Below are 65,416 nucleotides of genomic sequence, written 5' to 3'. Positions count from 1 at the left end.
CAGGCGCCCACCTGGGCCTCCCCGGGCGCGCCTCCCACAGGACAGGTCCCCGGGCCTTCCGCGGCGTCGGCGCCGCGCTGATGACGTCAGAACCCGCTAGCCGGTGTCATTGGCGGTAGGCGCTGGGCGCGTGCGATGCGCGTGCGTGACAGCCAGGGCTCTTCCTCCCCGTAAACACCTCTTGAAAAGCCCTGCGAACCCGAGCCAGTAGAGCAACCCGAGAGTTAAAGGAACGGAAACGTGTGTTTTCGGCGTCATAGTTTGGTTTTTTAGTACTTTATTTTGATTCATCTATTTATCAGAGAGACAGAACGGGCGCGCCAGAGCCTCCGGCCACTGCAAACGAACTCCAGACGCGTGCAGCTGGTTTACATGGGTCCTGGGGAATCGAACGTGAGTCTTTAGGCTTCGCAGGCAAGCGCCTTAACCACTAAGCCATCTCTCCAGCCCCCACAGTCATAGGGTTTTGTTTTAATCGAATGTGAACTGTGGTGACGCTCCTGTCCGCTGTTACCTCCGTTCTTCTAAGGTAGGCTTGTTCCTGTGAGGTGTGTTCTTGTCCCCCGCGTACGCAGTTATAACGAGACTCCGGGGCTGGAACGTCCCCGTACTCAATGGACACTTGGAAGCCAGCCAGGCCTATTGGCGCATGCCTGTGCTCCCAGCCCTGGGGAGGCTAAGGCAGAAGGATGCTGCCAGTTCGAGGCCGGGCTGGCCTACATAGTGAGTTTCAACACACACTGCGCTACATAGGAAGACCTTGTCTCAAGAATGAATAAACAAGTAAGTAAATGAAAACCACTCGGTTGTCCATTGTGTACAGAATTGGAGCCCGGGTTTTCAGTATACACCAAGAATCTGAGAAAGGACCTTACAGGAACTTCAGCTCATCACAGTTCGTTCACATGATGACAGCTGTTGTGCCAGGTCGACTAGAAACTGGGGAAACGGTACAAACAAGACATAGTTCCTGATCATATATCTTTCGGAGAAAATAAAGTAAGCAAACAATAAAAAGAAACAGGAGTTTAGGATGAAGAAGAACACGAGCAGAATGCTGAATAGAATGCTGAATAGCAGGGTGTGGGAACTCCGCAATTACTCAGTAGATGGTCAGGGCAGAGGAGTGTCTCAGGAGGGAGCATTTGAACTGAGACATCCGTGGAAAAAGGACAGACCTGGAAATCCGAAGAAGAGATGTTGGGGACAGCTGTCCAACAATTGAAAAAATCTTAAGGTGATACAATGTGCTCCCCCAGACACAAAATGGCCTGGATATCCATGGCCTCACAGCGCCTGACACTGCCTACACAAAACCAGCATAATAGGAGGAAAAGATCATTACATCATAATAAAAAAATTTGAAAAGAAAAAAAAAATCTTAAGGTGACCTGGGCGTGGTGGCACACACCTTTAATTCCAGCACGTGGAAGACAGAAATAGGATCATCATGAATTTGAGGCCACCCTGAGACTCCAGAGTGAATTCCAGGCCAGCGTGGGCTAAGCGAGACACTACCTCTAAAAAACAAAATAATAACAGGTCTGAAGAGATGGCTTAGTGATTAAGCCCTTGCCTGTGAAGCCTAAGGACCCCCGTTCAAGGGATTGATTCCCCAGGACCCACATAAGCCAGATGCACAAGGTGTTGCATGCACCTGGAGTTCGTTTGCAGTGACTGGAGGCCCTGGCATGCCCATTCTGTCTATCTGCCTCTTTCTCTCTCTCTCTCTCTCTCTGTCTCTCTCTCTCTGTCGATCTCAAATAAATAAATTTACAATAATAACAATAAATCTTAAGGTGAAAGGAAATAGACAAATTTTGTTCAAGGAGCAGTAGCTGACAGAATCAGGATTGCTACCTGACTGGTATAGAAGCCAACACACAAGTATCAGGCTTTTGCAAAAAGAAGAAAAAAACTTTATTGGGCAGCTGATTGGCAAGGAGGAAGAGCAATAAACCCTGATGTGCCTCCCTGTTACTTTGGTAGCTGGAGAATTTATCAGATAGACAGCAAGAGGACAAACTTCTTCCTGACTCATTATATGGCAAGGAGGAGGAGTGATGATTTCACAGTTCTTCACTCAGACAGATGGTGATTAAGCCTCTTCTTGGGTCCCGTGTTTCTTTTCTGTTTACTCAAGTTCTGCTCTGCTGTAGGGATTTTTTTTTTTTTTTGACAGAGAATGAGGGAGAGAGAGAGAGAATGGGTGTGCAAGAGCCTCCAGGTACTGCAAATGAACTCCAGACCCATGCGCTCCCTTGTGCATTTGGCTAACGTGGGTCCTGGGGAATTGAACCTGGGTCCTTTGGCTTTGCAGGCAAACACCTTAACCACCAAGCCATCCCTCCAGTCCTGCTGTAGGGATTTTCAGCCTTCAATGCCCAAAGGTCATTGACTAGATAATCTGGCTTGTGCTTCACATTTGGGGGAGGGGGGTTGTGGGTTTTGAGGTAGGGTTTCATGCTAGCCCAGGCTGACCTGAAATTTACTATATAGTCCTAGGTTGGCCTTGAACTCACGGTGTTCCCCCTACCTCTGCCTCCTGAGTGCTGGGATTAAAGGCATGCACCATGTCGCAGTCAGGTTCGCACTGCTGGTAAAAAATCACCTGACCAAGAGCAGCTTATGGGAAAAAGAGGTTTATTTTGGCTTACAGACTCAAGGGGAAGCTCCACAATGGCAGGGGAAAACAACAGCATGACCAGAGAGTGGACATCACCTCCTGGCCAACGTAAGGACAATAGCAACAGGAGAGTGCCAAACACTGGCAAGGGGAAACGGTATAACACCCATAAGCCCGCCCCCAAAAATACACTGCCTCCAGGATATGTTAGTTCCCGTCAGCTGGGGATCTAGCATTCAGAACACCTAAGTTTATGGGGGACACCTGAATCAAACCACCACACCCAGCCACATTTCAAAATTTTTAAAATATTTATTTGAGAGAGAGAGAGGCAGATAGAAAGAGAATGGGCATGCCAGGTCCTCCAGCCACTGCGAACAAACTCCAGACACATGTGGCCCCTGTGCATCTGGCTTCTGTGGGTCCTGGGAAATCAAACCAGAGTCCTTAGACTTTGCATGCAAACACCTTAACTGCTAAACCATTTCCCCAGCCCCACATTTCAATTTTTAAAACACTTGTCTCCAGCCGTATTTGAATTCTTGAAACTTTTCATAAAAAACCTAACTTGGGAGGCAGAAGTAGGAGGATTGCTGTGAGTTCAAGACCAGCCTGAGACTACGTAGTGATTTTCAGGTCAGCCTGAGCTAGAGTGAGACCCTACCTCAAAAAATTAAAAACAGGGCTCGAGAGATGGCTTAGCAGTTAAGCACTTGCCTGTGAAGCCTAAGGACCCCGGTTCGAGGCTCGACTCCCCAGGACCCATGTTAGCCAGATGCACAAGGGGGTGCACGCATCTGGAGTTCGTTTGCAGTGGCTAGAGGCCCTGGCGTGCCCATTCTCTCTCTATCTGCCTCTTTCTGTCTGTCGCTCTCAAATAAATAACAAATAATAATAATAATAATAAGCACAAAAAAGCCAGGTTCCAGGCTGGAGAGATGGCTTAGCAGTTTGAGTCACATGCCTGCGAAGCCTAAAGATCCAGGTTCAATTCTCCAGATCCCACATAGGCCAGATGCATAAGGGTGTCCTTTGCAATGGCTAGAGGCCTTGGTGCACCCAATCACTTTTTCCTCTTTCTCTTTCTCCCAGTCTCAAATAAAAATTTAAAAAATGAATAAAAGCCAGATCCCTGGCACCCATTTAAAAGCCAGGTGCAAAAAGCATGAGACGGGGCTGGGGAAATGGTTTAGTGGTTGTAGCAGACAGCTTCACATTCACTGAGATGAACTTCCAGACCAGGCACAGTTATGGAGGAAGGGATTTATTGAAGCTTACAGATCCAGGGGGAGTTCCATAATGGCAGAAGAAGCTGGCCTGCCTTCACAGGTCCAAGTAGAAAGAGAAGCACAAGCCAAAAGCCACATAGCACAGCACACTTCAGAAACTCCAGCTGGGCACACTTTGCAAATCTTTAGATTGAAATTTCAAACCCACCACCACGCTTTAAGATCCACCCATTGACACCACCTCCAGCCAGGTGGCTGCACATGCAAACTACAAACTAATTAAACACTGAATATATTGGGGGCCATCTGTTCAAACTACCATAGTGGTTAAGGTGTTTGCCTGCAAAGCCCAAGAACCCCTGGTTCAATTCCCCAGGACCCAAGTAAGCCAGATGCACAAGGGGGCACATGTATCTGGTGTTTGTTTGCAGTGGCCAGAGGCCCTGGCATGCCCATTCTCTCTTTCTATCTGCCTCTCTCTCTCTCTCTCTCTCTCTCTCTCAAATAAATAAATAAAACGTTTTTTTAAAAGAGCATATAAATAAATTTTAGAAAGGGCTGAAGAGATGGCTTAGTGGTTAAGTGCTTGCCTGTGAAACCTAAGGACCCTGGTTCAAGGCTCAATTCCCCAGCACCCATGTAAGCCAGATGCACAAGGTGGCTCATGCATCTGGAGTTAGTTTGCAGTGGCTAGAGGCCCTGGTGCACCCATTCTCTCTGCTTCTCTCTAACTGCCTTTCTCCCCCTCTCTCTCTGTCTCTCTGTCACTCTCAAATTAATTAATTAATTAAAAAATTAAAAGAAGCCAGGTGTGGTGGTGCACACCTTTAATCCCAGCACTCGGGAGGCAGAGGTAGGAGGATCAGCATGAGTTCAAGGCCACCCTGAGACTACATAGTGAATTCAGGGTCAGCCTGGGCCACAGTGAGACCCTATCTCAAGAAACAAAATAAATAAATAAAAATTTAAAAATAAATTTAAAAAAAAAAAGATTCTGGGAAGAGGAAGCCCAGCCTCTCCATCCTTAGTATCAATTCTGTTCTATGAAAAAGATAAAGTTGTGTTGAACTTGCACTTAATTTTAACATTATTATAATAGCCTTGCCATAGCCGGGCATGGTGGTACACGCCTTTAATCCCAGCACTCGGAAGGCAGATGTAGGAAGATCACTGTGAGTTCAAGGACAATTCCAGGTCAGCCTGGGCTAGAGAGAGACCCTACCTGGAAAAAACAAAAATAAAATAATAGCCTTGCCAAGGATTGAAGATTCTGGGAAGAGGACACCTGGCCTTTCATCTCTGTATTGACTCAGTATGAAAGAAATAAACTTGTCTTGAACTTTAATTCACTTGGAACCTTGTTGTTATAACAGCCATTTTTTAAAAAATTTATTTATTTGAGAGCGACAGACAAAGAAATAGGCAAAGAGAGAGAGAGAGAATGGGCACACCAGGGCCTCCAGCCACTGCAAATGAGCTCCAAATGCGTGTACCCCCTTGTGCATCTGGCTAACATGGGTCCTAGGGAACTGAGCCTCAAACTGGGGTCCTTAGGCTTCATAGGCAAGTGCTTACCAGCTAAGCCATCTCTCCAGCCCATAACAGCTTTTCCTCTGCTACCTAATGTGACTGAGAACAGCAATCCAGCAGTGAACATGGGGAGAAAGTTTAGAAGTGTGTTATCCATAACAGGAAATAGAAGGTGCCTCTCGTTCTCTCAGTAAGGTTATAGCCAGTTCCTGTGCGCTAGACACTGCTACAGGATTGAGCTGCAGAGATGGATGGATCTCAAGGAGCTCTGAATCCAGCTGTGCACCTTACTGCCTGTCTTGTACACCTTTCCTCTGTTAGAAACAGATCTTCCCTCCCAACAGTTCACATTTGACTCCTGGGAAGGGGTTGGAGATGACTGGATTTTTGATCACCAGGGTTGCTTCTGCTGATCTGGCTGACGGGGTGGGGTCCCTTCCTCCCTCCCTGCTCTGCGTGTGCGTCCCTCCCAAAGCTGCGCACTTGGTAGAAGAGGACGACCTTCCCGGAATAGAGAAGGACCTGTCTTCAGTCAAGAACATACTAGTAGCTGTGTTCCCTTGCTAGGACCTGCAAACAAGCTGCCAAGTGCTGGGACTGAAGGCGTGCGCCACCACCCCTGGCTATGAAATACACATTTTAACTAGCCATGAACATATATACTGAACATGAAAGGAAAGATACCCAAACCCTACAGTTCTTTGGAAACAAATTAAAACACAAGTAAATTTTCTTACGTCTTTCACAGGAAGTCATTGTAAATATCTTTAAAAGGTTTTGAAAACTGACATCCTGAGCTGAGTGTGGTGGAAGTGTGCACGTGGAGGCCAGATGAGAGCTTTCGGTGTCATTCTCTATTGCTCACCCATGACTTTCTAGAGATGGGGGTCTTTCCCTCCACCCGAAGCTACAGATTTGGTCAGTGAGCCCAGTTTCCACCCCACTGCAGATTAGAGTTAGAGATGTGCATGGCCACGATCAGCGTCTGTGGATTCTGGGGAGAGAAATTTGGGTTGTCTCAGGCTTCTGAGATCCTCATGTATAGATGGCACGCACACAGCCACACAGCCATCTATCTACTCAGCCCCATACTTATTTTCTTTCGTTGTTTGTATTTTGTTGTTTAAAAAATTCTTCCTTTGTATTTTTTTTTTTCAAGGTAGGGTTTCACTGTAGCCCAGGCTGACCTGGAATTCACTATGTAGTCTCAGGGTGGCCTTGAACTCATGGCAATCCTTGTACCTCTGCCTCCCAAGTGCTGGAATTAAAAGCATACACCACCACACCTGACCTCCTTTGCACTTTTATAGGGAATTTGATACCCGAAAAAAATAATTAATAAATAATATCATAAGTAATTTTTAGCTGAGATTTAAGTTCTAATCTTAAAAATGTTAACTACAAATTTATAACTGCCTTGCAAGTTATAGTTCCAATATTTTTCTTTTTTTTTAATTTTATTTATTTATTTATTTGAGAGCAACAGACACAGGTAGAAAGACAGATAGAGGGAGAGAGATAGAATGGGCGTGCCAGGGCTTCCAGCCACTGCAAACAAACTCCAGACGCGTGCGCCCCCTTGTGCATCTGGCTAACGTGGGACCTGGGGAACCGAGCCTTGAACCGGGGTCCTTAGGCTTCACAGGCAAGTGCTTAACCGCTAAGCCATCTCTCCAGCCCAAGTTCCAATATTTTTCTTGCCTACATTAAAAATTTCTAAAACTCAGCCAGGCATTGTGATGCATGCCTTTAATCCCAGCACTTGGGAGGCAGAAGAGGATCACCATGACTTTGAGGCCACCCTGAGACTACATAGTGAATTCCAGGTCAGCCTGGGCTACAGTGAGACACTACCTTGAAAAACAAACAAACAGATCTAGGGGCTGGAGAGATGGCTTAGCAGTTACGGCACTTGCCTGCAAAGCCTAAAGACCCAGGTTCTACTCTCCAGATCCCACATTAGCCAGATGCAGAAAAGATGAGGTAAGTGCAAGGTTGCACATGCCCACTAGGTGGCCCAAGCATCTGGAGTTCGATTGCAATGGATGAGGCCCTAGCACACCAATTCTCTTATCCCTCTTCTCTGTCTTGCTCAAAAAAAAAAAAAAATCTAAAACTCTCCTTCAATATCAAAGCTTAGATACTTGGACCACAGTATACTAGGTTAGAGATCTGTCTGTTACCTACAAAGTTATACAAGAGATTCCAGTTCAAATTGAGAGAACATAGTCTATATTTAAAGTGCTGTATTTAAAAATAGACCATGATTGGGCTGAAGAGATGGCTTAGTGGTTAAGCGCTTGCCTGTGAAGCCTAAGGACCCCGGTTCGAGGCTCGATTCCCCAGGACCCACATTAGCCAGATGAACAAGGGGGCGCACGCATCTGGAGTTCGTTTGCAGTGGCTGGAAGCCCTGGCGCGCCCATTCTCTCTCTCTCTCTCTCTATCTGACTCTTTCTCTCTCTGTTGCTCTCAAATAAATAAATAAAAGTGAACAAAAAAAAATTAAAAAAAAATAGGCCATGATGAGCCAACGGGTGCAATAGTGGCACATCTATCATGGTGAAAACTAACTGCCCCCTAATTGGACTGGAGTCCCGCTCCATGGGAGGGAATACATCCCTGATACTGAAAACCTAATACAGGGGTAGCCATGAGCCCTAGGGGTGTAATGTCTGTTGTTGTCTGGCTAAATGTGTATACTATGCTTATCAAACTGCCCAGTAAGCCCTTCTCTTGATTTCCATACCCTTATATTAATGCTACTTTCACTTTTGGTAGAGAATCTTCTCTTTTCAGATGGCAGTGACTTTGGGATGACTCAAAAGGTATCATGGTGCAGAAAAGAAATGACCACAGTGCTCAGCACTGCAATATCTCTATCACACCTTCCAAAGCTCGGGGTCTGATGCAGAAGAGGTGGTGGAAAGAATGATGTAAGAGCCAAAGGAAGGGTAGGACTCCTTACAATGTGCTCCCTCCAGACACAAATGGCCTGGATATCCATGACCTCATAGTGCCTTACACTACCTACACAAGACCATCATAAGAGGAGGAAAAGATTATGGCATCAAAATTAAAAGAGAGACTGATTGAGATGGGGAGGCGATATGATGGAGTATGGAGTTTCAAAGGAGAAAGTGGGGGGGGGTATTACCATGGGATATTTTTTATAATTATGGAAGTTGTTAATAAAAATTTGAAAAAAAAATAGGCCATGAAGCAGGATGTGGTGGCACACATCTTTAATCCCAGCACTCAGGAGGTAGTGGTAGGAGGATCTCAGTGAGCTCGAGGCAACTCTGAGACTACGTAGTGAATTCCAGGTCAGCTTTGGCTAGAACAAGACCCTACCTTGAAAAACCAAAAAGTAAAATAAAATAAAATAAATCAGCTGGGCATGGTGGTGCTTATGCCTTTAATCCCAGCACTAGGGAGGTGGAGGTAGGAGGATCACCATAAGTTCAAGGCCACTCTGAGACTATGTAGTAAATTCTAGGTTAGCCTGGCTAATGAGACCCTACTTTGAAAAAAAAAAAGGCAAAATTAATAATATGAATGCAATTTATAATAAGAAAAGTGATTTTTTCTCACTGGGTGTGGTGACATACACCTTTGATCCTAGCTTTCAGGAGGCAAAGGTGGGAGGATTGCTATGAGTTTGAGGTCAGTCTGAGACTACACAGTGAATTCCAGGTCAGCCTGGGTGAGACTCTACCTTGAAAAGAGGCTAGCTGGGATGGAGAGATAGCTTAGCAGTTAAGCCACTTGCCTGGGAACCTAAGGACCCAGGTTCAATTCCCCAGTACCCACATAAGCCAGATGCCCAACATGGTGCAACATCTGGAGTTCATTTGCAATTGCTAGAGGCCCTGGCCTGCCCAATTCTCTCACTCTGCTTCTCCCTCCCCCCACATAAATAAATATAACAGAATAAAGATCTCATTCTGTAAAGATACATTATTTCTAGTCCCAATGAAAGAAACTTAGTAACTTACCAATTTTGTTTGTGCCTTCATGCTGCCTCACTACAAAACAACATTTGCAGAATGTAATTTTGAGTAAGAGCACTAAAGTTGATTGTTGTTACAGACTACTAAACTCTCTCTTTTTGGGGCTGGGGAGGTTGCTCAGTGGTTAAGGTGCTTGCCTGCAAAGCTTAAGGACCCAGGTTTGATTCCCCAGGACGCACATAAGCCAGATGCACAAGGTGGTACGTGCATCTGGAGTTTCTTTGCAGTAGCTAGAGGCTCTTGTACACCCATTCTCTCTCTCTTTTTCTAATAAAGAAATAATATATAAATATATATTTAAAAGCCAGTGGGTTCCATCCCCAGTACTGCATTAGGCAATGTGGTGATACAGGCCTGTAATCCCAGTACTCCAGAGGTAGAGGCAGGAGGATCCAAATCCAAGGTCATCCTCAACTACATACAGTGTTTGAGACCAGCCTGTACTACATGGGACCCTGTCTCAACACACAAAAGACCTTCAAAGTCTCAGCTTGTTCTTGCCAGGTGTCCTGACATGGAAGGTACTAAAGGAGTGAGAGGAAGTGCTGGTGCCACCTCCATGTCTTCATGCAGTGGCACATCTGGGCCCTGGGGGGCACCCTAGTCATAAGTCCCTCTGCTCATGGAGCTTCCGTTCCAACGAGATGAGATACACAAGGAAATGTTTCAAATGGACAGACACGCTGCTGAGGAAGTTGGTGAGCTCTGGAGGAAAGAGGCTGAAGTTGGAGGTAGAATGAAGATGCCAGTGTAGACCTGACAGGGTGAGGGGGCAGCCTCCTGGAAGGACTGGAGGCTGTGTGCACCCCCTGAGGATGTACCGGTGCCACATGTGAATTCCTCCCTTACATGACAAGCTGCTTCCCATTAGTAACTCATCTGTGCAGTGCAGGTCAACCTCTGCAAACAGCATGAACTATGACGCCAGCATTATCAGAGGCTAACAATCCCCCCAAGGAGGCACCATTACAAAACCATATGGTGCCAGCTTTGCCCCAGTCCTCTCTGCAGTAGTCCACGCCCCTTGGTTTTGTTTGGGAGTTGGGGGGATGGGCACCGTGGTGATCTGATGTATCAGCTGTCATCCACATGAAGGTCCCAGGTTCCCAGGTACATGGCCTTGAAGTAATCTAGGCACTACTGTGGCGGTGTCTTGCAAACACAAAGTCCCTAACCTCCGCTTCCTGTTTCTCGTTGTGTATTTCAGCCGGGGTCTTAACTCTCGACGTAGGAGGTTGTGGCTTGGCAGTTTCGAGGAGAGTCGAGCTCCAGTGAGAATGATCGAGGTTGTTTGCAACGACCGTCTGGGAAAGAAAGTCCGCTTGAAGTGCAACATCGATGACAGCACTGGGGACCTTAAGAAGCTGATCGCGGCTCAAACTGGCACCCGTTGGAACAAGATTGTCCTTAAGAAGTGGTACATGAGGCTGGAGAGATGGCTTAGCGGTCAAATGCTTGCCTGTGAAGCCTAAGGACCCCGGTTCGAGGCTCGATTCTCCAGGACCCACGTTAGCCAGATGCACAAGGGGGCGCACGCGTCTGGAGTTCGTTTGCAGTGGCTGGAGGCCCTGGCGCGCCCATTCTCTCTCTCTCTCTCTCTCTCTCTTTCTCTCTCTGTCACTCTCAAATAAATAAATAAAAATGAACAAAAAATTTTTAGAAAAATAGGACTCTTGTAGCCGGGTGAGGTGGCACATACCTTTAAATCCCAGCACTCATGGGGCAGAGGTAGGAGGACCGCTATGAGTTCTAGACCACCCTGAAACTACATAGTGAATTCCAGGTCAGCCAAAAAACATATATATAGACTCTTGTGGTTCAATAGTCAAGAAGTTCCCTTAGCATTCCTCTAGTTGGCTGGGGAGAGTGTCCAGTGCTTGCCAAGCTAGCAGGTAGACCTGAGTTCAGATACTGTGCATGGTGGCATGCATCGCACTGCTGGGGAGTGTAGGCGGGATTTCTGGGGATCACTGACTAGTTAGTCCAGCCAACTTGGTGAGCTGTGGGTTCTGAGAGACCCTGTCTCAAAGAATAGAGTGGGGCGTGGTAGCGCACGTCTTTAACCTCAGCATTCAGGAGGCAGAAGTAGGAGAATCGCCGTGAGTTCGAGGTCATCTTCAGACTACATAGTGAAGTCCAGGTCAGCCTGGGCTGGAGAGAGACCTGCTTTCTGTTTTTGTTTGTTTGTTTGTTTGTTTTTATTTTTGTTGTTGTTTTTATGTTGTTGATCTTCAGACCAGGAATAGCGCTGTAGTTCTGCCAAAGACCACAAGGTGGTGCCAACAGCAAGGAAGCGCCAACTTGCCGAGGCTCTCCAGCCGCTAGGAAAGCTGAGCTCCTGGCATTTCCTCCTGGAAACCCGACAAAGCTAAACCCAGAAACAGCGGCCTTATACCCAATACTCCTGTGACAGACTCACATCCAGAAACCCAGGGAGCTTAGGTTCTGCATAATCCGAGACTTCAAGGTCTTAACAGCTCCTGTGGGGAAAGGAGCAAGGGGAGTCATGTGTCTAGGATGGCAAAACCAGTGTGGCAGGCGACTCACTATCCAGAGCCTCTTGTTTTTTTTCTCGTCGCGTTGTGTTATGCTCGGGGCTGAGATTATGAAGCTTGTGCACGTGCGCTGAGCAGTGTTGGTTGGCAATGACATCAGTCCCTGCAGCCAGGGACCCACAGTTCCCATGTCATCTTCAGGAAGCAACCAAAGTTCGTTTTTGTTTTTATTTTCTTAAGCCTTGGCCCAGGTGGACTAGGGGGGCTGCAGGGTGGACTGGTAACGAGGCTTCATCTCTCTGCCATGGGACTGATTGGTGGAGGGAGCGTCAGGGGGACGGCACAGGCAACCTGAACTGCGTGAGCTGTAAGATGGACTTTCTCCTTGTCAGTGGGTGGGCATCACACTGATGGCATGGGGGACTGGGCTGCTGGGTCCTCTAAGCATCCAGAGACACACCAGAAACTCAAATGGACACTGCTAAAAATAAAGCCGAGCTAGGACCCAGAATCAGGAAGCCTTTGAAGCAAGAACTCTGCTAGCCATCCCAGGACTTCCCAGGCGAGAAAGCCCAGTGTCCTTTCCTTATACCAGCTGGAATAGAACTTTCTCGTACTTAAAACTAAAACCCAATTGCCATATATGCTCAGGATGTCCCAACATCATTTTTTTTTTAAAGAAAATAGGTTTTATTTATTTTTTAAAATTTATTTATTTGCAAGCAGAGAGATAAGAGAGAGAATGGGCTCACCAGGGTCTCTAGCCACTGCAAATGAACATCAGACAAATGTGCTACCTTGTGCATCTGGCATTACATGGGTACTGGGGAACAGAACTCAAGTCCTTAGGCTTTGCAGGCAAGCAAGCGCCTTAACCACTGAGCAATCTCCTATCTCTTCAGCCCAGATTTTTTCCCAAGGTAGGGTCTTACTCTCTAGCTCAGGCTGACCTGGAATTCACTATGTAGTCTCAGGGTGGCCTCGAACTCACAGCAATCCTCCTACCTCTGCCTCCCGAGTGCTGGGATTAAAGGCATGTGCCACCATGCCCAGCTGAAAATAGACTTTTAATGCTTTCCCATCATTCCTCAGCATGTGTCAAATTGGTGTATCTTTGGATTGTGCTGTGCTAGACAAACAAGCACATCCATTAGAGAATTTGTTTTCATCTTTAATTAATGGCAAAATTAAATGTACACTAAGGAGTCTTATTATTTACTTTTCTAAGCTGGAGTGTCACTCTAGCCCAGCCTGACCTGGAATTCACTATGTAGTCTCAGGCTAGCCTCAAACTCATGGCGATCCTCCTACCTCTGCCTCTGGAGTGCTGGGATTAAAGGAGTGCACCACCATACTTGGTCGATTTTTTTTTGTTTTTCGAGGTAGGGTCTCACTCTGGCCCAGGCTGGCCTGGAATTCACTATGGAGTCTCAGGCTGATCTTGAACTCACAGTGACCCTCCTACCTCTACTTCCCTTGTAGACTGTGTCCCTTAGATATGCAGATGGCTTCAAATTAGGAATAAAAATCCCTGCAGTGAAGCTTCTTGCATCACAGGACATTAACAAGTTTTGTGCTTAACCTCACCATCTTTTTTATTTTCCCCTCTGGAGGTAGGGTCCCACTGTAGCTCAGGCTGACCTGGAATTCACTGATGTCTCAGGATGGCCTTGAACTCACAGCGATCCTCCTACTTCTGCCTCCCAAGTGCTGGGATTAAAGACGTGCGCCACCACACCCGGCCCATCATCATCTTTATAAAATTTTCATTTATTAAAGACAGAGGGAAAATGGGCACACGAGGGACTCGAGCCACTGCAAACCAACTCCATATACATGCACCACTCAGTGCATCTGGCTTAAGGGAGTTCTGGGGAATCAAACCGAAGTCTTTAGGCTTGGCAGGCAGGCACCTTAAGTGCTAAGCCATCTCTCCAGGCCCTAACCTCACCATCTAACTATCCCTTTGTGATAGAACACACTTCTTTACTCACACGGTCTAACTTGACTCCCTGTTCATTAATGAGTTGCATGAGCTGCATTCATAGCTATACACTGGTCAGGCTAACTCCAGCACTCACACTTTGACATGGCCTGAACTTTTTATGGAAATTCTTCTAGAATCAACAGCTCGCCGGGCATGGTGGCACATGCCTTAATCCCAGCACTCAGGAGGCAGTGATAGGAGGATCACCATGAGTTCGAGGCCACCCTAAAACCACATAGTGAATTCCAGGTCAGCTTGGACTAAAGTGAAACCCTACCTTGAAAAACCAAAAAAAAAAAAAAAAAAACCCACAAATCAATAATCAATAGTTCCTAAGTTTTAAACCACACATTGTTCTGCACAGCATGAGTGCATCTTCCCACTCTCACTCCGCCCAGCCCTGGATGCTTATCATGCTTTTGGCCAACATATCCACGCTGTACACACTACCCACGGGTCACTAATTAACAACCATCTGTTGTCAGGGTGACTACAGGAACCTGGGCGAAAGGCAGGCTATGCTCTGGACAGGAGGCTCAAGGCCTGGTTCCGAAGACACAGATCTGCGTCACACTGAAACTGAGCAAACTGGCGCCAACCTCTAACACAGTCACCCTTGAGGCAGGCCAGGGGGACTCAGCCCCACTTGGTGTGGCCAAGGTTTCCAACTTTCAAAACAGATCTAGCAGTGAATGTCCATGTCTCTTCTGGTTTACACAGAAGCGCAGAGTGAGGCTGAGCCATGACTTCCTGAGATCTGTGAATCACACGTGAGGACAAAGGCACTCACCCACAGAAGGGCGCTCGTCAGACACACAGCGACACCGGCTTGAGAACCACACTCCTGCAGGCACCGTTCAGGGACATGGAGGGACAAGGACCCATCATCCACTGAGAATAGCTGTTCTTAATGAATTTTAATTCAGAATACAAAGCAAGGTGCTCACGGTTGTTTCAATGCAAATACAATCACAAAGTGTTTTCTCCTCCAGAGGGCAATTTACTGAAGTGTAGCAGAGCGAAGACAACAGAATTTTTTTTTAACATAATCACCCTGAAAGCCAGTAGTATGTGGTTACAGTTTATGGTTGTGGATTTTTTTGTTTGTTTGTTTGTTTTTGTTTGCTTGTTTGTTTTTTTGTAGAGCTACAGAGAGAAGCCAGAGCCTCGCACATTTGAGGCAAGTACTCTGGTCCCCAAGGAACAGACAGTGTGTTTTCACTAACAACTCTTGTTTATCAACTCCATTTTCACTGTCTTCGCCGAGGATATTTTGGTGAAGGGATTCTCTATGGACTTTGTCGTCTTTCTTGGATTTCTCCATGGCTGTGTTGGGCTTTCTGGCTCTGGGTGAGGAAGGAAGCTGGCAAGGTTCTTTATGAATTCTTCTGAGGCACTTTGATGGTGACCTGTGAGAGGTGCAGAAAATCAGTTAGTCTTCGTATTTCCCAGGGCTCAGAGGGTGCCAGTTAGATGCCCTCCATAGAGCAGGAGGGCCCCTTCTTCCTCTGACATCTGCCAGGTAGTCGCCACTTACAGCAACCACCAAGGATGTCCTCTTAGGGCAGATTCTGCTCCCCTTAACCAGATTCTCAGCTGTGGTAGTTTGAATGTATGTCCCACAATAGATGCAGATTTTTTTTTTTTTTTTACACAAGTGCCTTCTAAATCACTGATGCATCCCCCCAGCCTGCAGATTTTTTTTTTAATGTTATTTATTTGAGACAGAGGCACATAGAGAGAATGGGTGCGCCAGGACCTCTAGCCACTGCAACTGAGCCAAAGATACTTGTGCCACCTTATGTATCTGCCTTTACATGGGTACTGCGGAACTGGACCTGGTCCTTTGGCTTTGCAGAGCATAGCCTTAACAGCTGAGCTATCTCTCCAGCCCAGCGTAGATGTTAACATTTGTAACTTGAATTTCCAGCTGCCTAGCTGGGAGAGGTGTCACTGTGGATGGATCTTGGGGTGTAGCCCTAAGGTGGCTGGGGGTGAATCTGACTTCTAGCCCAAAGGTATGCAGAGAGATTCTGGAGCTCCGCCTGGGTCCCTGTGGCTCGCTGCCTGCTGCTTTGCTGCCCACGCGTGTTTGCTTGTGGTGCATGCTGGCTGCTGGCGTCTCTCTACTAGGATCTGTGACGGGGAGCCAGCTTCTTCCGCCACTGATAGAATGTCCCCTTGGGTCTGTGAGCTGAAATACACCCTTCCTTCTATAAACTGTGTCTGGCTTGGAAGTTCATCCCAGCAACCTGGAGCTGTCCACATAACCAAAAGCACCCAGGGATCCAGAGAAATCTGGCAGTGTCCCGAGACATTTTTAGGGTCAAACTGCCATTTATTTGGTGGCTGTTGAGGTCAGGATATTGCAAAACACCACACACTGTGTTACACAGCACTCTCACCACACTCCCAGCCCCTGGTTATCCAGCCCAGAGAGTAACTCCAAGGAGGAGAGGGCTGGCTCCATCCATACTGTCCTCCACAAGATCAAAGCACACCAGGTACCTTGACTATTGAGCCACTGTCGGGTGATGTTTGTGTGCCATAATACGAAAATGGATGACATCGAAAGCCAAAACATGGGATAATTCAGTTTAAGACATTTGATAGGTGTGGCAGGGCACTGGGGAGGCTGAGGCAGGACTGCTGCAAATCTGAAGCCAGACTGGACTGTGTAGCAAGTTCCAGGCCAGTGAAGATTATATAGCAAGACCCTGTCTCACAAAACAATGTATGTATGTATGTATATATGCGTGTGTGTGTATGTATGTATATATATATATGTATATATACATACATACACACACACACACACACATACTTCTCTCTCTCAAATAAACAAGCAAATCAAATATTTTATTTTAGTAAGGTTTCACTCTAGCTCAGGCTGAGCTGGAATTCACTATGTATTCTCAGGGTGGTCTCAAACTCACAGCAATCCTCCTACCACTGCCTCCCAAGTACTTGGATTAAAGGCATACGCCACCATGCCTGGCTTTTGTGGTTGCTTTTTTTTTTTTTTTTTTTTTTTTTTGCGGTAAGGTCCTACTGAAGCCCAGGCTGGCCTCAAACTCATGGCCATCCTTCTACCTCTGCCTCCCATGTGCTGTGATTAAAGGCATATGCCACCACACCTGGCTTACATGTCTAAAGGGTATCTGGTACTCCATGGTGGGAGAGATACAGAATTACTGGGCATTCGTATTTCTTCCTAGAGATAACACTGTGGTGTTAGTCATGGCACTACCACTTTATTTCTGCTGAGTTCCTTGGCTAGATTCCTGTGAGTGCCATGCCACACTCTGTCACTGGCAATGCCATAGTTCTTGTTATTTAGTGCTTGCCTGCCTGGTTTTTAATGGAAGATTTCTTCATTGCTTCTGCCCACAGGGGTCTTGTTCCAGCTGGCCAAGTCTTTGGCCCATGACAAAGCCCAGCAAACGACTGTGTGGAGCTGGTTGGCATCACAACTCTAGACATTGGGGCTAACCTCTTCCCTGGCTTAGAACAAGAAGCTAGTAATAGGACTGGGGAGATGGCTTAGAAGTTAAAACGTTTGCTTGCAAAGCCTAAGGACCCTGGTTCGATTCTCCAGGACCCAAGTAAGCCAGCTGCACAAGGGGGCTCATGCATCTGGAGTTCGTTTGTAGGGGCTGGAGGCCCTGGAATGCCCATTCTCTTTTTTTCTCTGCCTCCTCCTCTGTCTCTCTCTCAAGTAAATAAATCGTATGTATATATGTGTGTGTGTGTGTGTGTATATGTATGTGTGTATATATATATATATATATATATATATATATATGTACATATATATATATATATATATATAAATAAAACCCAGCCGGGCGTGGTGGTGCACGCCTTTAATCCCAGCACTCAGGAGGCAGAGGTAGGAGGATCTCCGAGAGTTCGAGGCCACTCTGAGACTACATAGTGAATTCCAGGTCAGCCTGAGCCAGAGTGAGACCCTACCTCGAAAAACAAAAAAAAAAAAAACAAAAACAAAAACCTAGTAATAAATGCTGAAACCCTTCTGCCCCAGGGACAGCAGGGTCCCCATGAGCTCAGATACTCACCGTCTTTACTTCAGTATACGCCTGCAGGCCATACTCCCCCAGCTCCCGGCCACTGCCCGACATTTTATAGCCACCAAATGGGGACTGGGCTCCAAATACATCATAGCAGTTGACCCTATAATTTTGAGAGACGAGAATGCACACATAAGAAACGTGCTCCACTCTAGGTTCTCAAAAGATCTTATGGGTCCAAATCTTCCTGAGGAGACATGGATGCTGTGTGTGGGGTGGTGGGGTGGGGGTGGCCTGGGCGTGTAAATGACAGACGTGGGGGAGGCCAAGGCAAGCTACGAGAGAGAGCCCTCAGCTGTGGGAGCCTGCCTTGTCACAGCTGGGTGAGGCCCCCGGTCCCCAGCTTCGGCAGCATGTGTTCCAGAGCACCTTCCCTGGGAGAGAAGGGGCATGGGCATCCTGACCAAAGAGAGTCTGAAAATAGCACCCCAACTGTGGGGTTCCAGAAGACCCTGGTTTGGAGGCATCTTTGCTAAGATGAGAGAATGGCTACAGGGCCTCTTACCACACGGTGCCAGCCTGGAGGGCTTGAGACAGGTAATTGGCTTTGTCCAAGTCCTTCGTGAAGACAGCTGCAGCCAGCCCGTACTTGGAATTGTTGGCTCTCCCGACAACCTCCTCTATGGTCTTGAACTTCAGGATCTGCATCACTGGTCCGAAGATCTACAGGAAAAGAATAGAGCCGGGGGGGGGGGGGGAGGACACTATGGGGACACCTGCTCCCAGCCCTCATGGCTGAACATGAGGTGGCAGGTGTGGAGTGAGCCCAGGAAATAGACCTCGGCTCCACAATGGCCTCTGAGCTCTCAGACAAAGGGGACTGACCACCTTCCGGGTCCCCGGGCTTCACATACAGATCTTATTTCTTTTGTTTGTTTGTTTTTTTCGAGGTAGAGTTTCACTCTAGCTCAGGCTGACCTGGAATTCACTATGTAGTCTCAGGGTAGCCTCGAACTCATGGCGATCCTCCTACCTCTGCTTCCCAAGTGCTGGCATTAAAGGTGTGCGCCACCACACCCAGCTCAGATCTTATTTCTAAATAGTCCTAAAAAGCATGAGCCATATATGATCATACTCCCATGTGACATGCACATTTCGTGTGTAAGAATTTAAGCCTGTCATCCATCAGATTGAAACTAGGTGCAAGACACAGACTGGATGCTAAAGAAACAAGTGTGAACTGACTATAGTCACTGCTCTCAGGTGTGAACTGAGGATGGTCTCTGCTCTCATATTGGTCTTGGCAAAGACTTTCTGAATACAACCCCAATTGCTCAGGCAATAAAACCACAGATTAATCACCAGGACCTCATGAAATTACAAAGATTTTGCACTGCAAAGGACACAGTGAAAAAAGCAAAGAGACAACCTACAGAATGGGAAAAAATCTTCACCAGCTATATATCTAATAGAGGATTAATATCTAGGATATACAAAGAACTCAAAAAGTTAAATAATAAGGAATCAAACAAGCCAATCAAAAAATGGGCTATGGAGCTAAATAGAGAGTTCTCAAAGGAAGAAATACGAATGGCATATAAGCACCTAAAAAAATGTTCTACGTCACTAGTCATCAGGGAAATGCAGATAAAAACTACATTGAGATTCCATCTCACTCCTGTCAGATTGGCCACCATCATGAAAACAAATGATCATAAATGTTGGCGAGGATGTGGAAAAACAGGAACCCTTCTACACTGCTGGTGGGAATGCAATCTGGTCCAGCCATTGTGGAAAACAGTGTGGAGGTTCCTAAAACAGCTAAAGATTGATCTACCATATGACCCAGCTACAGCACTCCTAGGCATATATCCAAAGGACTCATCTCATTTCCTTAGAAGTACATGCTCTACCATGTTTATTGCTGCTCAATTTATAATAGCTGGGAAATGGAACCAGCCTAGATGTCCCTCAACTGATGAGTGGATAATGAAGATGTGGCACATTTATACAATGGAGTTCTACTCCATGGTAAAGAAAAATGAAGTTATGAAATTTGCAGAAAAATGGATGGATCTGGAAAGGATTATACTAAGTGAGGTAACCCAGGCCCAGAAAGCCAAGCGCCACATGTTCTCTCTCATATGTGGATCCTAACTATTATGATTGGGCTTCTGCGTGAGAAGGAAAATACTTAGTAGCAGAGGCCAGTAAGGTAAAAAGGAGACATAAAGGTAAGAGAAAGGAAGGGAGGAGGATACTTAATAGGTTGATATTGTATATATGTAATTACAATGATTGTAATGGGGAGGTAATATGATGGAGAATGGAATTTCAAAGGGGAAAGTGTGGGCGTGGGGAGGGAGGGCATTACCATGGGATATTTTTTTATAATCATGGAAAATGTTAATAAAAATTAAAATAAATTAAATTAAAAAAAAAGCAGGGGCTGGAGAGATGGCTTAGCAGTTAAGTGTTTGCCTGTGAAGCCTAAGGACCCCTGTTCGAGGCTCGGTTCCCCAGGTCCCACGTTAGCCAGATGCACAAGGGGCGCACGTGTCTGGAGTTCGTTTGCAGAGGCTGGAAGCCCTGGCGCGCCCATTCTCTCTCTCTCCCTCTATCTGTCTTTCTCTCTATGTCTGTCGCTCTCAAATAAATAAATAAATAAAATTTAAGAAAAAATAAAGCAGATCTCTGACAGAAAAAAAAAAAAGTAAGTCATGGGCTAAATAAATAAAAATTTTAAAAAGGGCTGGGCAGATGGCTGAGTGGTTACGGCATTTGGCTGCAAAGCCAAAGGATCCTGGTTCAATGCTCCAGGACCTATGTAAGCCAGATGCACAAGGTGGCACATGCATCTGGAGTTCGTTTTCTCTCTCTCTTTCTCCTCTCTCTTTCTCTGTCTCTTTCTCAAATAAATAAATAAATAAATAATTTAAAAATAATAATAAAAAAAGAAAGTCCAGGCTTATCTTACTCTTTCCCTGTTCAAACCCAAGATGGATCATCTCTTTAAGGAACTCTCATTCCGTTCATGAAAAATGCAATTTAGAAACCAAGATGTACTTGCATCAGCTGGGGTGCCTCTGTCCTCAGGCCTGTTCTGGAGACCACCTGCATCTCCAGGGGCTCTGCAGAGCCCAGCACAAAGGACTTCAGCGCTGTCAACAGGTGAACATCGGCCCAGTGTTGACAGTGGACGCCAGCAGGGAGCAGAGGAGGTGTGGGGATACTATCAGAAAAATTTCATCAGGAAGAGTGTCACCCAATGTCCTCTGTGTATCAAGGATATGGGAAGGACCAAGTGACTTCATTCCTAGACTCATGGCACCCAGGGACCAGAAACAAAGTCCTGTGTGCTATGCTGGGGAACTTAGATACTGGCCCAGACTGTGAGTGGCCCTAACAGGATCAAGAGGAGAGTGACTTATCAGGTACAAATAATTTATTCTAGAAATAGAGCTGACCTGAAGTCAGAGTATGGGTCATAAGGTCAAGATGACCGGTCTCCTCCCTTCTAAGAGTGCTCTCTGGAACCCGGGCCCTGGCTTACCTCCTCCTTTGCAATGGTCATGCCATCTTGCACATCTCCAAATACGGTGGGCTGGATGAAGTAACCCCGGTCAGCAGCAGCACCTCCACCACACAACAGCTTGGCTCCCTCTTGCTTCCCCGAGTTGATGTAGCCAAGGATCTTCTTAAACTGAGTTTCATCCACCTGTAGGGTAAGGAGACCAGTGTGATGGAGATGCTGGATCCCGACTGCTCCTCAGCTTTCGGCTGAGAACCTGCAGCCAGAGGCAGCTGGGAAAGGGACAGGGTATTGAATGAGCAAGGTTAAAGGAGGAAACACTCAGAGTGAGAAATATAACACATGGCTGGGTGTGGTGGCGCACACCTTTAATCCCAGCACTCGGGAGGCAGAGGTAGGAGGATCACTGTGAGCTTGAGGCCACCCTGAGACTCCATAATGAATTCCAGGTCAGCCTGGGCTAGAGTGAGACCTGCCTCAATAAAAAACGAAATGAAAAGCCAAGCAAGGACAGGAGAGATGGCTCACTGGTTAAGGTGCTTGCCTACAAAGGACCCAGGTTCGATTCCCCAGGACCCACATAAGCCAGATGCACAAAGTAACGCGTGCATATGGAGCTTTTTGCAGTGGCTGAAGGCCCTGGCGTGCCCATTCTCTCTCTCTGTCTCTTTCTCTCAATCTCTCTCTCTCTGTCATATAAAGACAAATAATTTTTTTTAAAAAGCCGAACAAACAAGAAATAAAATATACATTACAGGTCAGTCTAGGCTACAGAGAGACCCTACCTCAAAAAACAAAACAACAACAAAAAAGGATGTCGGCATTCAGGCTGCATGGCTCACAATACTCAAAAGGAGAGAACCAACCCAGGTGCCTATCAAATTAAGAGGGAGACTATGCTGGTTGGATTCAGGTATCCCCCATAAACTCAGGTGTTCGGAATGCTAGGTTCCCAGCTGATAGAGATTTGGGAATTAACACCTCCAGGAGGCAGTGTATTTTGGGGGTGGGCTTATGGGTGTTATAGCCATTTCCCCCATGCCAGTGTTTGGCACACTCTCCTGTTGTTACTGTTCACCTGATGTTGGCCAGGGGCTGATGTCCACCCCTTCTCTGCTCATGCCATCTTTTTCCCCTGCCATCGTGGAGCTTCCCCCTAGAGCCTGTAAGCCAAAATAAACCTCTTTTTCCCACAAGCTGCTCTTGGTTGAGTGATTTCTATCAGCAATGTGAACCTGACTACAACAAAGTGTGATATACCCAGAGCTGGAGAGATGGCTCAGTGGATAAGGCACTTGCCTGCCAAGCTTAAGGACCCAGGTTTGATTCCCTAGCACCCATGTAAAGCCAGATGCACAAAGTGGTACATGCATCTATAGTTCATCTGTTGCAATGGCTAGAGGCCAAGGTGTGCCCACTCTCTCTTTATATATATCTGCCTCTCTCTCGCTCTCATAAATAAATAAATACTTTCTTTTTTCAAGGTAGGGTCTCACTCTAGCCCAGACTGAACTGGAATTCACTCTGTATTCTCAGGTTGGCCTCGAACTCACGGTGATCCTTCTACCTGTCTCCGAATTGCTGGGATTAAAGGCGTGCGCTATCACACCCGGCAATAAAATATTTTTAAATGTGATATATCCATTCAATGGAATGTGAAGTTCTGACCCTTGACAACACTGGAGCCTACTGAAGCCATTCTACTGAGTGGAAACAGCTGAAGGACCATGTTCTACACTATTTACGTAAAAACCTAACCACAGGCAGATCCTGAGGAATGGAATGATGGTTGCTGGGCCTGGGGGAAGGAGGAGCCAGAGGTAACTGTTAATGGATGCAGGATTATTTTGGAAGATGGTGATTATTATGTTCTGAACTACTAGGGACCATTGCACAGCCGTGTGCATATACTAATAAGCAATGAAGTATACACTAAAAACGGTACACATGATGACGTGTGAATTATATCACCTTCAAGGTGTTGAAGAGAAAGGGGAGCTGGTTACGTGTAGCCCTGTCCCGTGGCACAGCCCATCCACCCTCAGACTCGTTGTGGCTCCCCTACCAAAGCCTATGAGACCTAAGCAAACAGTGACCAGGGTCTCAGGTTCACCCCAACGGGGCACACTGCTGGTCTGTAGCAGAGGGCGCACTTGAGCCAACACCCTTCCTGCTTCACCGAGCTGGCTCTGGATTCTAGGCCCAGCTGCAACCGCCTGGCTTACCTGTGGGCCCTGCTCGGTCTGGCTGTCAAAGGGGTTCCCCACCACTCGAGACTTGGCTCGGGCGACGCTCCGCTCCACGAACTCTGCATAGACGTCCTCCTGCACGAAGGTCCGGGAGCCGGCACAGCAGCACTGGCCCTGGTTGAAGAACAGGGCAAAGTGGGCCTGCTCCACGGCCCAGTCCACTGTGAAGGGGAGGGCAGGCAGAAAGACAGCGTGAGAAGAGGAGGAGGGGACCAATGGCCACAGCACTGTTCACCATGCACCCCATTCATGCCACCGTTCGCTGCATAACTTACTATCAGCATCTGACATGATGATGTTGGGGCTCTTTCCCCCCAGCTCCAGGGTCACTCTCTTGAGGTTGCTGCTCCCTGCAGCAACCTGGATCAGGTGGCCAACCTGTGGGGACAGACATATGGACCAGCTCTGAAAGAAGGAAGAGAGCCAAAGGCTGCGCTCCTCAATGACTATGGTGATAACCACACAGCGGCTGTTGCCGACACACAGCCCCGACAGAGGCTGTCCTCCTAAAGCCTTCAAGGGTAGGCGCAACATTCCCCCTGGGCTTAGAGGCAAGCCATGTGCCCACAGTCACACGGCTGGCAGTGAGGAACCAGGCTCACAGAGTCTCAGTACTACTGCCCCCCAAGCACACTGCATACTCCGCGAGGGAAAGGACAAAGTGTGTCTACCTCTATGTTCCTAGAGCTTGGCTCAAACTCACTTTCTTACAAACATTTTATTACTTTTAAAATTTATCTGACAGAGAAAAAGAGGGAGAGAGGCTGGGCATGGTGGCGCATGCCTTTAATCCCAGCACTCGGGAAGCAGAGGTAGGAGGATGGCTGTGAGTTCGAGGCCACCCTGAGAATGAATTCCAGGTCAGCCTAGACTAGAGTGAAACCCTACTTGGAAAAACCAAAAAAAAAAAAAGAGAGAGAGAGAGAGAGAGAGAGAGAGGGAGGGAGGGAGGGAGGGAGGGAGGGAGGGAGAATGGGCACACCAGGCCCTCTAGCCACTGCAAACAAACTCCAGATACATGTGTCACCATGTGCCTGTGGCTTACATGGGTCCTGGGGAATCAAACCTGGGTCCTTTGGCTTTTCAGGCAAATGCCTTAACCACTAAGCCATAACTCAGACTCATTTCTTGAGTGAGGAACACATGTCTACTAGGAGACAACGCTCTCCATGAGACTTTGCATCTATCACCTCTCAACATTAAGTCAGGCAGTGACAAAGCCAAGCAGGATCTCGAATGCATCACCATGGCCACTGCTCCTCCGCCTTGCCAGAACCACAGTCTGGGTGCAGGCTGAGAGTGAAGGGGTGGGCTGCGGGGTTGAAGGTCACATTTGTTACCTGTTTATTTAATATATTTCTAAATATTTTATTTATTTGAGAGAGAGAGGCAATGGGTGCACCAGGAACTCTGGTCACTGCGAACCAACTCCAGATGCATGTGTCTCTTTGTGCATCTGGCTTTAGGTGGGTCCTGGAAAATTGAATCTGGGTCCTGAGGCTTTGCAGGCAAGCACCTCAGTTACTGAGGTGTCTCTCTAGCCCTTGTTACCCTATTTATTCCTGGGAAACCATGCAAAAAAATACATCTGAGATTTCAGGGCAGGAAAAAGTTTATCTCTGGAAGGAACTTTGTCTCTGTTTTCAAGGGTAGACAGTATGGTAAGGAGTCAACAAATGTCTTAATTTGCCTGGCTCACTCTAGTATTTGGCCCACAGCAGCCCAGTAACAACCTTCATCAATTGATTCATTTGTTCACTCAATTCATTCACCTACGAAGCACTTACTCATGGCTAAGCAGTCCTAAGGCTCATTCCAACCCTGTGAATAGGTATGGTTCTCACTACTGACTCACTGTTACAATTCCCCCAAAGGTCATGTGTTTGAACACTTGGTTCCCAGCCAGTGGCATTGTTTTGGGAGGCTGTGGAACCATTAAGAAGTGGGCCTACCTGGAAGAACAGGTAACTAGAGGTGGGGGGCAAGCCTTGAAGGCTGTAACTCAGTCCCACTTCCTGTCTTGTCCTGTCTTGCTTTGCTGATGTGCCCAGGTGTGAGAAAGCAGCCTCGAGCTCCTGCTGTTAAGCCTTTCTCACCATGATTAGACTCAAACTGTGAGCCAAAATAAATCCTGCTTCCTTTAAGTTGCTTTTGTTGTTGGTTTTTTTTTGTTTTTTTGAGGTAGGGTCTCATTGTAGCTCAGGCTGACCTGGAATTCATCATGTAGTCTCAGGCTGGCCTTGAACTCATGGCGATCCTCCTACCTCTGCCAAGTGCTGGGATTAAAGGCGTGTGCCACCATGCCTGGCTTTACGCTGCTTCTTTAAAAATAAAATTATGGGCTGGAGAGATGGCTTAGCGATAAAGCGCTTGCCTGTGAAGCCTAAGGATCCCAGTTTGGGGCTTGATTCCCCAGCACCCACATAAGGCAGATGCACAAGGGGGCACATGCGTCTGGAGTTTGTTTGCAGTGGCTGGAGACCCTGGTGCACCCATTCTCTCTCTTTCTGCCTGTCTGTCGCTCTCAAATAAATAAATAAAAACAAACAAACCAACCTTTAAAAAGTTATTTACAAGGACGGGGAAGGGAGGGAGAGAGAATGAGAGGTGGGAAATGGGCACACCAGGGCCTCTTGCCACTGCAAATGAACCCAGATGCATGAACCACTTTGTGCATCTGGCTTTATGTGGGTACTGGGGAATTGAACCTGGGCCATCAGGCTTTGCTAGCAAGTATCTTTGACCACTGAGCCATTGCTCTAGACCTTAAATGGCAGCTTCTTCTTTTTTAAATATTTTAACAGGCACTGTTCTTTTAAAATTTTATTTTAGGAGCCGGGCATGATGGCGCATGCCTTTAATCCCAGCACTCGGGAGGCAGAGATAGGAGGATCGCCATGAGTTCAAGGCCACCCTGAGACTACAGAGTGAATTCCAGGTCAGCCTGAGCTAGAGTGAGACCCTACCTCAAAAAACCAAAAAAAAAAAAAAATTATTTTACTTTTTCTTTGAGAAAGAGAGAGAGAGCAACAGGCGAGGAAGGAGAGAAAATAGGCACACCAGGGCCTCCAGCCGCTGCAAACAAACTCCAGATGTGTATGCCCCTTTATGCATCTGGCTTACGTGGGTCCTGGGGAATCGAACCTGGGTCCTTTGGCTTTGTAGACAAGCACCTCAACCACTAAGCCATTTCTCTAGCCCCTTGAGTGGCTTCTTGTCATCAGGTGTTTGATCATGACAGTGACAGAACTAATAGTACAAGGCTAGTCAGCAAGCGCACGCTGCTCTACAACGGTGACTCCAGAGCCGTCACTGCTCACCACAGGAGCCATGCTGCCTCTACTACACAAGACACTGCCATCCGGATTTGCTGACTATTGCTCTGACTTTTTTTTTTTTAATATTTTTTGTTCATTTTTTATTTACTTATTTGAGAGCAACAGACACAGAGAGAAAGACAGATAGAGGGAGAGAGAGAGAATGGGCGCGCCAGGGCTTCCAGCCTCTGCAAACGAACTCCAGACGCGTGCACCCCCTTGTGCATCTGGCTAACGTGGGACCTGGGGAACTGAGCCTCGAACTGGGGTCCATAGGCTTCACAGGCGAGCGCTTAACCGCTAAGCCATCTCTCCAGCCCTGCTCTGACTTTTTTGAGATAGGGTCTTATGTAACCCATGCTGGCCTCAAAGTTGCTGTGTAGCCAAGGATGATCTGTACTTCTTGCCTTCACCTCCTGATGCTAGGGTTACAGGTGCGGGCCACCAGGCCATCCTGGTTGCCATCCAGGTTTTAAAGAAAATTAACAGAGAGCTGTAGAGACGGCTTAGCAGTTCAGCACTTGCCTGTGAAGCCTAAGGACCCTGGTTCAAGGCTCAATGCCCTAGGACCCACATTAGCCAGATGCACAAGGGGGCGCATGCATGTGGAGTTCATTTGCAGTGGCTGGAGGCCCTGACGCACCCATTCTCACATGTGCGTGCGCTCTCTCTCTGCCTCTTTCTCTCTGTCTGTCACTCTCAAATAAAGAAAGAAAGAAAATTAACAGTGCATTTCAGACATTCAGTGTTATCTCCCCACCCCTGGGTGACAATGTCAAGGCCAGGACTTGCACTTAAGCTTTCTGAAGTCCATGCTACGGTGCTACCACTTCATCTCTGGTTTTATGACGTTGGACAGCCCTGATATCCTCACCACCAGGGTGCCCACCCTTCCCTGGCCTCCTCACCAGCAGGGGTGCCTGCCCTTCCCTGATCTCCTCACTGCACAGGGGTGTCAGCCCTTCCCAACATGAGCCAGAGAAGCAAGCAGGCCACAAAGAGCCTGTGATGATTAATCTTGATCGCCAACTTGATTGGATCAGAAATCAAGTAAGACATAGATAGGTCTGTGAGGGTATTTTCTGTAAGAATTGAGGGGAAAACACATGCCCCCAGGGCAGGTGGCACCTTCTGAGGGAAAAGAAGTGCACCTTTGCTTCTTGCTAGGAAGTACATCTACCCCACTGCTGAAGTCCTGTGACACCTTACCTCGGTGGAGCCTGTGAATGCAACTTTGTCCACATCCTCATGGGAGGCAATGGCGGCCCCAGCCGTGGGGCCGAATCCAGGAATAATATTGACCACGCCAGGGGGGAAGCCAGCCTGTAGGAAAGTCAGGAGACCCAAGAAGTCATTCTCCTCCTGCTAGGAGATAGCACCCCATTTCTAGAGAGGACGGAGGCAGTGTGACCGCAGGGTTCCTTCCTGTGGGCAGAGCACACTTCACTAGAACAGTGGCTTTCATTCCTCAAAGGGGGTCTTGCCATGGGGCAATGTGGCAAACAGTAAGTGTGGAACCACTGGTTTAAGAATGGCAAGGGCAGGGTTCTGCAAACTGTTTTGAGGTCCCAGAGGCCTCTCTCCAGAGCTCTTCCAGAGAAAGCCTGACAAGGGCATTTAGAGGTCACCACACACCTCCTTGATCAAGTTGGCCACGTACAGGGCGGTGAGCGGTGTCTGCTCCGCAACCTTCATCACAACCACGTTCCCCGTCGCCAAGGCCGGGCCCAGCTTCCACGCTTGCATCAGGAGTGGGAAATTCCACTGCACAGAACGAGAGCCACTGAAAACCCGTGCCCTCCCGAGACAGCAATACCAAGTGGCAAATGAATGCCACCCGAGAAGAGACACAGCGAGTCCTCGGAGTCCTGGGGTTCTGCACAACTACACTGTAGGGTTCCGATGGGTGAGGCAGGTGGTGTGTGGTGACAGTGATTCCCATCAACCAGTGGCCTTAGCTGCTAGGCACATGTGAATCCCTATGGCCACTTTTCAGCTGCAGAAACTGAGACTTGGAGGGGAAAAAGTGACTTGCCCAACATCTCATGCCCACAAGTGGAGGGCTCCCACTTGAACTCAGGTGTGTGAAGGGTTAATAGCCTTCCCTGAAAACTAAAGGGAACTAAAGAGTTAGTAACTATCCTTAAAGCTTGCGGGCAATAAAGTTTGGCACCCTTCCCTGACTGATGCCCTCCCCTTAGCCTAGCTGGCCTTGAAGGACCAGAGACTATCTGAGTGTCCTCCCTTAGGCATTCCTGGCTGAAGAAGCCTAATCTGAACAAGGACACAAACAGCTACAAGTTCCTTATCAACTGCGCCTGGTCCAGCCAGTTCCTCTTAGGATCCTCGTCATAAATTTGAACTCCAGCCTGGCCCAGTGCTTCAGTCTTCATCCCAGAGGAAAGCTGAGGCCCCTTGCTGTTTCTACCAATAAACAAGTCTGTCTGTAGAGATCAAATCTGGTGCTGTCTTTTGCTTTTCTCCAGTGCTTTCTTTACAGTGTGTTTGCCAAAGCCTGTTTTCAACGCCACCTGCAGAGCCTCCCCCTTTGAAATGCATCTGGGTAAACTGAATCTCACACCCACCCTCATGACGACCTTTGGAAGCACTGGCACTCACCGGAATGATCTGCCCACACACCCCCACGGGCTCGTGGCGAGTGTAACTGAAAAAGTCGCCATCGATAGGGATGGTTTTCCCATGGTACTTGTCGGCCCAACCAGCGTAGTAGCTATGCGATGAAAAGTCCAAGAATTAGCCAACGTCAGGGACCCTGCGATACTCTGTAGAAAGAGACTCATCTGCACATCACCTAGCCTCAGGTTCTCTCTGCTAACCAGCCTCGCATCTGGTTTAGTCTCGGAAAGATGGGGAAGACCACGAGGACACAGTGACCAACACACTTCACAGCTGCAGTGCCGGTGACAAACACCCAGTCCAAGGACTACTTCCGACCCATTCATTCCAGCTCTAGAGACTCAGTCCTTTAAATATGCTCTCAGATTCATTCAAGAGGGTCGCTAGTACCAGCCCACCACTGGATCAACACTGGATGACCACAGGTTAGACCTGATGGAGGAGAAGGGAGATGCAGCAAGGGCCAGCTTTTCTTTCTTTTCTTTTTTTTTTTTTTTTTTTTGGTTTTTAAGGTAGGGTCTCACTCTAGCCCAGGCTGACCTGGAATTCACTATGTGGTCTCAGGGTGGCCTCGATCTCATGGCGATCCTCCTACCTCTGCCTCCCGAGTGCTGGGATTAAAGGCATGCGCCACCACGCCCAGCAAGTGCCAGCATTTCTGCGCACAGAGTCCTTCCTCAGGCTAAAGAGTCAAGGAAGCTCATGTCACGAAGCTCATTATCCAGACTACAGGGACACAGGTGACAGAAAAGCACAGCAACTTGGAGTTGGGGAAGAAGCTAGCTGTGTATTCATGGTGTGCAGTGGTTCCTTTTCAGGGAAGTAAGAGACATGGAACATGCAGGAAAGGTAAGATTCCTGAGGTGACTATTATGGCCTGTTAAGGTGAACACAGACACTTGGAGCAGGAAGGTTCTTGGTCAGGAGGGTTGTGGGATATTTGGCTACAGTCTTGGCTCCTCCCCACTAGATGCCATTAGCACCTTTCCCTGCTGTAGTGACAATAAAGAAAAACAAACAATAACAACAACAAAAAAAAACATTGTCTCTTGGGTTGTTCATTGTGGCCAGGAGATGGCTCAGTGGTTAAAGGTGGTTGCTTGAATAGTTCACTTCCTCCTGGGGTGATCATGACCCTGGGTGAGCAATGCTGTTGCGGAGAACAACTCCTACCTTCCTGGTATGGCTTCCTCCTGCCACCTGCGTCTAGGTGTCCTGTGGAACAGCCACTGTTTGCACAATGGCCTGCCTATGCTACTGCAAGAGCTCAGACTCAAAGCGCCAACCCCAGACCATCGCCCAGGACGCTGTCCTGAGGGCTGAGACTGCAGCACTTTGAATGGCTCTGAAGAGGCCAACAGGTAGCAAGAGCAGAGCAAGAGTTGGATGAGGGAGACTTGGGCCTTTTCTTTTTGAGACCTGTCTGCCATCATCTACAGTGGACTGAGTGACTCCACTAAGCTCCTCTCCCCTGTTCACTAAAGCCTGCATTAAGATGTCTATTCTTACACTAAACTCAATGCGGTCAAGAGGAAGGGCTGAGGTCTATGTGGCAAAGCAGTTGCCACAAAGTTTTGTATTCACACCCTCCAAGGCTCAGGGCCGATTGTGGAAGAGGTGGTAGAAAGAATGTAAGAGCCAAAGGAAGGGTAGGACTCCCTACAATGCAATCGCCCAGACAGAAATTAGTCTCCATATCTATGACCTTGCAGTGCCTGAAACTACCTACACAAGACCCTCATAATAGAAAAAGATGATGACATAAAAATAAAGGACACTGGGCTGGAGAGATGGCTTAGCGGTTAAGCGCTTGCCTGTGAAGCCTAAGGACCCCAGTTCGAGGCTCGGTTCCCCAGGTCCCACATTAGCCAGATGCACAAGGGGGCGCACGCGTCTGGAGTTCGTTTGCAGAGGCTGGAAGCCCTGGCACGCCCATTCTCTCTCTCTCCCTCTATCTGTCTTTCTCTCTGTGTCTGTCGCTCTCAAATAAATAAATAAAAATTAAAAAAAAAATAAAGGAGACTAATTGAAAAGGGGGGAGTTTGATGGAAGGTGGATTGGGGGGAAAGGGAATGGAGGGAGGGAACTATCATGGCTTATTGTCTATACTTATGAAGCTATCAATAAACAGTAAAAATAAATAAATAGATAAAAGTCAGTACTTAATACAAGGGAAAAGAAAAGAGTTTTGTTTTCAATCCCTAGACAACAAACACCAAAGTAAATAAAGTAAAATAAAATAAACAGTTCAGGGGGCTGGAGAGGTGGCTTAGCAGTTAAGTGCTGACTCTGAGTGATGGTCTCCATGGAGATGGAGTCTAAATGGAAGCTTCCCTGGTCACTATAACCCTTCTTTACTTCTCTCACCCACCAGCGGTCCCTCTCTTTGGGTAACAGCCTGACCAAAGAACAGGAGTCCATACCGGAGACATTTCAGGACCATGTCCAAATCCACCAGGTAGGAGATGACATAGGGCTTGCCGTTGTCCAGGGTCTCCAAGGCCTGACAAGACACATGAAGGACAGCAGAGACATGCAGGTGACTAATAGGACCTGGACCAACAGGGGCTGGAGGCCCAGCATGAGAACCCCCTTTGGATTACTGAATATCAAGGGTATTTCTGGGCTATTGTTCCAGCCTCTCCCAAGGCAGAGAGAGAGGGAGGGGAAAGGGATCGCACTCATTCACCTCACAGGCATACTGCCATCTGCTAGATCAAGGTGCTGGAAATTCAGAGATGAGCATGTAACAAAAACAGTGAACAGGACTAGAGAGATGGCTTAATGGCTCAGGCACTTGCCTGCAAAGCCAAAGGACGCAGGTCCAATTCCCCATGACCCACGTAAGCCAGATGCACAAGAAGGCACACATATCTGGAGTTTGTTTGCACTAGATGGAGGTCCTGGTATGCCTATTGTCTCTCTCTCTCTCTCCCTCCCTCTCCCCCCTGCCTATTTCTATCTTTCCAGTAAATAAATAAATAAATAAATGAAATAAAAACATGCTATTAAAAAAACCGTAAACAGTGCCACAAATCATCCATTGTGCATATTAAAAGTACTAGAATGAGGGCTGGAGAGATGGCTTAGCAGTTAAATGCTTGCCTGTGAAGCCTAAGGACCCCGGTTCGAGGCTCAATTTCCCAGGACCCACGTTAGCCAGATGCACAAGGGGGCGCACACATCTGGAGTTCGTTTGCAGTGCCTAGAAGCCCTGGCGCACCATTGTCTCCCTCTCTCTCTGCCTCTTTCTCTGTCACTCTCAAATAATAAATTTAAAAAAAATAAAGTAATAGAATTATTCGGGTATGGTGGCACATGCCTTTAATTCCAACACTTAGGAGGTAGAGGTAGGAGGATCACTGTGAGTTCAAGGCCACCCTGAGACTACACAGTTAATTCCAGGTCAGCCTGGACCAGAGTGCTAGGATTAAAGGCATGTACAACAATATCCAGCCTAAAACCTTTTGTTTTGTTTTGTTTTGTTTTGTTTTGTTTTTCAAGGTAGAGTCTCACTCTAGCTCAGGCTGACCTGGAATTCACTTTGTAGTCTGAGGGTGGCCTTGAACTCATGGTGATCCTGCCTCCCCGAGTGCTGGGATGAAATGCATGTGCTACCATGCCCGGCTCTTGTTTTGTTTTTTAAGATAGGGTTTTGCTTTAGCCCAAGCTGACCTGGAATTCATCTCAGGCTGGTCTTGAACTCACAGTGATCCTCCTGCCTCTTGTCTCCCAAATGCTGGGATTAAACACATGTGCCACCACACCCTTTTTTTTTTTTTTTTTTTGTTTTTTCAAAGTAGGGCCTTGCTCTAGTTATATATATGTGTGTGTGGTTTGTTTGTTGTTTTTCGAGGTAGGGTCTCACTCTAGCTCAGGCTGCCCTGGAATTCACTATGTAGTCTCAGCCTGGCCTTGAACTCATGGCAATCCTCCTACCTCTCCTCTGCCTCCCAAGTAATGGGATTAAAGGCGTGCACCACCACACCCGGCTTTTCAAATATATCTTTTTAAAGTGCTAGAAAGGGGCTGGTTAAAGGTGCTTGCTTACAAGCCTGACAGCTGGATTCAATTCCCCAATACCCACATAAAGCTACATACACACAAAGTGGCACATGTGTCTGGAGTTTGTTTGCAGTGGCTGGAGGCCCTGGCACACCCTTTCCCTCTCTCTTATTCTCATTCTCTCACCCTCTCTCCACAACCCCCCCTCCCTCCGCTAGCAAATAAAATATTGTTCTTAAAAAGTGCTAGGAAGATCAGTCTGCCCAGCTGGCACCTAAGACTAACACCTAAAGGACGGGCAGGCGGCAGCTCAGCATGGGAACAGCACAAATGGCAATCAGGGGTGGCACACTGGGCCAGAGAGGACGCATAGGCAAAGGTCCTGGTGCTCCAAGAGGCGTGGCTATCAAGAAACTAAAGGAAGGCCATTAGGCAGGGCTCTGATAATGGGGGCACAGGGCAACATGACTTGTGTGATGAGGACTTTTATCTTAAGGATACACCCAAGGCTAAAGAGTACAGTGCCATGATATAATGACAGGTTCGCTGTGACTCCAGTTTCTTCTGCCTCTGCCAGGGTGAGGACCCACCATGCCAAGGAACCCAGAGGGAAGTGACCAACCCTGGGTGGGGGGGGGGGGGCGTCTCTCCTGGGAGGCTTCTCCAACAGAATTTCTCTCCCTCTCCATAGTCTCCTTTGTGTTTGGCCACATCCATTGCCTCAGAGCATACACTAAGAGGCTCCTCTGGTTGGTGAGGCATGCACCCCAAAAATGTTTCCTCTAGGGCTGGAGGAATGGCTTAGCAGTTAAGGTGCTAGCTTGCAAAGCCAAAGGGCCCGGGTCCAATTCCTCAGGACCCATGTAAGCCAGATATACAAGGTGGCACATCTGTCTGGAGTCCATTTGCAGTGGCTGAAGGCCCTAGCATGGCATGCCTCTTTTTCTCTCTTCATCTTTCTCTCTCTCAAATCAATAAAATAAATAATTTTTAAAAAAATGTTTCCTCCAGTACCATTCTGATGAGCCACCTGCCAGCAGCATAGCCCCTGGATGTTCAGAGGATGCGGTGAGGCCCTTTGGGTGTGTGAAGGCCAGAGGGCTGAACTCACCGCTAGGTAGGTCCGGTCCCGCTCAATCAGGTCAGCCAGGCGGTACAGCAGCCGGCCCCGGTCAGAGGCATCCATGCGGCGCCAAGGCGAGCCAAGCTGGAAGGCCGTGCGGGCAGCCTTCACTGCCTTGTCCACATCTTCCTGCAAAACGTCCACTGGTTAAAATACCGCCCACCCACTGCTAAGTATACCACAAGGCCACCAGTTCAGGCCAGCTCAGGAAAGCATCCTCAAAGAATCCTCCAGCTTAGCTTAGGTGCAGGACTGAACCACACACCTCGCCAAGAGGAATGGTAGAACAGAGAATCATCACAGATTCTACTCGTGTGTTTTCATGTTTAAAAACCCTCCTGCTGGGCATGTGGTACACGCCTTTAATCCCAAATTGCTGTAAATTCAGGGCAAAACCAAAAAAAAAAAAAAAAAAAAAAAAGCTCTAAAGAGATAGCTTAGCAGTTAAGGTGCTTGCCTGCAAAGCCAAAAGACATAGGTTCAATTCCCACTTAGGCCAGGAGTTCATCTGCAGCAACTGAGGCCCTGGTGTGACCCCCCCCATAAATAAAATTAATTAAAAATAATTAAAAAACAATCCCTCCTGTTTTGAAGGGAGAGGCCCCGAGGGTCAATACTTAGAAATGGACCAATGGACCATGTCTCCCTGCCTCCTGACAGAGCACGGCCTGCAGAAGGAAAGGTTCCTTCCCAGCGGATAGGGCTCGCCAACAAACAGGCCAAACCCGCTTCCCTCTCCTGTACCTTCCACACAGTGAGGCATGATCTGGACTAGATAAGAGTTTTCATTTCTAGTAAACATGTATACCATCAGACCCTGGCATAAACACTCAGTCGTTTTCAGAAAACAACGTCTTATACATGAATGTTTTAATGTCTGTCACAAGGCATGGAGCATTCTTGAATTTATTTATTTATTTACTTGCAAGCACAGAGATAAAAAGGAGAGAGACTGAGAAGAGGGTGTCAGGCCCTCCAGCTGCTGCAGGCAAACTCCAGATGCATGCACCAATTTGTGCACCTGGCTTTATGTGGATACTGGAGAATCAAACCTGGATTGTTAGGCTTTGCCTTAACTACTGAACCATCTCTCCAGCTCTAACTGGCATTTTAAAGTTATGATATAATACACCAAACAAAAACATGGAAGGAAGCTGGCGTGGTGACACGTACCTTTAATCCCAGCACTTGGGAGGCAGAGGTAGGAGGATCGCCATGAGTTTGGGGCCACCCTGAGACCACAGAGTGAATTCCAGGTCAGTCTGGGCTAGAGTGAAATCCTACCTCAAAAAAGGCAGAGCTGGTAAGCTCTCAAGTTCAAGACCAGCCTAGTCTATAGACTTAAGACCCTATTTCACGGAAAACGAAAATAAATCCCAAGGCAACACTACCCTGAAGTAAGTCCCGAGTTCTTACCTTGTTCCCTTCGGCCACCTGACAGATGACCTCTCCTGTGGATGGATTGACGGTAGGAAACGTCTTCTTGCTGACGGCATCATGCCATTCATTATTTATGAAGATCTACAAAGAGAAGGGGAAAGTTCTCAGGACCAGATTCCAACCCAGTACTGACCACCAGTGAAAGAACAAACAGGAACTGGGGATTGGCCACAGAGTGCCATAGTTCAACCCGAGGTTAAACGCACAAAACTGGAGATGTCCAAGCTGGAATGTTCGTCTGTCTTCTAAGTCCGTCACCTGACCCTGCAGTGCCTTAGTTTCTTTGTAAATTGAACAGACTGTCCCTAGTGGGCTCATTATCTACTGCTATGTAACACATCACCCCCCAAACTTGGTATTATGATTTCTTTTCTTTTCTCAGACAGGGTCTCACTCTAGCTAAGGCTGACCTGGAATTCACTATGTAGTTTCAGGGTGGCCTCCAACTCACGGTGATCCTCCTACCTCTGCCTCCCAAGTGCTGGGATTAAAGGCATGCGCCACCATGTTCAGCCAGAAGGGAATATTTTTATGTCTTAATCCATTGCTTATCCATATAGTTGTGTGACAAAGATTCTTTCACTCTAGAGCTGTCATTTTCCATTTTCTTTTCCTGGTCAGCAAACCTGGCATGTCTGCACAGTCCCTATGCCACTCTTGCCTCAGTGCACAGCTGCACGTGGCAGTGTCTTGCAGGAGTGTGTGTAAACATCAACCAGATCACTGGAGCTATGGTCATGTGACATCATATTTACTGGCATTCATCTTTAATTGTCACGTTAATCCTAAACCGGTGCCATTCCCAGTGAGGGTCACGGGTGTAACCGCGAGAGCTCAAGCTCAAAGCCCAGAGACCTCTGAACCTAGACTGCAAATGGCCTCTGCCATGCGGTGTGAGGACCCTGCTAATGGGGAGGAGGGCTTGGTGACACAGAGGGACAACGTGCAGCCCAGCTTCCTCTTCACCTGATGACGCAGGCTCAGGGCTCTTGGCCTCCTAATATCCCCTCAGCAACCTGCATGTCACGGGAACTGTGAACACTTGCTTGTGAACACTGGGGTCTTTTCCAGCAAACCTTGAAATGAATGATCCTCTGCCACTGGGGCAGAGGGGGTCAAGTGCTGGCCACGGGTTCAAGGTCACGCAGCAGTGATAGAGCCCTCCCTCATTGGGACTCTAACAAATCATTCCCAGATGCTCCATCCAATAGCTGTGGGGCCTGTGATGATTCGGTGCGGTAACAGGCGTGCAGTTCCTAGGCCAGGACCTGGCGACAGAATATCACCAGCCATTATGTTAGACCGGGTGACCCTCTTAGGAGCACAAGCTGGTCTGCCAATTCTTTCTCTACTGTACCGTTCCCTGGATGTCACCATAAAAAATTAGTTTGTCCTAAAAAAGTTCTTGCTGAGCGTGGGGGAGGGCGCATATCTCTAATCCCAGCACTCAGGAGGCAGAGGTAGGAGGATCACCATGAATTCAAGACCACCCTGAGAGTACATAGTCAATTCCAGGTCAGTCTGGGCTAGAGAGACACCCTACCTGAAAAAAAAATTTTTATTTAATGTTCTCGTCATTATCATTGTGAGTAGTTTGCAAAGGAAGGAAGGAAGCCAGGGAGAGCAATGGGTCAGCCTGGCTAGAGCCACAGGCTCACGCTCTGCCCTGTGGTCCAGGCCTGAATTTGCTATGTCATTCTTCTCAATGAGTCTTCCCTTTCAACTTGGCTGGTGAGCGAAGAAAACCTCCTTGGGCTTAGGGTTCCTATTTCTTGCCTGGCCAGTGGTGGATAGTTCTCACAAAACCTTGCTTTCAAAACCACCAAGACAGAGTCCAGGCCAAGTTTTCAAAGCCTTCTGGCCGCAAGCCAGGTCTGATTTATGTAATAGGCTAGATTCAGTCTTCCTGGCTAGGGGCAGCGGTCCTTCCCAGCTCACACTTTCTTCGCAGTTTCTTTCTTTCTTTTTTTGAATAATCAATTATTCATTTGAGAAAGAGAAAGAGGGGGAGAGAGGGAGAGACAGAGAGAGAGAATGGGTATGCTAGGGCCTCTAGCCACTGCAAATGAGCTCCAGAAGCATTAGCCGCCTTGTGCATCTGGCTTATGTGGGTCCTGGGGAGTTGAACCTGGGTCCTTTGGCTTTGCTAGCAAGCACCTCAGAGCTAAATTCATGAAGAAGAGGGAACAGGAAACAAGCAAACTGAGAGTGGAGCACACAGGGTATGGTGCTTGAAGGCCAAAGGCTCAGATGGCACCTTGAAGAGAGGCCTGGGGTTGGCAGCAGGAAGAGCCACAGGGCAACTCGAAGGGCCCATGTGGCTGCAGAACGTGGTGAGGAGAGAGAAGGGCCTGTGATTCCCCCAGCTATGTGCCTGGAATCACATTTGCTGCAGCTATGATTGGCGTGAGGATGGCAAGGCTCTTTATCACGTGTGAGAGTTTAGCTTGGATTTGTTCCAGAGACATTCCACAATGTGGGTGTGTTTAGCCACATTAAGAACACGTTTTAAAAGCTGGACGTGGGGCTGGAGAGATGGTTCAGCGGTTAAGTGAAGCCTAAGGACCCCGGTTCGAGGCTTGATTCCCCAGGATCCATGTTAGCTAGATGCACAAGGGGGCGCATGCGTCTGGAGTTCATTTGCAGTAGCAGAAGGCCCTGGTGTGCCCATTCTCTCTATCTGCCTCTTTCTCTCTCTCTCTCTCTCTCTCTCTCTCTGTCACTCTCAAATAAATAAATAAATAAAAATGAACAAAAAAAAGAAAGAAAAATACAAGCCAGACGTGGCACACATCTTTAATCCCAGCATTTGGGAGGCAGAGGTAGGAGGATCGCTGTGAGTTTGAGGCCACCCTGAGACTACATAGTGAATTCCAGGTCAGCCTGAGCTAGAGTAAGACCCTACCTCGAAAAAACAAAAGAAAAGAACACATATTTTAGGACAAGTACCCCCACTATAAGGGTGCTACTGTTAGCCAATGCCTTGAAAAACATTTCTGTGGTCAGGCTGACCAACCTGAGAACTCAGAATGGCTGCTAGAGGGCAACATGATCCTTCCGGCCTCACATCACCTGTGTCCCAGCTCCTACAGGCTACAGAACTGAAACCGCAAATGGAGGCCTGGATGGAGCAGTGGTGATGGTGGTAGGACGGGAGAGGAAGGCCAAACGAGGAGGAGGACACAGGATCTGGGCTGTGGGCAGAGCAGCTGGACCTTGGAGTTGGAGGCCTCAGCAAAGCAGGACAGACTATTCAAGCCACTGCCCCCACATCCCAGTAGTAACAATCTGCCCAAGGGCTCCAATAAAAAGTTTAAGTCGGGGGGGCTGGAGAGATGGCTTAGTGATTAAGCGCTTACTGTGAAGCCTAAGGACCCCGGTTCAAGGCTCGATTCCCCAGGACCCACGTAAACCAGATACACAAGGAGGCGCACGCATCTGGAGTTTGTTTACAGTGGTTGGAAGCCCTGGTGTGCCCACTCTCTCTCTCTGCCTCTTTCTGTCTATCACTCTAAATAAACAAAAAAACTTAAAAAAAAAAAAGTTTAAATAACTTCAGTTTAAGGAAGTTTAAGGAAGCAGGACACATTATGGAAAGAATTCAGTTCAAGTTTTGAAAGTTTTGATGCAAGAAAGAATGAAGTATGTTTCTTAAGAAACTCACATTCTTGGACCACCCTATTTCCCAGTTCTCTTTTCCCCCACTACCCCCTCCCTGCGCACCTCCCCCCAGGTGGAACTGAACCCAGGGCCTTGTGCATAGGTGGCAAGCACTCTGTGCTGTTACATCCCCAGCCCTGCATTTGATTCTGAAGTGGCAATGACATAACAAGTCAGAGGAAAACAGGTGCCATTATATGTACCGCAAGACGCGATGGAGTTCAAAACAAACACGAATGCCGTACACAGCCACACTTCACCCAGCATTCAGAACTTCTGATTCATTTGGGATAAAGGCTGAGGGAAGCCACCTCCCTAGCCTTTTCAGAGACATCATGGCACCTGACCCCGTTCCTCCCCTCTTCGGTCCCACCCCTCACTCAATGGTTTTTGAGAATTTTTTTTTTTTTTTTGGTTTTTCGAGGTAGGGTCTCACTAGCTCAGGCTGACCTGTAATTCACTATGGAGTCTCAGGGTGGCCTCGAACTCACGGTGATCCTCCTACCCCTGCCTCCCGAGTGCTGGGATTAAAGGCGTGTGCCACCACGCCCGGCTTGGTTTTTGTATTCATGGATCTGCACCACTCCCAGGATGGAACCTCTGCCAGAAAGGTGGGGTTTCAATTTGTTCATGTGCTTAACAGTTGGCAGCCACCTATCTTGCTATAATCCTGGCCAATTTCTCCACTTCCTCCCCGGTTCCCAAGTTCTGCTCATGTAAACTCTCAAATACTTGCATTACTTGCATTGTCTGCCCTTTGAGTGAAAACACTGAGTTCCCAACAGTGGCCGTTTCCCTGACTCCTTCAGTGCAAAACAGCCGACAGTTCAGTAATCTGCGATCACTCACGAAGGCATTAAGTATTTACTGAGTACGGACTCCGTGCCAAGAACAGTGCTTGGTGCTAGGAGCAACACAATCATGGTTCCTCCCTTCTGATTTCAAATATTTAGTTAGTTAGCGTAATCGTTTCTTAAGTATTTACACACTTGTGTCTGACTCACAGGGGCTGCTCGTGTGGCATTGCACGTGCGCTCAGGTTGGGCAGAGCTAAGTCTGAAGCCTGGTTGCAAACTTCACTTCTCTCTCGGTGCCTCCAATGCCTCACCCCTCATGTGAGGGCGACAACAAGGCTCTGCTCAAAGAGCTGAGGATGGGTGAAGGGTGAAGAAGCAGGGAAAAGTCCTCAACTCAGGGCCTGACAGGCAGCGGGTGTTAGATCAGGGGATGCACACACGGACTCGGCTTGACCCCAAGACCACAAACATTATTGCGACCCTGTCACCTGGAGCTCGAGTGTGTCCCATAGATGCTGGGCAGTCAGGTGGCACTAACACTATGTGTGGCCCCTGAGTAAAATAAACTGTTTCATCACCAGTATTGAAATAATAATAGAGGGTGCCAACTTACAAACATAAGTAACCAAGGTGGGGCCTGAGAAACCCCTAGGTTCTCTGCTGCCCAAAGCTCTTTCTACAGAGGCTTTTGAGACTCCTAAACAAGCAATGCCGTTGTGCAATCCCTGGAGAGATGGTTAACTGTCAAGCACGAAGTCACTTCAGACCACAGCTTAACCCACCAGAGGTTTTGTTTCATTTCATTAGAATCTACCAGTAACGCAAGAAAAAAACCAAGTTCCCCCTCTGCAGATTGTTAACAGTGATCATTTATACCAATGGGTTATCAGAGGTTTTTTTCTTTTAATTTCTTATTTATCTGCACATATGTGTATATGGGCATGTCAGGGTTTCTTGCTGCTGCAAACTAATGCCAGAATTGAATGTGGGCTTACAAGTACCTTTTGCTGCTGAGCCATCTCCCCAGCCTCCCCTCCCCTCCCCCTTCCTTTATTTATTTATTTTTTAATTTTTATTAACATTTTCCATGATTATAAAAAAATATCCCATGGTAATGCCCTCCCTCTCCCCCCACACACTTTCACCTTTGAAATTCCATTCTCCATCATATTACCTCCCCATCTCAATCATTGTACTTACATATATACAATACCAACCTATTAAGTACCCTCCTCCCTTCCTTTCTCTACCCTTTATGTCTCCTTTTTAACTTACTGGCCTCTGCTACTAAGTATTTTCATTCTCACGCAGAAGCCCAGTCATCTGTAGCTAGGATCCACATATGAGAGAGAACATGTGGCACTTGGCTTTCTGGGCCTGGGCTACCTCACTTAGTATAATCCTTTCCAGATCCATCCATTTTTCTGCAAATTTCATAACTTCATTTTTCTTTACCGCTGAGTAGAACTCCATTGTATAAATGTGCCACATCTTCATTATCCACTCATTGACCCTTCCTTTTTTTGAGATAGGGTCTTGTGTGGACCAGGCTGGCTTCAAATTTTTTGACATGCCCATACATACCTGGCCTCAAATTTGTTTGAGACTGGCCTTTAACTCCTTCTCAACCTCCTAAGTGTTGGGATCACAGGTGTGCAACACTCCACCCAGCTTCTTTGTTCTTTTACTGTTTGCCTATAGCATACGCATTTTGTGTTTGCTTTTTTGTTTCGTCTTTTATAAACAATATTTTAGCTGGGCATGGTGGCACATGCCTTTAATCCCAGCACTCGGGAGGCAGAGGTAGGAGGATTGCCGTGAGTTCGAGGCTACCCTGAGACTACATAGTGAATTCCAGGTTAGCCTGGGCTAGAGTGAGACCCTACCTTGAAAAACCAAAAAAAAAAAAAAAAAAGAAAAAAGAAACAAACAAATAAATAATTTTCAAGCATAGAGACAGACACACACACACAGAGGGAGGGAGGGAGAGAAGATGAGAATATGGGCCTCCAGTCACTGCAAACAAACTCCAGAAACATGCACCACTTTCTGCATCTGGGTTTATGTGGATACTGGGGACTGAACCTGGGTTGTTAAGCTTTGCAGGCAAGCACCTTAACTGCTGAGCCATCTCTCCAGCCCCCACATATTCACTTTTAAAGAAACGAAATGCAACTAAATTCCCTGTCCTGCCCACACAGGAAGTCATCAAGTTCACCTCACCCCAGAGCATTTTCCCTCCAGTAGATTTGTGCACTTTTCAGATGGACCTTAGCATAGCTCTGTCGGTAGGAAGCCTGGCTTGGTGTGGTTTTCACTGGTGTGGCATTATGCAGAATGCTGGGCATCTCCCCCCCCACTGTAAGACATTATTTCTGAAACCCAGTATTCACTGAGAAGCGGCTGACCTTGTGCAGACTCAGCCCTTCCCCTAATTGCAACAAAAGTTGTTCTGCTTCCTTGTTTCTGAAATTGTTGCTACTGTAAGCATGCTGCTAATAAGCTTTTGGAAAATACCTGTGAACATTCCCAGTGAATTTCTAGCTTGCTTCACTTTTTGCACTAAGGACGTATCAGTGAGGGTCATCAGAAAATATTGTCTGGGAAATCCTTCCCTCCTCGTTGTCAGATCTCTTTGCCTAAGCAAAGTGGTTAAGCATTGTGGTTAAGAGCCCAGTAATAAGACCATGACTTTCACATACCCACTTAAATACCTAGCTCACTCCTTCTGGAACCCACAAGTATACCAGCACTTATATAACAGAGTTTTGTTGTTTTACTTTCCAGTCCTGAGGAATGAATCCGGGACCTGCTGTGCACTAGTCAAGGGCTCTCCCACTGAACTCCATCCCCAGCCTAAAATGGAGTTTTCTTTTCTTTCTTTTTGGTTTTTCGAGGTAGGGTCTCACTCTGGTCCAGGCTGACCTGGAATTCACCATGTAGTCTCAGGGTGGCCTTGAACTCACAGTGGCCCTCCTACCTCTGCCTCCTGAATGCTGGGATTAAATGCATATGCCACCAAGAATACAGGCCATATGCTATAATTTTATATACACAAAAAAAAAGAAACAATGACAGTAGAATGTTCCCTTATGCAAACTTTAAAAGGGTGTTTTCTGTCTCTGTGTTAATGATGTAATCTAATGATTCTCTACCAGTTTAATTTATAAACTGTCTATGGCATTACAGCGAGACTCTACCAATCTCAAAAAAAAAAAAAAAAAAATCCCAATGAGAAAAAAAGTCTGTGATCCAATTATCACTCATTTTCACGCCCTCAAATGGGAAGTAGTAGGAGAGTATCTGTAGGAATACAATTTATTGTCTGTTCCTCCACTCAAAAGTAGCCCTGTGGAAGATACTCAACAGTGGACTCCTCAAGCCTTATAATTGGCCAGCCAGGCCAAATGAGCCAACAGGTACAATGGTGGCACGTCTGTCATGGTGGAAACCAACTGCGCTCTAATTGGACTGGAGGCCCGCTCCATGGGAGGAAATACATCCATGATACTGAAAACCTAATACAGGGGTAGTCATGAGTCCTAGGGGTGTAACATCTGCTGCTGTCTGGATAAATGTATATACTATGCTCATCAAACTGCCCAGTAAGCACTTCTCTTAATGTTCACACCCTTATATTAATACTACTCTCACTTTTGGTAGAGAATCTTCTCTTTTCAGATGGCAGTGACCTTGGGGTGACTCAGAAGGCATCATGGTGCAGGGAAGAAGTGACAGGAGTGCTCAGCACTGCAATATCTCTATCACACCTTCCAAGGCTCAGGGTCTAATGCAGAAGAGGTGGCGGAAAGAATGTAAGAGCCAAAGGAAGGGTAGAACTCCTTACAATGTGCTCCCTCCAGACACAAAATGGCCTGGATATCCATGACCTCACAGTGCCTGACACTACCTACACAAGACCATCATAATGGGAGGAAAAGATCATGACATCAAAATAAAGGAGACTGATTGAGATGGGGAGGGGATATGATGGAGAGTGGAGTTTCAAAGGGGAAAGTGGGGGGAGGGAGGGAATTACCATGGGATATTGTTTACAATCATGGAAGTTGCTGGTAAAAAAAATTTTTTTTAAAAGAACCTAAAAAAAGAAAAAGAGGCCCTCCCAACAGCCTCCAGCCCAAGACGGCACTTTGGGAATCTGTCTCCTTGCCCGCTTGAGGTAAAGCCGAGGGACGGTATCTGCCGCCGCGCTCCAGCTCCGCGTTGTTCGGTGCCGACGCCGCCGAGGCTGAGCCCCCGAGGCTGCGAAGGGCGGCCGGTCATCAGCGAGGCTGCGGTGCGTCCTGGACTACTGCCGGACCCCGGTGTCAGCGCTGTCGGGGGCCACGGCCGGCATCCTGGGCCTCTACGGCTTCATCTTCTACCTGCTGGCCTCGCTCCTGCTCTCGCTGCTGCTCATTCTCAAAGCGGGAAGAAGGTGGAACAAATATTTCATAGGCCTCATTACCTATGTCCTCTTTTGGACATTCCTCTATGGCATGGTGCACGTCTACTGAAAGGAGGGCAGGGATGACTTTTTAAAAAAAAATTAAAATTAAAAAACACAGATTGGGAAGACTGTTGCCAGAAATTAATACCTTGTAGATTTGCTTAGTTTTTAAATTGTTGAATCCGCTGCTTGTTCTGTAACGTTATAAATAATTTATATCTGAAGACAGAGAGCCTGTAATATTCTTCAGATTAAATCAACTGTGACACTTTGTCGAGTTCTTTCCTAACTTAATGCACAGTCAGCTGTGATTTGAAATCGTGATTGGACACACACTCCCTCCCCCCAGAGAGCAGGCACTAGTCTATAGTGTGTGCTTTCCTTGCATTTGCATCTAGGTGGTTGTGGGGTAAGGGAGACGACTGTGGCTTACATGAGAGAACTTATACCAAGAACTGATAATATTTACTATTTATCAAGCATTTTCTATGTGCCGGGCATTTGTTTACACCCAGCATGTCATTTAGTTCTAGCAGTAATTCTGAGGTGTAACTGTTAACTCTCTGTTGGTGAGGAACCTGAAGCCCAGAAAGGTTAAATACCTCTGCCAGAGAGAGAGAGAGCCAGGATCTGATGACAGACCTCTTATTTGCTCTTGGCTGTATTGGCTGAGTGTACCTTTCCAGAAATGGAGGGAGTCACTTCTGATCCATCTCACTAGGTCACAGATAGTTATCCTTCCCATAAGAAATAAATTCAAGCTCTTCTTAAGAATGTTTCCTATGATGATTAAAGAGACATTTGGATACTTAAGCTAAACTGTGGGCTTGTTTGGAGTATAAATATCTTTGCCTGTATGTTCACTCATAATCTTCAGGCAGGTTATCTTAGAATGAAATATGTATGTTTAATTGAGAAATAAAGATTAGAGTTGTAGTAATAAATATGTTACACTTGGAAAAAAAAGAAAAAGGAAAAGGAAACTAAAAAAAAAATAATAATAATAATAAAATAAAAAAGTAGCACTGTGTGTCCAGTCCACACTTAGGACTTTATCTTCATGAGCAGCCAAATCATAAGAGCCTTACTTCTTGTATTCCACAGCTCGACAATATTTTTTTGTTTATTTTTCGAGGTAGGGTCTCACTCTAGCCCAGGCTGACCTGGAATTCACTATGGAGTCTCAGGGTGGCCTCAAACTCATGGCAATCCTCCTACCTCTGCCTCCCGAGTGCTGGGATTAAAGGCATGCGCCACCACGCCCGGCTTCAACAATATTTTCTAAAGAGCCTGAAATCAGCTGCTGTCCACGGGTAGGAGACCACTTCACTGATGTGACCCAGCCTGTACATGAGGTTAGGGACAGAGAGACTAAAGAACCATCTTTAGTTCGAGGGTCCCACAATCTGATCTGCGCTTCCAGATGCCAAACGTTTACAAAGTAGAGAATAGGAAATACAATTAAACACTTTGTTTCCTGAGTTGACTTAAGACTGCCACACTCAACATCCCACACTCTAATTGCGTGGTCCCAACACGCACTGCAGACTTCTCCAGCGTCTGACCATGGTACTGAGGAATTTGCTTGTCACTATGGGAATGAGTCCTTGTTAGCCCCAACTGCTCTGTTTTCTGCTTCCTTCTTGGATGATTTGTAGCTTCTACCATTTCATCTTCTTCTTAATTCGTCGGGGCTATAGACCAGATCTTTAGCACTTTATATATATAATTTATATTTGAGAGAAAAAGAGACAGAGAGAGAAAGAGGCAGAGAGAGAAAGAGGCAGAGACAGAGAGAATGGGAGTGCCAGGGCCTTCAGCTGCTGCAAATGAACTCCAGAAGCATGCTCTACCTTATGCATATGGCTTTACGTGGGCCCTGGGGAATTGAACCTGGGTCCTTTAGCTTTGCAGGCTAGTTAGTGTCTTAACCGCTAAAGCCATCCCTCTGGCCCTAAAATGGAGTTTTCTCATCATTAAGTTGTAGGCTCAATAGCACTAGTTAACCCAGTTGTTATTTAAGCTGCCATAAATATAGAAATGGTGGTACTTATCAGCTGGGCCCTGCTAAGGGCTGGATAAGGAGGACCCTGTTTCATTCTCACAGCAACCCTGTGATGCCAGCGGGATTTTCGCCTCATTTTACAGATGTGGCCACTGAGGTGTAGAGTTTACTGTTGACTCCCACACCATTGTACTGATCACCTGTGCCTCGCCACCATTTTCACTGCTGATTGTCTCCACCTTCCAGTATCCCACACGTAGGAATTCTGGTATTTTTTCCCCCTGCAACATGAGGAATGTCTGTTGGATAAATGGACCTCCCCAGTGGCCCATCAACAGGGCATGACAGACAGTTTTAAGTCCACAGTGTATGACATGGTATTTCACATTGGGCAGTGAGGGGGGTGGTGGGGAGACTGGGTATCTTGTAACTCAGTCTAACCATAAGTTCACTGTGTGCTTGAGAATGACCTTGAACTTCTGATCCTCCTGCCTTCACCTCCTGAATGCTGGGGTTAAAGGTATGTGCCACCACACCTAGTTTATGTAGGCGGTTTATGCGGTGCTAGGGTTACAAACCAGGACCTCATGCATACTTGGCAAAAGCAGTCTACATCCCCAGCCCCAACATTCTTGTTATTTTGTTGTTGTTGTTTTTCGAGGTAGGGTCTTGCTCTCTCGCTCTAGCCCAGGCTGACCTGGAATTCACCATGTAGTCTCAGGCTGGCCTTGAACTTATGGCAATCCTCCTACGTCAGCCTTGCAAGTGCTGGGATTAAAGGCGTGTGCCATCATGTCCAGATTACAGTCTTTTTTATTATTACTTTTTTTTTTAAATCATTGTTCCCCTCATTGTACAACTGAGTACCCTGAAATCCAGCAACTTTTCTTAAAATTTTTTTAATTTATTTATTTGAGAGCGACAGACACAGAGAGAAAGACAGATAGAGGGAGAGAGAGAGAGAATGGGCATACCAGGGCTTCCAGCCTCTGCAAACAAACTCCAGACGCGTGCACCCCCTTGTGCATCTGGCTAACGTGGGACCTGGGGAACCGAGCCTCGAACCGGGGTCCTTAGGCTTCATAGGCAAGCGCTTAACTGCTAAGCCATCTCTCCAGCCCTACTTTTAATATTTTTATTTATTTATGTGAGAGAGAGAAGAGGGAGAGAGGAGGAGGAGAGAGAGAGAGGATGGGTGCGACAGGCCACTGCCAACAAACTCCAGACGCGTGTGCCATCTTGTGCATCTGGCTTACGTGTGGTCCTGGGGAATTGAGCCTGGGTCATTTGGCTTTGCAGGCAAATGCCTTAACTGCTAAGCCATATCTCCAGCTCCGGTCTTCTTTTTAAATTGTGTGTGTATGTGTGTGCAGATACTGGTGCACATGTGGAGGGGGGGCACAAATGCATGTGGAAGCCATAGGACAGCCTCAGGTTCATTCCGTAGGAATGCCAACCAACTGGACTCCCCTAATTCGGCTGCACTGGCTGGTGAGTGCTCCAGGGATCCTCCTGTCTTCCATATCCTGTAAACTACAGTTACAGGCATCTGCCTTCATTTTACTGTGGGCTCTAGGGATCGAACTCAGGCCCCCATGTTGGCAAAGCAAATATCTTACTGACTGAGCTATCTCCCCAGGCTGTTATTGTTTCAAACAGGAGAAGATGGGCAAACTACTTACTTAATCTGTGCTGGTCAGGTGGGAAGGAGAGGACCTATCACCTGTTCTCATCCAGGTGAGACCCACCAATCTTGAAGTGTAGTGACATTCCTCGGAATGCTCACACCCTGCAGGTGGCCTTGGAAACCAACCTCAAGGCCACACGGCCAAGCAAGATGCTTCCCCCCACCCCCCCGCCTCCTCACCCCAGTAACTCCACGGTTTACCCAGGGCCTCTGCATTTTTACCAGCAAGGTTTGCAACAAGGCCAGACTGAAAATGCCAAGGGTTTTCTACAGGGACAAGATCTAGGCAGAGGTTACCCAAGAAACAGTAAGCAGGTGTCATTAGGAAATTTGAATAAACTCTGAATGTAGCAGCTAGCCCAGACCCACTGTTCCCTGAGATACATGCTTGAGAACCTAAGTGGTACGTAGCTGGCACATGCTGTCTTCTCCACACACACTCATAAATGCAAAGGAGCTATGCAAAACCACACCCACCAGGTTCTCTGCCAGGAGAGGCTGGCTGTGCTTCAGAACCCAGGTGCAGAGCCTTGCCTCCAGGTGAGCATGAAGATCTTGATCAGAGTGAAGTCTGGGCTCTTCATTTTTTTTTTTAGGGGGGGAGAGAGAGAATTGGTGTGCCAGGGCCTCAGCCACTGAAAGTGAACTCCAGACACTTGACCCACCTAGTGGACATGTGCAACTTTGGGTTCTTGCATCACCATGTGAGTCTGGCTTATGTGGGATCTGGAGAGTCAAAATGGGTTGTTAGTCTTTGCAGGCAAGTGCCTTAACCACTAAGCTCTCTCTCCAGCCAGAGTCTGAGCTCTTTGAACTTCAGTTCCACCATGCCTGAGTGCCTCTGCTAAGCATCCCACCAAGGAGAAATAACCAGTGCATCTTTGCCTTGTATGAAAAGACATTTTGCTTATTTTTTTTCTCTCTGACCAACACTGTAACGTTCCTTAAAATTGTAGAAATGGGGGCTGGAGAGATGGCTTAGTGGTTAAGGCATTTGCCTGCAAAGCCAAAGGACCTTGGTTTGATTCCCCAGGACCCACGTAAACCAGATGCATGTTGTTTGCGGTGGCTGGAGGCCCTGGCATACCGAGTTATCACTCTCCTTCTCTGTGCCTCTTTCTCTCTCCCTCCCTCCCCCCCACCTCTCTCAAATAAAAATAGAGTAAAAAATCATACAAATGTTCTGGGCATGGTGGCTGAAGGCCTTTAATCCTAGCTGAGATAGGAGGATCACCATGAGGTTGAGACCAGCTTGAGGCTATAGAGTTGGGCTCAAGTGAGACCCTACCTCAGTGTAAATGAATGAATGAGTGAATGTAGAGCACACAACTGCATTTACCTCCATGAGCCCAGCTGCCTTACTGTGGACTAGGCAGCAGGTATACCAGGGACAGCTGGGCACCACAGCTCTATCATCCACAGCCAGCCACCACCCTAAGGATGGGACTGGGTGGTGGTCCCCTTATTCACACCCAGAGTTCCTAGCACCATGGAATGTTCCCCTTAGGGGCTTACTTGTGGAAGCCTAGACGTATGCTAACCTAAACTCTGCCACTGACTTAGGCCTTTGGGAAAGTCACTTAAACCTCTTTGTGACTCAGTCTTTTCAACTGTAAGTTAGAGATAATTACAGTACCAACCTTACAAGGCTGTTGAAAAGATCACAGAAAGACAAAGCAAGGACATGCTCAGAATGATGCCCAGTGCAAACGCAGGTATTGGGGGGGCAGCTCTTATTAACTATGAGGTGTCTACATCAACTACATGAGGCCCTGTACCAAGAGATATGGTGCCACCAGGTCTCAGCACTGGAAAGGCTGAGGCTGGAGAAAGTTCAAGACCAGCTTAGGCTACAAAATGAGCTCAAGGAAAGCCCTACCTCAAAATAAAAACTAAAAAGAGGGCTGGGAATGTAGCTCACTAGTACAGCGTCTAGCATGCTCAGGGTTCTTGGTTCCATCCTCAGTACAGAGGAAAAGGAAGAAGGAAAGAGGAGGTGGGGGTAAAGGGGAGGGGAAAGAAGAGAAAGAAAGAGACAAGTCACCCCCCCCCCCCAGCACTGGGAGGCTGATGTAGGAGGATGGTGAATTCCAGGCCACCCTGGGCTATATTGTGAGACCCCTGTCTTAGAACAAAGACAGAGTGCCCTCTGGGGGCCTTTGCATTTTACAAAAGAGATTTTACTAAACCCCTAGTGTTGCCCAAACAGAACATTTTCATAACCTGCTTCCTTTTGTGTGATTCTAGCACTTTAGCCAAACACAAAGAACTAATGAAAAGAAAATTTCAGGCTGGAGACATGCTTAGTGGTTTAGGCACTTATTTGCCTGTGAAGCCTTAAGAACTCGGGTGCACTGACCCAGGACCCAAGTAAGCCAGATGCACAAGGTGGCACATGCATCTGGATTTTGTTTGCAGTGGCTAGAAGCCCAAGTGAGCCTATTCTCTCTCTCTCAAATAAATTAAGAAGAAAAAAAAAAAAGAACCAGGTGTGGTGGCGCATGCCTTTAATCCCAGCACTCGGGAGGCAGAGGTAGGTACCTTGAAAAACCAAAAATAAAGAAAAAAAGAAAGAAAGAAAAATTCTAAAATCCTGGTTGAGTAAGAATATAGTCACTTGGCATAGCTAGATTCTGGAAAACCTCAGCCTCCTGAACGCTGGGACTTTATAAAGGAGTGTGCCACCTTCACACAGCTCTTTTTATGTTTTGGTTTTTCGAGGTAAGGTCTCACTTCTACCCACGCTGACCTGGAATTTATTATATAGTCTCAGGCTAGCCTTGAACTCAACAGTGATCCTGTGTTTAAAAAAAAAAAAAAAAAGCTAAAAGTTAAACTAATTTACTGATTTACTGTAAAAATCAATTGTTGAGCTAAACTTATCTTTATCAGCAGATGGAGAAAAAAAAAAAAAAATCCCAAAGAGGGAACTGTCCAGAAAGGGCCCAGAGGTACGAAAAGGAAAAAAAAAAAAGGCAGTTTAGGCCAGAACAAAATAAAATGGAGTTCATTGTCAGGGTGGCCTGACTACAAAAATGACTGATTCCCAAATTGCCACATCTTGTTTGTTCACTTACCCCTCCCCTGGCCTATGAAAGCTGTAAAATGGAAATAAAATCTCAGGTCAGGGCCAGAGCTTCTTTGGAGGGCTTCCTCCAGCTCTTTGGGCCCTGGGGAAATAAACTCTGCTTTCACTCATACTGGCGTGGGAATGATCTTTGCAGAGAATTTCTGCAACGATCCTCCTACCAAAGTCTCCACATTGCTGGGATTAAATGCCTGTGCCACCACACCCGGCCTTCCCCTTTCTTTCTTATGAACTTCCTTGGCCAAGACATGCAAGAGTCAGAGGGGGACCAGGCTGAGCCGCCGCGTCGCGGGGCTGGGTGACGCTGCGCGCTCCGCGGGCTCCGTGGCCAAGGCCCACGGGCGATGCCACCGAACCCGCGACAGAGGCCCTGGAGAGCCCCGCACCGGGCTCATCAGAGGCTCAAGTCGGCAGCAGGATAAAAGGAGCCTGGACCGTCCTAAGCGACGGACGAGGCCGGGAGGGAACCAGCAAAGCGCAAGCACAGCGAGCGCCGGGGTAAACTGAGGCCCGCAGCCAGGCACACAGCCCAGCCTTCCTCCCCGGGCCCGGGGAACAAAGCGGGAGAACCCACCTGATTGTAGAAGACCTCGGGCTGCTGGTTGGGCGACGGCACGGCCTGGGTGGCGGCGGCCGACAGCAGGCGGCGGCCCAGGCGCGGGCCGAGGCGGGCGGCGAGCGCGGCGGTGCGCAGCATGCTGTGCGGGGCGGCGGGGCAGGGACGCGGGCGGACGCGGCGGGGCCGGCGGAGTTGCCCAGGCCCGGGGTGCCCGCCCCGCGCCGCCCCGCCCCGCGCCGCCGCCAATGGGAGACGGCGACCCCGGGGTCCTCGGCTTCCCCGCCCCGGGCGCGAGCGCGCCGCCGGCCACTGGAGGGCGTGCGGGGTCCCGCGCTCGCCGAGCCCTCCGGTGTACCGGCCTGCGGCGGGTCGGGAAGGGACGCGCGAGACCTGAACGAGGAGCAGCAGGTGGTCTGGTGACGGTCCAGGGAAGAGCACCCCAAACGAGCACCGCGTGCAGAGGCCCCGGGGTGGGAGGCACCCCGGCGTGCTAGGGAAGTGCAAAGGGATGAGAGCCCCGGGGGAGAGTGGTGAGATGTGGGCAAGGCCAGCGCAGGGAAGGGTTGGGAACAGATGACTTTGCTCTCGGTTTTTGTTTTTTTGTTTTGTTTTGTTTTGTTTTTCGAGACAGGGTCTCACTCTATCCCAGTCTCAACTGGAACTCATTCTGTAGTCCCAGGCTGGCCTCAAATTCACAGTGATCCTCCTACCTCTGGCCTTTCAAGTGCTGTGATCAAAGGCGTGCGCCACCACGCACAGCCCCACAGCTGTTTTTAGCTATTTTATTTTATTGGTTTTTTGAGGCAGGGTCTCACTGTAGCCCAGGCTGACCTGGAATTCACGATGGAGTCTCCGGGTGGCCTCTAACGGCGATCCTCCTACCTCTGCCACCCAAGGAGTGCTGGGATTAAAGCTGTGCGCCATACCTGACATTATTTATTTATTTATTTTTGTTTGTTTGCTTTTTGGTTCTTTATTTTTTTTCATGTACAAAATGGTCTACTTCAATGTCTCCAACTTAAGAACATTTTCAGAAGCCACGCGTGGTGGCACACGCCTTTAATCCCAGCACTCAGAAGGCAGAGGTAAGATTGCTGTGAGTTCGAGGCCACCCGGAGACTCCATTGTGAATTCCAGGTCACCCTGGGCTAGAGTGAGACCCTACCTCAAAAAACAAAACAAAAAAAAGTAACATTTTCAGAAATACATTTTTAACAAACTAAAATTTAAGCTGGGCATGATGCTACACTCCTTTAACACCAACACTCAGGACTCAGAGGTAGGAAGATTGCCGTGAGTTCAAGGCCAGCCTGAGACTACATAGTGAATTTCAGGTCAGCCTCAGCTACATAGGGAATGTGGACCACCCTGGACTACCTAAGCCCCACCCTGGCAACAAAACCACTTTGAAAAGTGCAACAGGGACAGAATACACAGCAAAATGTCTATTATAATTAACAGCAAACAAGTTGACTTTGTTACATAACTTAACCCATTTATTGCAGGCCAGGGATGTCTCAAATGACAGGGCTTCTGCTGGTCCTTCAGTTCCTTCAGTCACGTCTGACAGCAGACGTGGCTGTGACAGCAGAAGTGGGGTTGTAGGTCCAGGCCCCTCCAGTCACAGTCTTCATGCAGGAACCACAGTGCCAGATGCCCACAGCCCATTGTTTCATCTTGGTTTTGCCACGGAAGGAGCAAGTGTACTTGGCGTAATGGCTGATTTCAATTTTCTTCACCATTTTCCGGAGGGAGGCCCCCATAGTGGGTCCCATACTTACCAACGATGCCAACCTTCCTGGTGCGCTTGGCCATGTCACTGTGAGCTGAGCCAGGTAAGATCTCCCTCTATCCCAGGTTGACCTGGAATCCACTATGTAGTCTCAGGGTAGCCTTGAACTCCTGGTGATTCTCCTACCTCTGCCTCCAAAGTGTTGGAATTAAAGACATACACCACACTTATTTTTATTTTTTTAAATTTTTTATTTATTTTTTTTATTTGAGAGCAACAGACACAGAGAAGGACAGATAGAGGGAGAGAGAGAGAATGGGCACGCCAGGGCTTCCAGCCTCTGCAAACGAACTCCAGACGCGTGCGCCCCTGTACATCTGTCTAATGTGGGACCTGGGGAACCGAGCCTCGAACCGGGGTCCTTAGGCTTCACAGGCAAGCGCTTAACCGCTAAGCCATCTCTCCAGCCCTATTGTTTGTTTTTTTGAGGTAGGGTTTCACTCTAGCTCAGGCTGACCTGGATTCACTATGTAGTTTGAGTGACCTCGAACTCACAGCGATTCTCCTACCCCTGCCTCCCAAGTACTGCGATGAAAGGCGTGTGCCACCACACCTGGCTTTTACTTTTTATTTTTTTTAAGAGAGAGACTGTGTGTGTGCCAGCACATCTTGCCACTGCAAATGAACTCCAGACCAGACACAGGTACCACTTTGTGGCTTTACGTAGGTATTAGGGACTCAAATGTGGGCCAGCAGGCTCGTTAGCAAGTGCCTCTAACCACTGAGCAATCTCTCCAGCCCTCTCATCATTGGAGAACCGATGGCAGAAGATTGGGTGTAGGAGTGAGGCCCCTGACAATGCTTTTATTCCATGGACAACCTGGAACTGAAGGTACCAAACTGACGCCATGACAGGCTTCAGTAAGGTGTCACCCTAACTAGGCCTAAGTTTCAGTTTCCTGGAGAAGCAGGCAAGACTTCTGGGAAAGAGTGGGATGTTAATCAACACTGACCCTGACATGTAGCTGGAGAATGTTCTACGTCACTAGTCATCAGGGAAATGCAGATTAAAACTACATTGAGATTCCATCTCACTCCTGTCAGATTGGCCACCATCATGAAAACAAATGATCATAAATGTTGGCGAGGATGTGGAAAAACAGGAACCCTTCTACACTGCTGGTGGGAATGCAATCTGGTCCAGCCATTGTGGAAATCAGTGTGGAGGTTCCTAAAACAGCTAAAGATTGATCTACCATATGACCCTGCTATAGCACTCCTAGGCATATATCCCAAGGACTCATCTCATTTCCTTAGAAGTACGTGCTCAACCATGTTTATTGCTGCTCAATTTATAATAGCTGGGAAATGGAACCAGCCTAGATGTCCCTCAACTGATGAGTGGATAATAAAGACATGGCACATTTATACAATGGAGTTCTACTCAGCGGTAAAGAAAAAGTTATGAAATTTGCAGAAAAATGGATGGATCTGGAAAGGATTAGTATACTAAGTGAGGTAACCCAGGCCCAGAAAGCCAAGCGCCACATGTTCTCCCTCATATGTGGATCCTAGCTACAGATGATTGGGCTTCTGCATGAGAAGGAAAATACTTAGTAGCAGAGGCCAGTAAGCTAAAAAGGAGACATAAAGGGAAGAGAAAGGAAGGGAGGAGGGTGCTTAATAGGTTGGTATTGTATATATGTAAGTACAATGATTGAGATGGGGAGGTAATATGATGGAGAATGGAATGTCAAAGGGGAAAGTGGGGGGGGGGAGAGTATTACCATGGGATATATATATATATATATATATATTTTTTTTTTCATACAGGGTTGCTTTTATTCCATGTTCAACCTGTGCAGAGGACCTGTCACAACCTGAACGGTATGAGGTGCCATGGCACCCCCAGAGCTCGGTGGCACAAGTGGTGGGAGTGCGGCCTCCCTGACAGTGTCCAGGTAAACCAACACTGGCCCACCAGGGACAGAAGTTCGTGAACGGAATCCCCACTGAGCTGCTGGTGGGGGCCTAGACACGCATTGGCAGCAGGAGTGAAATAGAGCCTCCAGGGGCCCTGTGACAAGTAGTCCCCACAGCCAACGTGGTGGTTGATAAAAACCGAAATGAGAAATCGGAGAGCAGTGCCTCGAAACGTCCCCACTGTGGACGCCAGGGGCTTGAAGGCACAGAGCTGTGTCGGGATGAAGAGCCCCAGGCGCAGTCCCAGTCCATGGGATATTTTTTTATAATCATGGAAAATGTTAATAAAAATTTAAAAAAAAATACCAAAGTTCAGGGAAAAAAAAAAAAGAATTTCCTAAGGATGACATTTAGGTTGTTTCCAATCTTTTTCTATTACAATGACACGATGTGTATCTTTGACCCAAGAAATTTGCAAAAACAGAACCACCAAGTCAAAGATATTTACAAATTAAAATATGGATATATATATACACACACACACACACACACATATATATATATATACATATAAACACACACACACACACACACAGGCATACACATGCATATGAAGAGCCAACCTGACTCCATTTTAACAGCAAGAGCCATTTTGATATAATGACTAAGTTAAGTTTCTGTTTCTATGTCTGAGCTGGGGCCACAAATTGTTCCCTGGTTACTGCTCCCAGGATTGTGTATTCATAACATCCCAGGAAGTAGTTTAACTGTAACAGCTGGTCTGCTTCTGCCACCACGCTTGCTTGCTTCTGAAAACCCCCTACGCTGTGATTTCTATGGTTTCACCCAATAAAAAGTGCCTGAAGCCGGGCGTGGTGGTGCATGCCTTTAATCCCAGCACTCAGGAGGCAGAGGTAGGAGGATTGCCATGAGCTCAAGGCCATCCTGAAACTCCATAGTGAATTCTAGGTCAGCCTGGGCTACAGTGAGACCCTACCTCAAAAAACTAAAATAAAGAGCCTGAGAAGCTGATTCGGGGCTGCTCTCTACACCCTGCCTTAGGGAGGCAGTTGCCGGACCTTCTTTATTGTTCACAATTAAAAGCTTGCTTCAATTTGGCCATAATTTGTGGTTGGTGTTCTTTATTCTTGCAAATCTGAGTTAACACATACATGCCACAAACATACACAGGCCAAAAAGAGAAAAAAATACAGAAAGACAAAAAAAAAAAAGTATCCACCAAGTCCTAGAAGGGTTGGAAATAGTATTTGCACTCTTTTTTTTTTTTTAATTTTATCTATTTTATTTATTTGAGACAGAGAGAGGGAGAGAGAGAATGGGCGCACCAGGGCCTCTAGCCACTGCAAATGAATTCGAGACACATGCGCCACCATGTGCCTCCGGCTTACATGGGACCTGGAGAATTGAACCTGGGTCCTTAGGCTTCACAGGCATGCACCTTAACCACTAAGCCATCCCTCCAGCCCATAGTTAACCTCTTCTTGACAGTGTGTACCAATACCTACTTGTACTTATTGTCCTATCAGGAGATGCCCCTGGCCTGGGAAGTGCCTCCAACCCCTCACCCTGACTTCTAAAAGTAGGATCCAAAGCAAACAACATTGTACGCACATGGGTTAGTAAGGCATACATGTGCCAGGTGTGATGGGTGATGGTACATACCTTTAATCCCAGCACTTGAGAGGCAGAAGGACTACTGAGTTAGAGAGCAGCCTGAGACTACATAGTGAATTCCAGGTCATCCTGGGCTAGCGTGAGACTTTACCTCAAAAAAACCAGAGAGAGAGAGAGAGCATCATACACATTGAATTGCACCCGGCATTTGGAGCCAGACCCCCAAGGTAATTCTTCTGCATGTTAAGTTTGAGAAGCATCGCAGCCTTATCAAATCCAAGCCGGTACTCAGTGCTGATGAAGCTCGCGGAGCCCTGTGCCCTCACTTAAGCACACCCTTCTCTCTTTCTGTAAGTGCTGAGATTATACGCAGGGCCTTGCGCATGCTAGGTAAACCCTGCATCACTGAGCTACATCTGCAGCCCAGCCTCCTCATCTTTGGCTCATTGTTTTTTTAAAGATTTTATTTATGTATTTACTTGAGAGAGAGAGACAGAGGAAGAGGCAGAGAGAGAAAGAGAGAGAATGGGCACGCCAGTTTTCCAGCCACTGCAGACAAACTCCAGACATGTGCACCCCCTCGTGTATCTGGCTAACATGGGTCCTGCGGAATCGAACCTGGGTCCTTAGGCTTCGCAAGCAAATGCCTTAACCGCTAAGCCATCTCCCCAGCCCTGGTTCATTTTTTTTTAAATTTTTTTGTTTGTTTTCATTTAGTAGCTTCTCTCAAACATTAAAAAAAAATATATTTTAGTTTTTGAGCCGGGCGTGGTGGTGCATACCTTTAATCCCAGCATTCAGGAGGCAGAGGTAGGAGGATCACTGAGAGTTTGAGGCCACCCTGAGACCACAGAGTGAATTCCAGGACAGCCTGAGCTAGAGTGAAAACCTACCTAGAAAAAAAAAAAGTTATATATATACATTTGAGAGAAAAAGGTGTGCCAGGGCCTCTAGCTACTGCAAACTACCTCCGCACTCATGCGCCGCCTTGTGTATCTGGCTTTACATGGGTACTGGGGAATCCAACCCGGGTCCTTAGGCTTTGCAGACAAGCTCTTCACTGCTGAGCCATCTCTCCATTTCCCTTTGGCTCCTTTTTGACTATAGCCCTGGAGAAATAACTGCTATGCATTTGAGCCTAGACTGCTGTTCTCTTCACTTTTCAAGTGAAAAGCAAAGAAGGCCAAGAGAAGGAAAATTGCTTCCCAAGATCACAGCTAGTCTGGTGGGGCCAGGATTCAAATCCAATTGGATTTGCAACACTTGAATCCAGAACCAAGATTCTCCTCCTTGAGGCAACTCCAGCCAGGATCTTCTGGACCTGCTCAACTAGCTCCCTCCTCAAGCTTAGCCATCAAAGCACACAAATTAAGCCCCACCTCAGGTGAAGATCGGGCTAATTGGAAAGCTAATTGAAAAAAGGTTGATCTTTGCACAGGCCAAGCCTAGGGACATGGAAAACTATGAGTCCTGGGTGGAGCTTCTTGAAGACAAGGAAACTCACAGCTTCTCCAAAGATTTCCTGAGGAAATAAACCTGAACAAACAACTCATGACCTGATCTAATGCAAACTCATAATGCGTCTCATGCTGACTCCCCATAGCTTTGACTGCCTGAACCTAAACAAAAGCTGCAAGTACAGTCAGTTCATATTTTGTACATTGTGTGTTCATTTCGCATGTATCCAAACACCGCTGGACAGTATACAACAACCCCACACCACATGATGAGACAACAATGAAGGCCTCGAGAAACTCGAGCACTCATCACTGGAGTAACCCCAGGCCTTCTTCCCGTGTTGCCCAAAAAACCTCACCACTGCTAAGGCAGTTACTGCTTTTTGCAGACACCTGAAGATAAATGGGACCCGACTCACTGACTTTTTTTTTTTTTAATTTATTTGAGAGCGACAGACACAGAGAGAAAGACAGATGGAGGGAGAGAGAATGGGCGCGACAGGGCTTCCAGCCTCTGCAAACGAACTCCAGACGCGTGCGCCCCCTTGTGCATCTGGCTAACGTGGGACCTGGGGAACCGAGCCTCGAACCGGGGTCCTTAGGCTTCACAGGCAAGCGCTTAACCGCTAAGCCATCTCTCCAGCCCCTCACTGACTGTTTATTCTAATCGTGTGGGTGTCAGTAGAGGTGAGGGTGATGGCACATGTGGGGCGGTCAGAGGACAGAGGACAGCCTCCCTCGTCTTTCACCTTGTTTGAGACAGGGTCCTTTGTTGTTTACTGCTGCTACTTAGACCACACTAGCGGGTCTGCAAACATCAGAGAATTTTGCCTCCAGCTCCCACCTTCCTGTAGGAGTACTGGAATTACTGATAGTACCTGAAATCAGGGCTCGAGGCCAAGATAACAGGAGGCTGTGTGCAGAATGAGGAGGGAGAAGCAAGGGAGCAAGAACCTTCCAGAGATGGTGACCTCCATTGAACCCTGGGAACTCAGGCAATCTCAGGCCCCTACAGAATCCAGCTGGCTGTGGGCCAGGAGCAGAGCAGAGGACCATGTGTTCCCACTTATTTTAGGATAGAATGTGTTGTTCCCAATTCCAAGACAGGGTGGGCCATGCTGGGAGGAATCCCATAAATACAAGAATGAACCCCATACCAAGCCCATTCTCCCTCCTCACACTGGTGCCTGGGTGCTGTGACAGTGATATATGTTGACTTTCTTTTTTTTTTTTTTTAACGAGGTTTGCTCTCACTCTAGACCAGGCTGATCTGGAATTCACTATGTAGTCTCAGAGTGGCCTCAAACTCCCAGCGATCCTCCCACCTCTGCTTCCCAAGGGCTGGGATTAAAGGCATGTGTCACCACACCTAGCAGGATTTACTTACTGATGTGTAGCTTGCCCAGGGATCCCCTCTCTGCCTCCTGAATGCCGGGTTTACAGGCAGGCTGTCACACCCACCCAGCATCTAAGTGGGTTTTGGAATCCAAATTCTAGACCTGTCTGTGTGGCAAACACTTCTATCTACTGAGGTCTATAGTTTCTCCGTAGCCCCATAGTTTCCATTTTTTGTTTTGTTTTTGCATGTGTGTGTGATATGTGTGCATGTGTATGTGAATGCATTTATGTACATGGGGAGGCCAAAGATCAATGTTGGATATATTCCTCAATGGCTCTTCATCTTATTTTTTTGATTTATTTATTTAGTTATATTTCATTTATTTTTGAAAGAGGGAAAATGGGTGTGTGAGGGCCTCTCACCACTGCAAACGAACTCCAGATACATGTTTCACTGATTCTTTGGATTTTTTTTTTTTTTTTGGTTTCTATTTCATTAATTTCTGTCCTAATCTTATTATTTATTCCTGTCTACTAATTTTCGGTTTGCCTTGTTCTTCTTTTTCCAAGGCTTTAAGGTGAAGCATTAGGTTGTTTACTTGATACTATTCTAGTTTCTTAATATAGGCACTTAAAGCTATAAATTTCCCTCTTAGGACTGCTTTCATTGTGTCCCAAAGGTTTTGGTATGTTGTGTTCTCATTATAATTTGACTCTATGAATTTTTTGATTTCCTTCTTGATTTCTTCATTGACCCATTCATCATTTAGTAGTGTATTGTTTAGTTTCCATGGTTTTGTGTATGCTCTACAGCTTTTCTTGGTTTTTCCGAGGTAGGGTCTCACTCTAGCTCAGGCTGACTTGGAATTCACTGTGCAGTCTCTAGGTGGCCACGAAGTCACAGTGATCCTCCTACCTCTGCCTCCCAATTGCTAGGATTAAAGGAGTGTGCAACCGTGCCCAGCTATTATTTACTTTTTTTGAGTTCTTTGTATATCCTGGATATTAGTCCTCTGTCAGATGTACAGATGGCAAAGATTTTCTCCTATTCTGTAGGTTGCCTTTTTGCTCTATTCACAGTGTCCTTTGCTATACAAAAGCTTTATGATTTCATGAGGTCCCAGTGGTTGATTAGTGATTTTATTTCCTGAGCAACTGGGGTTATATTCAGAAAGTCATTGTGTATACCAATACCTTGAAGATTTTCCCCTACTTTTTCCTCTAGCAGTTTCAGAGTTTCAGGTCTGATATTAAGATCTTTGATCCTTTTGAACTTAATTTTTGTGCATGGAAAGAGTTAAGAATCTATTTTCATCCTTCTATATATAGATATCTAGTTTTCCCAGCACCATTTGTTGAAGAGGCTGTCTTTTCTCCAATAAGTGGTTTTGGCATTTTTGTTGAAGATCAGGTGACTATAGTTGACTGGACTTAAATCTGGGTCCTCTATTCTGTTCCATTGATCTACATGTCTGTTTTTGTGCCAGTACCAAGCTGTTTTGGTTACTAAAGCTCTGTAATGTAGGTTAAAATCAGGTATGGTGATACCACCAGCCTTATTTTTGTTGCTCAAATTTGTTTTGGATATTCAAAGATTTTGTACTTCCAAGTAAATTTTAGGATTGTTTCTTCTACTTCCATAAAGAATGCTATTGGAATTTTGATAGGGATTGCATTAAATATGTAGATTGCTTTTGGTAAGATTGACATTTTTACAATACTGATTGTTCTAATTCAAGAACATGGAGTGTCTTTCCATTTCCTTGTGTCTTCTGCAATTTCTCACTTGAGTGTTTTAAAGTTTTAATTATAGAGATCTTTCACTTCCTTGGTTAGGTTTATTCCAAGGTACTTTATTTATTTATTTATTTTTGTAAGCAGTTGTGAATGGGAGTGATTCTCTGACTTCATCCTTCCCAATTTTTTTTTTTTTTTTTTGAGGTAGGGTCTCACTCAGCTCAGGCTGATCTGGGATTCACTCTGTAGTCTCAGGGTGGCCTTGAACTCATGGTGGTCCTCCTACTTCTGCTGGGATTAAAGGCGTGTGCCACCACACCTGGCTTTATCCTAATCTTTGTTCTTTATTTCTTTCCATCTACTGATTTTTTTATTTTTACTTATTTATTTATTTAGGGTTGTTGAGGTAGCACCTCGCCCCAGCCCAGGCTGACCTGGAATTCATTATGTAGTCTCAGGGTGGCCTTGAACTCAAGGCAATCCTATCTCTGCCTCCCAAGTGCTGGGATTAAAGGCATGGGCCACCACACCCAGCATCATCTACTGGTTTTTGGTTTACCTTGTTCATCTTTTTTCAAGGCCTGAAGATAAAGCATTAAGTTATTTACTTGCGAGCTTTCTAATTTTTATTTAATTTAATTAATTTATTTATTTGAGAACAAGACAGAGGAAGAGGCAGAGAGAAGGAGAGAAATGGGTATGCCAGGGCCTTTAGCCACTATAAACAATTCCAGATGCGTGTGCCCCCTTGTGCATCTGGCTCACATGGATCCTGGGGAATTGAACCAGGGTCCTTAGGCTATGCAGGCAAATGCCTTAACCATTAAGCCATCTCCCCAGCCCCTAATTTCTTAATATAGGCACTTAAAGCAATAAGTTTCCCTCTTGGAACTTCCTTTGTTGTGTTCCAAAGGTTTTGGTATGTTGTGTTCTTACTATCATTTGATTCTATGAATTTTTAAAAAACATATTTATTTTTGTAACCCAGTCTGCAAATATGTGTCTTTTGGGTAGGGCATTAAGGCCAATGATTTTCAGTTATTATTGAAAGGTGTGTGTTTATTCTCTCCATTCTTACTATTTTGAGGTTCTTCCAGTTTTTCCTTTACTCTCTTGCATTAACTAGTATTTGAATATGGTTTATTTTTTCTTGGTTCCTTATGTGTGTGCTTTTCTTTCTTTTCCATATGGAGGATTCTTTCAAGTATTTTCTGTAGAACTGGTTTAGTGTTCATATGTTCCTTCAGCCTGTTTTTGTTTGGAATATCCTTATTTCTCCATAATAATCTTGGTTGACAGTTGTTACCTTTCAGAAATTGGAATACATCACTGCAAGCCCTTCTGGCTTTTCAAGTCTGTGTTGAGTAACCTGCTATTATCCTGATGAGCTTGCCTTTGTATGTGACTTGATTTTCCTAACTGCTTTCAATGTATTTTCTTTGGTTTGTGTGTTTTGTAGTTTAACTATAACATGACAGTGAGAGGTTCTTTCCTAATTTTGTTTGTTTGGCATTCTAAAGGCTTCCTGGATCTGTATTGGCATTACTTTCCATATTTGGGGTAAGGTTTCTTCTATGATTTTGTTGAAAATACCTCCTATGCATTTGGAGTGAAACTCTTTCTCCTTCTACTATGCCCTGAATTCTTATGTTTGATCTCTTTGTAGTGTCCTGAGTGTCTTGAAATTCCCATTTATACTTTCCTATTAGTTTGTCTTTCTCTTTGTTGGACTGTGTTAGATCTGCCACCTGGTCTTCTAGTTTGGATATTCTGTTCTCTCCTTGATGCATTCTACTGGTAAGACTTTCTATAGAGTTTTTTTTTTATTGTTGTTTTTTTGAGGTAGGGTCTCACTGTGGTCCAGGCTGACCTAGAATTAACTGTGTTTCAGGGTGGCCTCGAACTCACGGCGATCCTCCTACCTCTGCCTCCCAAGTGCTGGGATTAAAGGCGTGCACCACCACGCCTGGCTTTTCTACAGAGTTTTCTATTTGTCTTACTCTGTTTTTTATTTCTAATATTTCTGATTGGTATTTTTTCATTAATTCTACTTCCTTACTGGTTTTTCAAGGTAGGGTCTTGCTGTAGCCCAGGCTGACCTGGAATTCACTATGTAGTCTCAGGGTGGCCTCGAATTCACAGTGATCCTCCTACCTCCGCCTCCCAAGTGCTGGAATTATCTTTTTTTGATTTCTTTAAGTATAGATCTAATCATTAAAAAGAAAATCTTTGTCAGGCATCTCATCTAAAACAGTCTCACTAGAGGTCACTTCTGGTGGATTTATAATTTTTGGTGGGCTGGTATTGTCTCGATTTTTTTGTGTATCTTGTATTATAATGTAGAGATTTTTACATTTTGAGTTAGGTTTTTTTTTTTTTTTTTCCGAGATAGGGTCTCACTCTAGCCCAGCCTGACCTGGAATTCACTATGGAGTCTCAGGATGGCCTTGAACTCGTGGCAATCCTCCTACCTCTGCCTCCTGAGTGCTGGGATTAAAGTTGTGCGCCACCATGCCCAACTTGAGTTAAGGTTTTTAAGATTTTAAAAAAAAATTTTTTTCTTTGTTCATTTTTTATTTATTTATTTGAGAGCAGCAGATATAGAGAGAAAGACAGATAGAGGGAGAGAGAGAGAATGGGCGCACCAGGGCTTCCAGCCACTGCAAACGAACTCCAGACGCGTGCGCCCCCTTGTGCATCTGGCTAACGTGGGACCTGGGGAAACGAGCCTCGAACTGGGGTCCTTAGGCTTCACAGGCAAGCGCTTAACCGCTAAGCCATCTCTCCAGCCCAAGATTTTATTTTTATTTATTCATTTATTAGAGACAGAGAGGGAGAGGGAGAGAATGGGTGTGCCAGGATCTCTAGCCACTACAAACAAACTCCATACAGATGTGCTACCATGTGCATATGGCTTGCATGGGACCTGGAGAAGCAAACCAGGGTCCTTAGGCTTTGCAGTCATGTGCCTTAACCACTAAGCCATCTCTCCAGACCCTCTTGAACTAATTTGATGCTTGGGTTTTCTAATTATCTGCAGTGTTCTTAGCTGTGTAAACCCGACTTTATATATCTACAGGGTAAGAGTTTAAGATGCCAAGTGTAGCTCTTATACTCCAAAAAAAACAACAGAA

General features: G+C 46.8%; 2 protein-coding genes and 1 pseudogene across 2 annotated transcripts; 1 reads left to right on the top strand and 2 right to left on the bottom strand.

Annotated features, from left to right (window-relative positions):
* Positions 1–14,778: 14,778 nt before the first annotated feature.
* Positions 14,779–52,598, bottom strand: Aldh2 (aldehyde dehydrogenase 2 family member). The gene is made up of 13 exons (XM_004670976.2): positions 52,476–52,598; positions 36,191–36,295; positions 34,763–34,903; positions 32,070–32,149; positions 29,629–29,740; positions 28,645–28,773; positions 28,219–28,332; positions 23,968–24,070; positions 23,669–23,853; positions 21,465–21,629; positions 18,477–18,634; positions 17,960–18,074; positions 14,779–15,289 (listed from the first exon to the last, which is right to left on the bottom strand). The coding sequence occupies exons 1-13, from the start codon at positions 52,596–52,598 to the stop codon at positions 15,257–15,259; spliced, it is 1,563 nt and encodes a 520-aa protein (XP_004671033.2). The 3' UTR covers positions 14,779–15,256.
* LOC123454166 lies at positions 38,530–45,345 on the top strand (annotated as a pseudogene).
* A 1,336-nt stretch (positions 52,599–53,934) lies between the features above and the next one.
* Positions 53,935–54,235, bottom strand: LOC123454233 (60S ribosomal protein L37a-like). Its single transcript, XM_045133009.1, has one exon. It carries the CDS (start codon positions 54,233–54,235, stop codon positions 54,014–54,016), a length of 222 nt encoding a protein of 73 aa, XP_044988944.1. The 3' UTR covers positions 53,935–54,013.
* Positions 54,236–65,416: the final 11,181 nt, after the last annotated feature.

Source organism: Jaculus jaculus, chromosome 13 (genome assembly GCF_020740685.1).
Source record: "Jaculus jaculus isolate mJacJac1 chromosome 13, mJacJac1.mat.Y.cur, whole genome shotgun sequence".
Lineage (NCBI taxonomy): Eukaryota > Metazoa > Chordata > Mammalia > Rodentia > Dipodidae > Jaculus > Jaculus jaculus.
This window is presented reverse-complemented; position numbering and strand designations above follow the sequence as displayed.

What these genes read in the sequence shown, in the direction of transcription:
- Aldh2 (XM_004670976.2), bottom strand. Translation starts at nt 52,598, where the DNA reads ATGCTGCGCACCGCCGCGCTCGCCGCCCGCCTCGGCCCGCGCCTGGGC. An exon ending in CTCCAGGCTGGCACCGTGTG is followed by an intron (nt 18,075 to 18,476) that starts GTAAGAGGCCCT and finishes TCAAAATTATAG; the next exon opens with GGTCAACTGCTATGATGTAT. An exon ending in CGTATACTGAAGTAAAGACG is followed by an intron (nt 15,290 to 17,959) that starts GTGAGTATCTGA and finishes CACCTCTCACAG; the next exon opens with GTCACCATCAAAGTGCCTCA.
- LOC123454233 (XM_045133009.1), bottom strand. Translation starts at nt 54,235, where the DNA reads ATGGGACCCACTATGGGGGCCTCCCTCCGGAAAATGGTGAAGAAAATT.